The sequence below is a fragment of the Melitaea cinxia genome, chromosome 20 (genome assembly GCF_905220565.1).
Source record: "Melitaea cinxia chromosome 20, ilMelCinx1.1, whole genome shotgun sequence".
In the NCBI taxonomy this organism is placed as follows: Eukaryota; Metazoa; Arthropoda; class Insecta; order Lepidoptera; family Nymphalidae; genus Melitaea; species Melitaea cinxia.
The window spans coordinates 9,177,345-9,249,433 of NC_059413.1; the positions used below are offsets into that span (position 1 = coordinate 9,177,345).

Sequence of the window (72,089 nt, forward strand, 5' to 3'; positions counted from 1 at the left end):
GAAAATTGAGGCAAGCAAAAGAAACAATTAAAAACAACAGAATAGTTATTATTAATAAGTTATTGTTAAAAGAACAATGATTAAATTATACAACATACATTTATTTTTTCTTAGGGAACACACACAAGCAACATTTCAATTAAAATACTACATAAAAAATTACAAGTGTTGAGGTAGTCTATTTCAGAGGTACCTTCCCAGGGCCGGATCTGTCTAAAGGTTTAATAGGTTTAAGCCCAGGGCCCCGCGGATACAAACACCCATTACAAAAAAAAACAATACTTTTTAACCAATGAACAAGATATAAAACTAACATATGATAGGTGCAGGTAAAAAGTCATATCGGCTGGTTCATAAGGAAAAAATTATCAATTCTTTCCATTAACATTTCTAAATTTCTATTTTATTAAAAAAGCGGGTTTGCCAGCTCAGACACACGACTGGAATTTAGTCTTTAAAAACGGTATCCATATCTTTCTTCGAGAGATATTGCACCGATTGCGCGGTCTCAAAAATTAGGTCTCTCAATTTACTTCTCATATTTTTTTTATATCACGAGCCATATATCCATTCTTAAGGAGTGAACTCCAAAAACTTTAAATTTGAAAGAGGTCTCATTCAATGTTAAAATCAGAGAGAGTTCATCAATAAAAATGTATTAATTAGAGTTGAGTTTGTACATTATTACTTATAAAAGTTGTTTGATTTTGTAAATGTGTGTAATTTGTGAATTGCTACATTCATTACAAAGTATTAGTATTCAAAAGTGACGAGAATTGAGGGTAACGATATAATACATCGGTGAACAATATTTTTTAAATTATTTTTCTTTACCTTAACCTACATCACTATAATTAACAGGTCTCTAAATACTATTAGCCCAGGGCACCACAAATTCACGATCCGGCCCTGCACCTTCCTCTATGTATAATTCTATATCTTGTGCCCTACAAGAATTACTAAAAGTAAATTAGAATTCAAACATCTTCTGTCAAATGCTAGTACGTACGAATATTTAAATTCAACCAAAACTCATATTAAATTATTTAAACGGTTGTAAGTATACCATAATTATACTGGCTAAAACGATGACTTAGCTTGTCACATTATGAAACGATTAGCAAAACAAAGTAATTAAAATATAGTGCTGAATTACGGCGTCTTATATTTTAAGAACGTCCTTAATTACTAAATTATTCGTCCTACATTATTCTGTCTCAAACATAGAGACCGCTTACAAAACGTATTTGATTTATTAATTGTTATGGGATTTAATTATATTATTTAGTTAGAATGTGTACAATATACCTACATGCCAACTAAACAATAATCGTACCTAAATCGGATTTTATTTGTCGAAATAAGTAATGTTTGAACAGTGCATACAATAACAATTATTATCCAATAATATACATTTGTTTTATGAGTAATTGATGCTTTAATTATAAAGAACACTGCATTCATAAATACAACGACTAACAAAAACTTGAAAATGAAAACCAGCAAAATTAACAATGAAAATTCTCATAACTAAAAATAACTTAAAGATTATTAAACTACGTTTTTTTCGGATTTTATCGCGGTTTATTAAGTTTTTTAGACACCCGACGTTTGGGATACTTTACAGCAACCATGGTCACGGGAGGACCATGTTATTAAAGTAGATAAAAAAAATAATTAATAATACGTTTAATGTCGTCGTCAGTTTCTTTTATTTTTAGTGACACATTTAAAATGAAGAAAAATTAAGCCTCGCGACACACTGTTAAAGATAAGTAAATAAGATTTAAAAAGTAAAGTAAAATTAAGATTCTTATTGTTACGAAAAGTCTCGATAGGATTGCACGCAACGTGTTGCATAAAACCTATACTCGCTATTCATTATAGGTTTTGATAAAATATGTCGACTATAGTAGGGGAGCTTTAGAGGCCAAATAGGGAATTACTTGAGCAACGTAGATACTATTGGACGTTAAGTAGCGCGAAGAAGGAAATACATACTTAGTCGTAAGGAAAACATTTTATTTATGGTCAGATTGCAAATGCCGATTTGCAAAACAAAAATAAATTATTCTAATGATAAATGATTACTTTCACAATACAAATAAAAATAACCTCGCTCGAGAATTTCTAGGTGATCTTTTTACTTTGGACTTTTTTCACTTTCTAATATCACGCTTAAATTTGACTAATTATTAAATTATTATACACTTTTCTGCATTTACGAGTATTTAATTTGACCTTGCCTTAACCTGACACGCTCGAATTTCCTTAATGATTTATTATCTTTTAACTAATCTGATTGGTTATGCTAGACGCGCGACTTATGTCGTATGGTAGGAGTACTTTATCAAGGTGTGAGTTTTTCCGCGTTATATTAAGTTGCCGCGCTTGAGTTAATCCCAAAATCCCTGCTCGGGCTCCCTTACTACTAGCTTAGGGCTACATCATACAATTCTCCCTAGAGGATATTAGTATGCGCCATTGCGTAGCAAGCATTTGTTCCGGTGGGAGTTATAGTCTTGAGGCGCCTTAGACATCCAAATTAAGTCTCCTGTTAAAAGTAGTAACAGCAGGCACCGTTACGATAACGAATAATAAGTCACGAATCTAAGCTTTATATGCATATATAAATGAATTTGTCTTGTATCCTTTATATAATCTTAAACTATGCGTTTGATCATGTGTCATGATCTTCTGCAAAGTGTTGTATATGCGCCCACAAATGTTTCTGAGTTCGTATGACAAAAAAAAATTAAAAAATCGTAGAAACGCGTATGAAATATTATATCCAATTGCGTTAAAACATTAATTGTTTGCTACGTGTGGGTGGGCAAGGCGAACCTTAGCCCACAGACGGTTAAAGTTCAAAGGTACTGTAAATATTAGGTAGCCCTGGATTTATGAATTAGTGTTAAGCTTCAATTTACGAAAACCGATTAATTGCGGTTACGTAAAATAATACCTCCTTACTAAGTAATACAAAGTGAAAAAATATAGATAACAATAAACTATTTCGTAAAGTTAAGTAATAATATATTATAAAAGTAGGTAGTAAACTTTTTTTTCCCGAAATTCCCTTAAGATCGAGACTAAATCAGCCTAGGCCACGGAGTATAAAAAGTTTAAAAAGTAATTTTGCTATAGCACTTACCTCTCAGAAGGGCTCAAGGCAAAATTGACAGTAGGAGTCCCTCTGCTGTCAGCGCGTGTTTCATCCGGCGGGCCCGGCTCCGTGTTACTTGTTTGTCGAGTCTAGACACAAAATATTTAAATTGATTTCTCTTTCTTTTAATAACTTTTAATATAATTATAATATAGGTATGGTAAATATTATATTAAAAATAAAGATTATTTTTCAAACATTTAATAAACTTTTTTTACGCTGGTACCACCAGGATCATGTCTATGGAGTATTTAGACGAAGTTAAAATATTTTTACTTCGTTATTTATAAAGTTATGCCTTGAAAACATTTTGCAGCTTTGTCTCCAAAGAATCTGTGTTTTACTCTCACAAAATGAAAAGTACAGGCCGCGCTTACTCTTAAACCTCTATGTATATCTATGTTGCAGTCAGAACTCTTAACCAGTCAAAAGTACTATTGACTAGCGAAATCAGTCAAAAGTACTTTTGACTGGACAAGTTGGTCAAAAGTGGTTTTGACTGAAAATTATTGGTTATTAGTACTTTTGACTGCAAATTCGCGGTTAAAAATACTTTTGACTGACGCTCTCCGTCAAAAGTAGTTTTAACTGCAAAAAAGCGTCAGTCAAAAGCACTATTAACTCGTTAGATGTGAATAAATTTAGTCGAATGATCCTGATGAACCATAATAAATTTATGCCCGCGATCTTCTTGCGACTGCATGTCAATCAGACCGACTTGACAGCGGCTGTTCATTTCAGTGTGCAGGATCGGTTTCTAAACCTGACCCATCCTTTTCTTGCTTTTCTTCCTTTGACATACTTCGCACATTGATAAATATATATTAATCATTTCTTTTGTAACATTAGCGTACTTTTTTGCCGTTTCATTCTTAAGTCTGTCGCGACCACCATGCCCTGTAGAAATATGAGCAGCATCAATAATGTCGTAGATTTCCTCAGCCGGCAAAAATATTTGACAGGTTCTGTGTTTGTAACTAATTTTTTTATACCACAAACTTCAATGTGTCAGTCTACTGTACTGTAATGGTGTTTCCTTTTCATTAAATTTCGCATCTTCCACATCCATTGCAAACTTTTCAAATTTTTCTTTTGTCATCACATTGAAATGACTATCTTTCATATCTTCCATCGCTAAAATTCTTTGCAAAAAGCCTTCTTTCTTTTCGTAGTCACTCATTTTTGTTCTAATATCAGCACGTTCTCTACTAATAATGAGTAATATAAAAGTTTCTATGTGCGTTTGTCGTTATTTTTATCGACCACCTTAACTTTTTAAGAGTTTTGACTGATACAACCAGTCAAAATCACTTTTGACGGAATCATTTAGTCAAAAGTACTTTTAACCAGCGCCATTGGGCAAAAGTACTTTTAACTGTTATTTTAGTCAAAAGTATTATTGACTAAAGCAAACGGTCAAAAGTACTTCTGACTGATTTTGCTAGTCAATAGTGCTTTTGACTGCAACATCTATACAATATAAAAGCGAAAGGTCACTCACTCATCACGAAATCTCCGAAACTATAACACTTACAAACTTGATATTTGGCAGTTAGACTCCTTATAGGACGTAGATATCGGCTAAGAACGGATTTTACGAAACTAGACCCCTAAGGGGGTAAGACGGGGGTTGGAAGTTTGTATGACATGAAAGTCCTATGTTTTTGAAGTAAGAGATTTGAAATTTAAAATATATTATGCTCTATAGATGGTGAAGAGGTGCCCAAATAATGCATTGTAATATATATATATATATATATATAAAACAGAAAGGTCACTGACTCACTCATCACGAGAACTCAAAAACCGCTGGATGGTCCATCTATCCAGGATGGACAAAGATGAAAGGCAAGGAGGTAGATTATAGTTAGTAGACGTCCGCTAAGAACGGATTTTGCGATATTCCACCGCTAAGGGGGCTTAATTGGGATTGATAGTTTGTATGAAACATATACAGCAGGATCGGATTAAAGTAAAAATATCCGCAATTGCAACCCTATGTGTTCAAGAAACATTTATATTGATCACTTTTAAGTAGTAAAAAAAAAATTTTTTTACAATATGTCTCCTGTTGTCACGGAGTCATGGAGGAGCATGCGTTACGTTATTCCGTGGCGAGTACGTAGAATCACATAATTGTGTTTGCTCGCAAACGAAAAAAAAAACCGACTTCAATTACATCGACGAGTAATACAACGTAGATCGACGAAATAATAGTCAAGTAACTACGCGTTATCAAAGATTACTCAAAAAGTAGAGATCAAATCTCAATAAAATTTATAGGTGACCACATGACAAACATCAGCTTTCGATTAAATTAAAAATTATCAAATTCGGTACACCCAGCAAAAAGTTATTGCGGATTTTCAAGAGTTTCCCTCGATTTCTCTGGGATTCCATCATCAGATCCTGGTTTCCTTATCACGGTACTAAACTAGGGATATCTTCTTTCCAACAAAAAAAAAGAATTATCAAAATCGGTACACCCAGTAAAAAGTTATTGCGGATTTTCAAGAGTTTCCCTCGATTTCTCTGGGATCCTATCATCAGATCCTAGTTTCATTACCATGGTACCAAACTAGGGATATCTACTTTCCAACAAAAAAAGAAATATCAAAATCGGTACATCCAGTAGAAAGTTATGCGGTATAATACAACGTAGATCGACGAAAAAAGCGTCAAGTAAAAACGCATTATTAGATATAACTCGAAAACTAAAAATAAATTTAAATGGGACCAATTGACACACACCACCTTTCGATTAAAACAAAATTTGTCGAAATAGGTCCACCCGGTCAAAAGTTCTGATGTAACATACATTAAAAAAAAAAAAATTCAGTCGAATTGAGAACCTCCTCCTTTTTTGGAAGTCGGTTAATTAAAAACTAAATTGCATGCAGTACATCGCTACTATACTGATGCAGATGGCCGCTTTCCTTTTTTTACATACATTTTGCTTATTTTTATTTTTTTTGTCTTTTAATTGTTATTTGTAGATTTTATGTGGGTACTTCCTATTATTATTGTTTTTAATTTTACTGTCTTTTATTTCGGTTGTATATTATGTTCATTGTTTCCAATTTAATTATTTGTCATAATATCTATATAGTTATATTTTAATAGAATTGTTATGTTGTGATTTTTATTTTGTGACTTGTCTGTATATCGATGTATGTGTGTGAGTGTGAATAAATGTTTATTATTATTATTATTATATTTTAAACATATTTACACTACAATACTATATTATTACTACATTATTACATACCACAATTCTGACGAATTCAACAACGCGCGCTTCACGTGGACATAGTCGCGGGCAACAGTTAGTGTATTATAAAACAAAGTCCCCAAAAGTGTATGTGATCGATTCCCTCAAAATCTACTGATTTTCATGCGGTTTCACCAATGGAGAGAGGGCTTCAAGAGGAAGGTTTACGGAACGGCTAAGCCAATTTTGATGAGTTTCATTGGAAGTTTGCCGGGTAAACTTTGTGACACACTGATTTCAACGCGGGCGAAGCCGCGGGCACAGCTAGTATTTTTATATAAAAGTTTATATAAAGTTTTAATCACCGAAATATCTGACATGTTTTAAAGACTATTTTTTACCCATATAAATGTATTTGTGAAGCAAAGTAGTGGCGAGAGTATTCAATAACCAAGGCGGTTGTTCTCTTAATCTTAGAACATATTGACCATATTATGCGCATTTAAGACCTAAAATTTAGTACTTACCATAATGCCTTTCAACTGATTCACCAAAGGTGAATCAGCAAAGAAGTTGTTCACCGCGGAGAATATTTTTGTGTGTTCGCTCGACGTTTTACAGCAGGCGTCTCGGCGCCCGCGTATCAGTTTACCTTAAAATACATAATATTATTATTAAAATCATTTTAGGTAATAAGTCACAAAAATAAAAGTCAAAATGATATATCTCAATTTACAAAAATCCATACTTTCGAAGTTTTCGAATAGTTAGATTTATGCTCAGAGGGTAATACAACTTTTCATCCCCACCTTTCAACCCCCATTCATTCATATCACTTTTTTCGCATCTAAAAGTAGCATATTTCCTTTTTCAGGCTCTAGAATATCTGTGTACCAAATTTCATTTAAATTGGTTAGTAGTTTAGGCGTGAAAGCACGACAGACAGAGTTACTTTCCCATTTATAATATTAATAAGGATTAGTAAGGATTGATAAAATAAAAAAAATATTTTTTTTTTATTTATGATTTGCTTGCATAAGGCTTGTTCAAAATGTAATAATAATCATGAAAACATTTTATTGTACACCAATATGAATGGAATGGTAAATTACAAAACTAAAAAGTAGATGTAGATGTACGTACATAAATAGAACACATAAATGGAATTTATAATAGACATACACAAACGTATGACGTAAGAATAAATAAAAGAATTAAGATCTAAATGTTGATAATTAATTTTTCGGGTTTTACCAACTCCAAGTTATCTAAGAAAGTTCCAGACTCTACTGGATAAATATGTATTCGAAATTCGGAATACAATTTTATTTCGAAATTTTAATATATAAAACATATTTACAACTCTCAAGTTAAGAATCAAATATATTTCAATTATTTTTATTTTAGGTATAATTCGTGGGAAAAAAATATAAATTTTTATAATTTGAAAGGCATTAAAGAAATTAGTCAAGTATCATCATATGTTATATCAGTTTTATACATATGAAATGCATTAACGTACGTAAACTTCTCGGTTACATTTCAGATAATAATATCTATCACGTAAATTTGAGATACGACGAACATATGCATAAGTCTGGAAGCATCGATCACGATTTTCAAGCTCGGATAAACTCTGCTTGGGTCAAATGGCGGAAGATAAAACTCACCGCTGAAACTCAAAGAACAGATCATCATCATCCGACCGGTCCGTTTAATTGAAGCGAGGGCTAGCAAAAACCACTCTGGTGTAGTGATGCGTGCGGTCGCCTAAAATACCGACGATTTACGGGTTTGATTCCCGCTCTGAATAGATATTTATATTTGTACAAATATTTCTTTCCGATTTGGATGTTTTTCCTTCTGGGTCTCCCCACCGTGCCTCGAAGAGCACGTTAAGCTGTCAGTTTTGGTTGTTAACATAAATACCTCATAGTCATCGTTACTCATAGTGTGGAACATATCTGCCACCCCGCAATGAAACAACGTGGTAAATTAAGCTCAAATCCTTCTCCTAGATGGAGAGGCTTATGTCCAGCAATGGGATGTTAGAGGCTGAATTGAGTGAATCGATCGAATCGAATCGAGGGCTGGCCAGCGCTGTCTCGGCACAGCAGCGTCTGGATTGGTAAAGGCATGGAAATACTACGTGCCGATCTGAGGACTACTTCAGAAGAAAGTGCCTGACGTTCACAAAGGCGATAGCAAGACGTCGTGAAGTATGTCATGAGAGCCAGTAGTCCAATCTAGAATGACGCAAAGGATCGAGCAAAAGGAGGAGGTCGTAATCTTCTTATGCTTGTCATTATTATTCCCAACATAAGAAGATTGCTACCAATATACGAGTAAACCTTTCGATATTAATATAGAAATTGCGTCACAGTGTGAATCCTTTTAATTAAGAACCCTGTGAAGATTCCATTATAGAGAAAACAATGCTTGCTTAGAATTGCGCTCCTGCAGGTTGCTATACTACGCAGCTTAATTAAAAACAACATAACAGCCTAACTTAACCTATGGATACGTGTCAGCGGATTTTAGGTATACATTTTTTTTTAAATCTAAGGAGACTACGACTGCCTACCCGGTGGTCCTGGATATCACCCGTAAATGAGATCCTCTGCGATACCAAAAAAAAACTCATATAATGTTTTCAATCATTGATTAAATTCGATTAACAGTGACAGACAAAATTGAAAATATAAATATAACCGACTAAATTGACACGGAAACGAAAACTTTTATTTAATTTTTAAGTCAGACGACTGAAGTGTTCCTAAAATATAACTTTAATTTGTTCAGACTCTCAACGGAATTTGTTTTTTATTTTTAAAACGCCTACGAGTTATGCTGTTTACCTATATGAATAAATAAGGGTGTATGTCTACATAACATAAGCGCAGACTATTATTTCTCGGTCTGAGATACGAGCTTACTGCACTTAATACTGTCTGCCTCTCCCACGTCTATTACCAATACTCTCGCTACAATGGAATAAACGTTACATTAGCATTATAATTGACGTTATAGGGGCATATTCATCAACGAAATAAACTGAGATTTGGTTGTTAGCGATTGAGTCATTTAACTTAATTGAACGGAACAAATTAATTACAGATAAATATAACTGTGTACTACAATATTTATTTTAAACTATTTGCGTACATATAAATATAAACGTAATTGATAACACGCCACAAATGCATGAAATTAAAAAGTAAATAAAAACAAAACTATTATTTATCGCATGCGTATCCATCACATCCCTACGCTATTTTATTAATTATTTTTATGAAATTTATTTTATTGTATAACTTATTTTATGTTACCATAATTTGTACAAGGAACAGAAATCGGATACGATTTATTTCTCCTATTAAATGTGTCAATAATTTATTTAATAAAATTAGCAGAAAATTGGCAAAAACCAGCGAGATCTATTTGACAAATATTTCATTAAATTGTGGAAATTAATCTCCCTTAATGGGGACAGTAAATCAAATTATTTAACTGAGCTCGACAAATATTTACCTTATTATTACTGTATTAAAGCACTTTATTCATTAACAGACTTCAGTGGTAAAGCACGCACAGGTGATGAATTGAAAGCTACAAAGGGACTGAAAGAAGCTGGGTCCAGAACACGATGTGAAAATATTCGCGCATGCGTTATGAAATGGGTGGCTTAAGACGGAATTTCATAGCGACGTCTTCTGTGAAATGATATTAATTTTTTATTATTTCATTTCTCAGCTGTGCATTATAATGACTTTTCTTCTTGTTATTTATCACAAAAGTTTGATAAGCTCTTACTAAAATTACTTAATTCAGATTTAGGTACTTTTATTTTCACTAGTTTGATGATATAACTGTATTACATTTAAATACATAATTAATCATTGACTATGGGCAAAACGCATGAGTGAACGCCATTTTTGGCAGGAACTTATGGTGTCTAATGTCCAGCAGTGGACTGTGATAGGCTGAAATGATGATGATGATGAGATAATAATTACATTTACATTATATAATCACATTAATGATATTTTTAATTATTACACTTTTCTCTCTATTATTATTATAAACAATTTTTAATATTATTATGTTAAAAATAAAAGAAAAATAAGTATGTACATAATAAACAAGAATATCTTTATTTAATTTTGTATAAAATATTATTTAATACATACAGTCAGTCGCAACGACGAGAACAATCCTTAACAAAAATTTAATTCAATGTTCGGTACAGCGAGTGAAAGAGTTACTCAGTCAAGAGGGCATTCCTATTTTGATTTGTATGATTTTATTGCTTTTTCGTGTTCAAGACTGTGAGAGAAAAAATCAAAAAATATTCTCAATCGAATATTACGGTATACTTTAAGACTTCAAATAGCTTATTGGGCAACATATAATTATCATATTATGTCCTACTGTTTATGTTCCACTGCTCAGCGTAGGCGTTTTTCTGATGAGATATATTGGATGCAAGTCCACTACGCCAATCTCAATCAAAATAATTGCTAAGCGAAGTGTTATCTACTTCAAAATTCACCGAACATAGCCTAAATTTAAAACAAACCATCTAGAGCTCCTAGGTCACGATTATACTTTAATTAAATTACCTTAGAACATTAAAAATTAGAGAGATTTATTAGCTATACCCGTGCGAAGATTTCGCACTAAATAAGTATAATATATATCACTGGAAATAAGGACGCTCCGAGAAGCCTGTGAACGCCCCAGGAGGCTTCTGAGCTTCTGGAAGGAGCTGGGCTGGCTGAATTAGTCAGCCCTCTTTTCACGCACAACGGACCACCTCTGTGTCTAAATGCGGAAAACCGAGCCCACAACAATACAACAATACAATACAATACATCACTTTACAAAATTACAAAAAAATATTTATACTTGAGTTGATTTGAAATTAAACAAAAAATTTACCGATCGTCAATCATGATGACGTTGTTTCAAAATTAAAGCCTTCGTATATGTAATTTTAATAATTAATTAATTTACAAAATCAAAAGCAAAAATAAATTTTTTAGTTGTTGAAGCCGGTAAAGCGCTTGCTTTCAATCATCTATAAAATGATATATAATTTATGTGGAGTAATTGTGAGGTTTTTTCTAAAAATGGAGGCAATCAACTTAACCTTAGCGCATTAATATAGGTATATGACTAGCTTCTGCGCGCGACTTCGTCCGCGTGAAACAGAGGCGGGCGCAATACTTGATCATGATTTTGCTGCGATGTTATTTTAAAACTGCGATATCTCCTGAGATGCTCATTGATATCGAATTATGTAAAAGGCTATTTTGTTTCAAATTAAATACTTGTGATGAATAACGTATTTATTTAGATAGCTTTATAATATTAGTATATTATGGTATACTTTAAGACTGCAAATAACTTTTTGGGCAACATATAATTATCATATTATGTCCTACTGTTTATGTTCCACTGCTCAGCGTAGGCGTCCATATATATTAGTATAGATATGGATTATGGACATTTTTTAGCTTCGTAGCATATGTAACTAAAATGTGAATATTTATCTATTATTCTAAAACCTGTTTGATAATACGTCAAAGACAATATACACGGTTTACAGCTTAAGTATTATTTTTGATTAGATAAAGAATTACTTCTTTACTTTAGTTGTTGGTTGCTACTTTTATTTGTGACATAAATAGTATTTAAAAATTCAATAATTTAAAAAAGAAATTTTGTATCTATATATTGTTTGTTATATTTTTAATAAATGAAAAGACTTTTATCTCTAATATGTATATCTATAATATATATAGGTACAAATCATAAAGGTTTGTTCTTTAAAAATGTTATCTTTTGATTTTGTTATCTTAAGCCTCAAACTACGGACGGGCCGTTGGGTCACCATTGCTTTGACAATGATGGTCCACGATACGTGATAATTATTAACATCAATTGTCTTTTAAAGAATTCTCGAACTAATCGACCGTAATTTATATTTTAAAGGAATGATACCAGAAAATATTAGTTAAGTATAAGTAGTTTTTTTCGTTAACCTTATTAATGACCTTATTATTATCGATTTTTATTTTATTTTAACATTAAAACTCCTGAATCCTGCACGTTTTAAAGTATTTCTTAAACATTAGAAATGGTTAACGAGAATTAAATCTCAAAGTTAAATTATGATCAACAAACTAGTTGATTTGTTACCTGATACCACAGCGTTTGCGGTTAGATAGTTGTTAGTTCGTCAACCAACCGAAGTTTATATCTCTCTGATTGATACATATATTTTAGTAATTTTCATATTGTCATGACGGTTTGAAACTAAGAGAAATATGATAATAATGAAATTTTATACATTTATAGGTATAATTTAAATAAGATATTTGAGCTCTTGCCTCTCTTAAGATCATTGTCAATAAGATAGATATAATTAAAATGCATTACACTATAAGTATATACAGCGATATTCGGTGTATCTACATTTTTTGTTTCCGAATAGTATTTTTAAAAGGAAACTTACACTTATTGGAAAAAATATTCTAAACATATTTATCCGTCAAATCGAAGCGGATCTACGAGAAAAATCACACTCAATATCTTTTATCCACAAAAAAGGAAAAAAACAAATAAAACTATATATTTTTTTGAATTTTTTGAGGTTGCATTCGGAAAGTTTCTGTGGAGTTGATAAGCTAACTTTTTAAGTCAGACAGGATTTATTTACTTCATTCTTTTATATCACTTCAGACTATCTCAGTCCACAGCTGGTCATAGGCCCACCCCAAGTTCGCGCCAAACATTCTGGTTTTCCGCAATCCTCGTCCAGCCACTACCGGCAATCTTACGTAGCTCGTCGGTCCAGCGGGCTGTAAGGCGCTCCACACTACGTTTGCCAACACGCGGTCTCCGCTTGTACCTATACATATAAATAGTAGAACAAAATAAGTTGTTGATAGTGGAATTCGTTTCTTAAAGAATGAAATATCAGTAATTTGAATAAGTCAGTATATTTTATGATACTTGCATTCATTTTAATTTGAGAGTTAATCATCGAGAAATCCGCAATTACGTAGTGCGAATTTACGATACTTACAATTTGTGTGATAAGTTTATAACATGAACACCATGTTATACGGCAAACATAATAACGTATTTTACGATGATTATTGGTCATATGATACCGGCACTTGATATAAATAGCCATTCATTTAAAAAGCTAGCCCTTTTTTAACCGACTGCAAAAAAAGGAGGTTACTCAATTCGACCGTATATATATTTTAAATGTTTGTTCGGGGATAACTCCGTTCAGGATAACTTCGTTGGAAAGGAGATATTCCTAGTTTGGTACCATGATAAGGAAACCAGGATCTGATGGTGGGATCCTAGAGACATCGAGGGAAACTTAATTTAATGTGATTTTGTACTGGGTGTACCGATTTTGATGATTTTTAATTTAATCGAAAGCCGATGTTTGTCATGTGGTCATATTTAAATTTCATCGAGATCTGATTACAACTTTTAGAGTAATCTTTGATAATGCACTTTGACAATGCACTCGACAATTTTTTTGTCTACCTACGTTGTATTACTAGTCGATATAATTGAAGGCGGTTTTTCTTCGTTTGCCTGTAAACACAATTATGTACACGACCATTCAACTATACGTCTGCTTTTGGTGATCGATTATATTATTGCCTTTAAAGCGCTCACAACTGTAGTTTTGATCGCTGGCTTAAAGGCCATTATTTTAATTAGTATGATTCACCGTCACCCGCATGCGTCAACTGCAGCCCTTCTGAAAAGAATCCAGATAGATCTATCTGGATCCAGATAGCCCAGATAAAAATTGTATGAAATTGTTTCAAACACACAATAGTTTACAATAATTTCCCATACAATCATCATTTTTTATTTGGAACTTTCAGCAGGGAGGTTTTTTAATCAATGGCTGCTATTTTTATTTGAAAAAATCCATTACCAATCATCATCATTACAGGACTGAAATCCAAATAATTAGATACAAAATTCAGTTTCAACAAGTTAACTGTGGGTCATACGCAGTGGCGTAGCTACAAAGAGGCAAGGCGGGGTAGTGCCCCGGGTCCTCCAAGCTCAGGGCTCCGACTCTGACTTATAAACTATAAATTGAACTAATGAAATATAAATAAACCAGATTCCATGAACGCAAATTTAATAATGGTGACTTATCTGAAAAATTACAGAGGAATTCTCAACAAGTCTTGAACATCTTTGTTTGAAACTTGGAGGTAGCTCCCCTGTCCCCAGCGTTTTAACAGCACGCGCTTGATGCAAGGCGGGACCTATGAGAAAAACTCGACGAAAAATAAAAACATTTTGAAGAATTATTATCGTTTTAAAACAGGAAAGGAAATATATATATATATATATATATATATATATATATATATATATATATATAAACATTTAAATATATAACAAAACCTAGCTACGCCACTGGTCATACGGTTAACTTTCTTAACATTTAATTGTAAACAGTACAGTCAAATGACCCGAGTGTGGGTCATTTTGATGTAGCTGTAGAAGTTTGTAAAAAACTAGTCGCTTAATTAAACAGTTACTTTAACCAGTTGGCTGCAACATATTACAACACATATATGGGAAAATTAAATAGTATCATGATATCATGTTAATACACACTGGGTGTAATAACAACTTATTGTACACAATTTTTGTATCAATCTTTTCTAAGGCAAAGCTAATCATATTTAAGATTTTACTAGCTGACCTGGCGAACTTCGTATCACCTTATTTTTTTCTGAAATATAATAATAACATAATTTATCAAAATAAAATATAGCCTATCTTTTAAGTTGGATCAAACTGCACACGGTGTGCAAATTTGACTAAAATCGGTTAAGTAGTTTAGGAGTCCATTGAGGACAAACATTGTGACACGAGATTTATATATATTAAGATATTGTACTAGCTGACCCCACAAACGTTGTTTTGCAATACATGTTAAAAATCCCCTTAATTCCTCCCCCCCCCCCCATTACTTAATGGTATGAAAAATATATGTTCGATGATTCTCAGACCTACTCGATATGCAGACAAAATTTCATAAAAAAAGCTGACCCCGCAAACGTTGTTTTGCCATATATGGTATTAGCCCCATTAATCCCCCCCCCCCCTTATAACTTAGGGGCATGAAAAATAGATGTTGGCCGATTCTCAGACCTACCCGATATGCACACCAAATTTTATAAAAATCGGTCTATCCGTTTTATATATTAGCCAAATTTAGATATTATTTCTATATCCGATCCGAGATCCGAAACATACGTAATTAGCAAAGTAATTACCTTACTTTATATTATCATAATGTACATAGTACATATTATACCTATGTCAGTAAGTTGTACCAACAAAGAGTATAATAATAAAATACGGAGTGTACCAAGTCGTGTTCACACAGACGCAGAGCTTATCTCACAATATTACTGATCTGCTGTTAGTTCATTCACCTCAATCTTTCATTCGGTCGCGTTCTATTCGTTCAATACGCATGCTCACAAAACGAGTCCAACGAGTATTCGCCGGCAGCATTCGTATTGCTCATTCTAGCTTTAGACGTTACAGAGCGTACGCATTTGTACCTTCCCTACAAACTAAATACATAAATTAATACCTTACAAAATGGAGTTCGTTGGCAAGAAATACAAAATGGTCTCATCTGAGAACTTCGATGAGTTCATGAAGGCTATCGGTGAGTACTTTTTGTAATTTAATACGTATTTTTTGTAATATTTCTGAGAAGAAATCGATGCCGGCCGGCTTTCGCTGGTTAACCACGCCAATTTTTTTGCGGTTACTTAAGTATACCCACTGGTTGATTCTCTTAAAAACTTATGTAAGACTAACCGTAAAATAAATTCATATAATTGTTTTGAAATTTTTAATAAGCAACCGGCTTTTTGATTTAAATATTGAAAAATTACAAAGTACGACAACATACGTTTATCAATAAAATTATAAAAGAAATTAAAATATATTTACTATAGTCGGTTGCTTGTACTAGATAGGTATAGTTAAAACTTTTCATTTTAACTATCATACTAACTTTTACCATTTGTAAAAAATTCTGTAACTTTCACTAATATTTTAAAATATATAATTTTATTTTATTTTTTCGTCGAGAAGACAGTATTTAACGATCTCTTTTGGAAAAAAGAAATTACTTATTTGATATCTCTGTGGTTAACATTTTTTCCTTCCTTGAAAAAATGTTAACCTTTCGGTTAACATTTTTTTTTAATTTACCCGCGAAACACTGCGAGTGGTGTTTAAATTTATATAAGTTTATGTAAGGAAATTTTAATATTATTTATTAACAAACACATTCATAAAAGTTCCATAAAAATTTTGATCATGTTTTTATTTATATTTTAATAATATATCATAATTTATAGTAAAATTTGACTACTTACCAAGCTTAAATAATTATACTTAATATGCTTGTTCTATTGAAGATGGAATGAAAATTTGTACCTACTTAAGCTTGAAAAACACGCGAAATGAAAATATTTATTTTACACACACTAAGAGAACATCAAAAAAATTACATTGACGAATAAAACTCAATAATATTTTTTTAAAAGTAAAACACCAATCAATCAACAAAAATAAATTACATTTAAACATAAGGTACATCACAAACGAATGTACCTACTGTTAACCAGCAACCTTAACTTGTCACAATAGTTAATTACCACGATATACTAATGTCTAGGTAGACATTATCTTTTTATTACATCCTCGGTTTTATTAAATAACACAATAAATAAAATAAAGTAGTATAAGGCCGAGAGAAAAACAAAGTATTGATAGAGACGATTTAGTGTTATATGGAGCAATTTCTTTTCTTTTTTTTTTTCTTTTTGTTTGTTTTGTGTTTTTATCATTTTTCTTACTTAATTTTTAACTTTAATTTACGTTCATTCCCATACTTTATTAGTTTATGATAGAATATATGTTATATTTTTATGCTTCTTTTTATTTATTTCTGTATTTTCTGTAAGTATTAGAATGTAGACATTTGTATGTAAGTTTATTATATATCTACACCACCTACCCAATAGTTAATGCTTAAACGGTATTTAGATATAAAATAAATAATTGGTTTGCTCGCAAACGAAAATAATTGTGTTTGCTCGCAAACGAAAAAAAAACCGACTTCAATTACATCGACAAGTAATACAACGTAGATCGACGAAAACATAGTCAAGCAACTACGCGTTATCAAAGATTACTCAAAAAGTAGTTATCAGATCTCAATAAGATTTATAGGTGACCACATGATAAGCATCAGCTTTCGATTAAATTAAAAATTATCAAAATCGGTACACCCAGTAAAAAGTTATTGCGGATTTTCGAGAGTTTCCCTCGATTTCTCTGGGATCCCATCATCAGATCCTGGTTTCCTTATCATGGTACCAAACTAGGGATATCCCCTTTCCAACAAAAAAAGAATTATCAAAATCGGTACATCCAGTAGAAAGTTATGCGGTATAATACAACGTAGGTCGACGAAAAAAGCGTCAAGTAAAAACGCATTATTAGATATAACTCGAAAGGTAGTTGTTAGATCTCAAATAAATTTAAATGGGACCAATTGGCACACACCACCTTTGGATTAAAACAAAATTTGTCGAAATCGGTCTACCCGGTCAAAAGTTCTGATGTAACATACATAAAAAAAAAAAAAAAAAATACAGTCGAATTGAGAACCTCCTCCTTTTTTGGAAGTCGGTTAAAAAACCTACTTTAATTACGTAGACATGACGTAATATGACGTAGGTAGTTGGTAAAACAGTCAATTTAATACGCATTATTAGGGATAACGGATAACCCAAATAGTACTCGTCCGATCTCAATAGCGTTTATTTTTACTTTTTATTTCGAATAGATACAAAGAAACAATTTTATTTAATGTAACGAATGTGCTTTAAACCACACGATTGAAGTATTTTTTTAACTCCATTTAACTTATATCGTTCTCTTAAGTTTCGTTCGCCTCGTCCGATAACACTTTTCGTAACGCTCTCGTCACGCATTCACTAGCTTACTCCATAAGTCAAGCGTGCACAAAAACGTTTTACTTAAAAAATAAGTATATTGAAGTGTTTGCTTAGAGTCGATAAAACGTACGTCACGTAGTTACGAGTAAATATCGATAAAAATTATATTTGGTTACACATTCGCCCATCCCGGTGACTAGTGACTAATAATAAATTAATGTTAACGTTAAAAATGTTTTGATTGCGAACTTAAGTTGCAGTAAGTACCTATACTCGTATGATGTGCTTTATACTTCCAACATCGACTATCGTTTTTCAACGTTCATTTCTTTTATTTTCACAATTATTAATGAAATAATAATACCGAGTATATTTTTCCTTAGTAATAATAAACAATAATGTAAATAATGTTATAAATATTTGATTCATGATTATAATCAGTCTTACTCATAAAATAATCGATTTGGAGACATGGGGATTTGAACCGTGGTCTTCTCGGTCGATCCCGACCGGCCGATTTCCCACCTGAGCTATTACAACCTTATGACAATTGCGAAATTTACCTTCGTATTCTAACAATATTGTAGCGATTTTTTCAGTACCTAAAAAAGGGATAAAACGACATTTTCTAAAAATTAATCCTAGCTATATCAATTTATCGCCCCCGAAATCACCTGCAAGTAAATTTCATGAAAATCGTTGGAGCCGTTTAGTCGGAAACGGATATATAAACAAGAGTTTCTCGTTTAATAGTATTAGATATGACGAATCTGTCTTTGTACACCAACATAATACTGACAAAGCATAATCAACAAAAGATATGGTGTCTTATCAATGCAGATAATTGTTTTTTTCAGTGTAATAGCATATGAGCAATAATTTTTAGAATTTTAAAATATTTAAAAACATTATAAATGCATCGTTTACAATACAAATATTTGTCGTGGGGATCGCACCCACAACCGCCAGCGCAACAGCCACAAACCAGTGCTGTGACCGTAGCGTCAACGCGTCGTCACATTTCATTTTTATGTTGGTTTAAAAATATTTTTAAAACTTCGCAAACTAGACAAATTTTATACATCTTGTCTTTATATTATTTAATGCGTTAAAACTGAATGTTTGTTAAACCGAACTTACAAATATATCGTGATTCCCGTTTAGATTTAAAAGATAAAACAAAAATTAAAACATTTCAGCCCACAAAAAGAAAACCTAACTCTAAAATTTAAATATTTTCATAGATATTAAAAATCAAGTTAAATGTAACGCGAGAGACGTATAAACAAATATAAGGTCTATGGCCCCTTAATCTGGAGAGTTGCATAAATATGAATTTTAAGGTCTATGACCCCTTAATCTGGAGAATAGCATAAATACGAAGCTCGTGTGATCACCACAATAGTTTACTTTTATTTTGTCGGATCTATTTTTATCATCTGTAATCAATGTTTTCCCATGTGAGGTAAATTTAGCTAAAATAATGATTTACCAATTAATATAGTAGTTTTTTTTTTGTGATTTAGGTACAATTAAAACATAATGTTTAACAATATTTGATCTTTCATAAAAAATGCATTGTATTGCATTGCATTGCGGAAGACCGGGATTTTTCGCGCGAACTTGGGGATGCCTACGTCCAGCAGTTCTCTGCGATAGACTGTTGCGTGTGTGAGAGTAAAATGCATCATATCAGAATAGTTTGAAAACAGAATCAAGTTTAGCTAAATATAGCCGAAATACGGTCTTGGACTGTCTACCCGGGCGTCCTGGATATCACCCGTAAATGGGTTACCTTGCGATACCAAAAAAAAGTTATTAGTATCTTATCACTTCAAACATAGCGTAACATTTTCTATACATATAAATACGATTGAACTGTCTGTCTGTGGTCTCAAAGTAACTGTGCTTTTCAAGTTCCTATAGTTATTTTCATGATATTAAAACACAAACAAACGATTTTAACATTTTTGTCTGTCTATCTGTCTTTCATTGGAAGATAGAAGAGGCTGTAGAGTAAATATATGGAATATATATATATATGTTTAATTTTTTTTTTTAATAAATACTTAATAAACAACTTAAATTAAAATACTGAAATAATGTACTTTGTTTTGTTGTCTTTATAGATATTCTTTTTTATTATTTATATTATAAATTTAAAACGTTTTTAAATGTTTGTCTATACATCTGTACATTTGTCTCTGGAATAGCTAAAATAAGATCAGATGGCAAAATATACTTTTATCCCATATTTCCCATGGAATCAGGATCACTTCATTATAAAATAATGAGTACCAGATAGCATCTCCGACGCGAACGAAGTCCCAGGTATCGCTAGTATTACATTAGTATGACATAAGTTTCTTACAGTTAAAATAAAGATATGAAATAGCAGACCATTCGTTCAGTACAAATTTCGCTGGCGACAATTTTGTCTCATCACATCACCCTATCGCAGTCCACTACTGGACATAGGCCTCCACAAGTTCGAGCCAAAAATGGGGTGAACTCATGTGTTTTGCTCATAGTCACCACGAGCCACGCTGAGCAAGCGGGTTGGCGACCGCAGGACTGGCTTTGTCGCACCGAATACGCTGCTGCCCGTCTTCAGCCTGTGTATTTCAAAGTCAGTAGTTGAATGGTTATCCCGCCATCGGTCAGCTTTTTAAGTTCCAAGGTGGTAGCGGAACTGTGTTATCCCTTAGTCGCCTCTTACGACACCTACGGGAAGAGAAGGGCTGGTAGTTGAGACAAAATTACCTATAATATTGTTTGTAATTTTTTTGTGTATGTACAATGTGTGGATGTGATTACGTCATTTTCAAAATATGATTGATACGATACATAGGTCGGCTTGTTGTTTGTAGATGACGCTCTATGAATCATGAATTTATTTATCAGTTACAGTTTTCCATGAACATAAGACCTACTGACATGTTCCTCTCATATGAATGACTACTGTAACATTATCATTAAGCAGTGAATGCGACATTGATGAAGTAAATATTTTGTGTAACGAAAGTTTTGATAACATAAAGGTTCTTATGTCTGCTATCATTTCGTAAAAAATAATATTACAATATAAATGTTTGTTCGATTGAATAAATGTATTTTTTAATACTATTACATTGGTATTTAAAAATTATTTAAAGAAACTGTTACAAACAAATTTATACATGATATGAGTGATCATTCACGGTCTTACTACTTTCTATATTAAATTCGTAACACAAAATTTATTTTGGGTCTAGGTGGACGATAAAATATGATACGAGTATTAACCGACGTGAAGCAATGTAATGCGACAGATTGCTCTTCGCGCGACATGATTAAACGCGACAGCTTAGGGCCGCGGTACGACACTGTATATGTACACGAGTATATGTATATTGTAGGTGTTATAGGGGTAAATAAATACTCGATATTTTCCTGTTGCGATGCTTCATTTCTTAGGTTATCTAGAATAGTAGAAAACTTGCACACATCGGCCTATCGCAGTCCACTGCTGGACATAAGCCTCTACAAGTTCGCGCCAAAAATGGCGTGAACTCATGTGTTTTGCCCATAGTGACCACGCTAGGCAGACGGGTTGGTGACCGCAGGGCTAGCATTTGTCGCACCGAAGACGCTGTAGAAATCTTGCCAGAAGTAAATAAGTTGGTATGTTTATGAAAACATATTTACACAAGCGTGACGAGCACTTAAAAAAAATCTATTAGTTCACGGATACTGAGTTTCCTGACATTAAACAAAATACCTTTTTTGCCTGCTTTGATAATGATTCATATGACATTGACAGACAGTGTGATTTGTCTCAAGTTTTTGTAATTAACTGCGTACTTCCAGTAAATAATTATTTGTAAAATATACTGCAATCACTCACTGCTGGGCTAATACGATGTGAAGCTATGTTTTCTTCTGAGATATTCACGGTACGAAAATTTTTCAAATAATTTATGCACTTAAATCTCAGTTTAAATTTGATTCAACGTTACGTGTTCGTAGTGATCGTGATCGTAGGTTTAAGGTCCGCTTAGAACACGTGAACATATAATTATTATTGCCTATTTGGGATGTTGAATTGTGTTTTAAAGATGTATATAATATTATTTGCTGTTATTCACATGCGCGGTAGGTATTATGAGGTACTAAGATGTTGACGAAAAGTTTTCGATATTGAAAAGTCACTTTCAAAATCGCCAAATTGCAATTTTAAATTTTTAAGTTATAAAAAAATGATCTCATGCTTTAGATACAATAATCTGTGTATAAGTATTTCAGTCAAGGCAACTAAATTCGTTAAGTTGGATATGATAATCTATTATCTAAATACTTATCTGTAAAATATGTTAACACACCTTGTGAGGAGCCTTATCATCGTGCAGTGTGCAATGTGATAGTTGTGAATATCATAATCGTGACATGTAATGTCACCACCATAGTACGCGTGATACAAACACTGAATAATAATTTTTACCAATAATAGATACGTTATTACTTTAACATATAAAAACACATTTGCTTTTATATACCTACCTACATGAGTTTAGTTAAATTTGAAACGTGAGCAAATACACTTACTTATATAAACTTGTGGCTGTCCAGTGGTCGAAATTTGACCATAATTACTTTTTATTTATACCACCATAATTACTTATTATTTAAATTATAAGTTTGAACATTAAACAAAAAACTATTTATGTGTGTCAAATATGGGTGCGAAATCACACTTCTTCGTCCGCGCAATTTTCGTAAAAAGGAGTACAAAATTTTAGCTTCACGTACTTTTATATAGATAACAGCTATATTGTAATGGAACAGCTTCGCTTTCTTCTTATCGTTATATAATTTAAATAATATTTTATAATAATTTATTCTTTTATAATATTATTCACATTTCCAAAGCATAAATTATGAACTAATTATTTATTGTTTACAAATAATAGCAAAATAAATCATGTCTATAAAAGAATTGGCGGAAAAAATAAAAATAAAAACGAGTTTATATTGTAGCTATTATCGTGTAGTTCAGTTACAAGAAAATAAAAACGAGAAAATATACGGGAAAGTTGAGCATACATAACGAATTATAATATATATAAATATCAATACATAGGTATAACAAAAATAAATAGATAAATAAATCCAAATATAATAATTGAAGCAAAATAAGTGTAATAATAGTATTATGGTATACTCTTAATAATGGTCCATAAAAGCTTATTTTACGACGTGTTTGAGATTATGGTCAAATATTACAATCGCTAAGTTATGGCTTGCAAATCGAATGATTCAATTTTATTGGACATCAAAAACGTGAAATGCGAATGCGTAAATTACGTACTTTGGACTGTAGATTTTGTTACTTTATTATTAATAGCGTGTGCCACGACGCAAGTTCTTTTTTATTTGCATAAATATTTTTAGACCGTACGATAACGACGTTTAAAGTAAAGTTTACAAAGGCCCTTTCTCCTAAATTGATAAACTGCAACATCTATAATATAAAAATGAGTCGCTGAATGTGTTGCTAAGCGCAAAACTCTTGAACAGTTGGACCGATTTCGCTAATTCTTTTTTTAAAGTATTCCTTGAAGTACGAGGATGGTTCTTACGGAGAGAAAAAATCAAAAAAATTAAATTAAATTTCCTGAAAAAGTCTAAAAACAACACGTTTCTATACTCCCATACAAAAGATTTGTGATAATACTTAAAAGTCAATTTGAACTTTAATACCATACGATAAAGTTTGTGTTAGGCGATACGAAGTTCGCCGGGTCAGCTAGTTAAGAATAATAATAAAGAATAATCAACAACTTTTTAGTGTCGGATACTGTCATCTGTCAAATTGCGTAATCCACAACTGGTTAAACAAGCCCTTAATGGCTTATTCTACATCCTGCTGTTAAAGTGTGACTTATGTGTAGAATAAACATGATCCATAACGGATGAAAAATGCTCTTACTGTTCTTTGTCACGCTCTCACTTCTGTGACCTGATTCGTGGTATTAATATAGTCTATAACTCTATAAGCTTTTTCAAACCGCCTTCCAAATAATAACTTTTCAATTTTAAATGCTTAAATTTAAAGATAATATACTAAGATTTAACAGACTATTATCAAGGTGTAAAAGGGCTTTTTTCAAACAAACTCAAATATAAAATATTATTTCCATAACTAATGGAAATGCATTATAATATCGAACATTTGTATGACTAATATGAATAAATAACATCCCGGTCGATAAGAATTTTATCGTATGATAAATTTCTCTGGAAAACATAAAAGCAAAAGTAAATTTGATAACGATATTTTTAGAACTGATAATACTAAATTGTTCGATCGATTGATATTTTATCCCCATAGTACTGATACGATATGTTGCATACTTATGTTACAAATTAAAAAAGATAAGAAACGAAATTTAGTAATTTATCCAGTGTAGTTATTATATAATTAAATCCCTACTAATATTATTAATGTGAATGTAAGTTTTTTTGTTACGCTTTCACGCGAAAACTACTACCTACTACTAATTCTTGGAGATATTAGAAGTAACATAGGATACATTTTATTAAAAAAAAAAATTCGATGTGACGAAGCCGCGGATAAAAGCTAGTAATAATATAAATTACTGAATCAATGACTAAATAGTATGTTAAAAAATCGCTACAATGGGTATGTTAAACAGGGATGTATAATAGAACAAATTGTAATTTTTTGTTATCACACATAACTGTGTGATACAGTAACTATTGATAATTACTTTAAATTTATTAAAGTTATTATTGAAATACTTCTGTTAACGATAGAACGTTGCAGGCAGCAACTAAGTAATAATCTACAATAAACACATTTATTAAATACTACCTGTCCGGACAGATTTCGTTCTGTTAAAAGTTAATAGTGAAAATTATTATTTTTAATTTTTTTTTTTTTAATATTTTAATATTATAATAATACGCATACAAAATAAATAAATTAGCCCAGTTGGTCAAACCATTCTCGAGTTATGCGCTTAGCAACATTCATTTTTATTTATATAGATAATATAGGTATTTCATTCTAATAAACATAATTAAAAAACAGGGTATAAAAATTGCTAGTTTATTGTCTTTTGTATTATTATTGCAACATAAGACTACTCTTGTCTCATACCTACGTACTACAATACAAACATAATTTTGTAGGAATACTTCGCTAACTTTAACACCTACGTGAGCCGACCTTCACGCTTTCATGTAAATACGTCAATCTTAAATTGCTAACAATATTTTATTATGCAACCAATTTAAACTACGTAATAGTCGAGAATAGAATCGACAATGGAAAATATAGAAGTTATTTCGCGAACAGGCAAATTATTAGAATAGATTCCTCGGAAGCTTTAAATAGATAACAAAACCAATACGTCGTACGATCCTTTGAAGTAATTAGGATCGCATGAGAATATCCCGGCATAGTTGTGTGATTTCCTCCTATTGGTCGACAACAATTGCCGGCAAATGGACAGCAATCAACTTCAATTCAGTCAATAAGAACCGAGACGGCTGAGATGACCCCTTGTCCGGTGCCTGACTCACTTGCATACGAAAATGCGATTCTGATAATCATTGATATACGTTATGATCGAATGCATATTGCTATCAACACCCAACTGTGGTTGAAGTAGGTCCATACGCTATGTCGTGGTAGTGTGCGAAAGCGATCCTATGGCGTCCCGACTAAGGTGCCGGCGGAAAAAAGATGTGGGTTTTAGTGGATAGTCTGGCATTGCACCTCACGCCGGGAGTTCCACACTCCCGTCACCCTCGTGTGGCGGTGTTAGTGCGTCAATGCATTTCCCCATCTATAAAAAAAGGTCCATACGCTATATCTACGAAATGCTATCTAATAACTACACAAGAAGAGCGGTAACTTTGCTAAGGCAAATAAAAAAAGATAGCAATAATAATCGAAAATTACATTAATTTTGTGGTTTTTTTTTAAACATGATTCATCGTTGTCACTTATTTTATCGATCTGCTGGTGGGGACATACTATCCTATACATGCACGTTCAAGATTTAACGCGATAATATGCACAAATATAAAAAACCAAACAGATAAGTAACCAAACATGTTTGTCAATTTTTTTTATAAAGAGTAAAATGATTTTTACTTTTGTAAAGTAAATACCTGATCACTATAATATTATAAAATTTTACCGTTATTCCTTTTAGTTTATTAGAATGTTAGTCTTTAACTACGTATTCAAATAATGTGTATATACATAATCTAGTACCTACCGTTGTTGTTAACCCATTTCTAACTATCTACTCGGTCTTTAAATATTGTTAGTAGCGTTTTTTCATTACTTAAATAAGAATATAAACAACTAAAGAATATCAATTATATGATTGTTGACGTCTAAAGAATGAACCAATAAAAATAATGATTACTTTAAAACATTCCAATAATAGGCGTCATAAATACAATCAACTTTTATTATAATTATACCGTCTACAAATATGTTCTGTGATAATAAATAAAAAGTGAAGTGTTTTACAAAGACAATTTTATTTAATTCATTATTCTTAGTTTCTAGTTATTTGAGCATTTTTACAAATATTATTAGCAAGATAGAATCAAGATGCGTTTGAGACATTTAATAAAACGCCGTTAAGTATTTAGTGAAAAGTTTTTCCATGAATAAATGGATACATATAACTACTAGGTGCGACAATAAATTGTTCGCTGAAACAGGCTAGTTTCATAATTGGATCACCCAATCTTAAAAAGTTTTTGGCTTTTCAAACCTAACCAAACGCATTTAGAAATAAAATTTAAAGCTTGTTATTAATTACAGATATTCATTTCATCTGTGTGAAGTGAATATGAGTAGATACCTACAGACACTCAGACAAGTCAAACAACAGATCATGTAAAATTATACAGATTTAGTTCAAATTTCACTTACCAGCATCATTATCAATATGTCTTAAACTGTAATAATAAAATATTTTGGTTTAATGTTGCGGATAAATCAAATGATACGTCAACCAAGTGACATTTCAGCACTTTAATATTATTTTTCGTTAACTGACTCGGCAGACCTAGTCGTGTGCCAAACGCGTGAAGCTTAAATAATCGTTACATTTTCTTAATTTTTTTTTAATTTTTGCATAATTTTCGTATGTTAGTTAGACAACTTGTAAAAAAATGCCGGTTGGTTTTAGCCGTTTTCGAGTTTTGCGCACACATTTAGCGATTCATTTTCTTTATAAGTATAGATTTTCTATTATTCAATAATATAGTCCGCGCTCTGAATGATGCTAATACTAGATGTAGGATCAATGTCCACTGAACTTTGTCAGCTGTATTGGCGGTGAACGCGCCAATGAATATAAATAGACTGCATATAATTTAAACACGATTTACCTTATTATGAATATTCTTCGTACTAACCAGCTTAAAAATTATTTTAAAAAAATAATGAAAAATATTTTATTCAATTTTTAAAACATTAACAAAATATATACCTTATTATTTAAAAATTAAACTGTTATTTACTTGATACATTTATAAGAAATAAAAAGTACAGCGTTAATTTTAACATGTAGGTACTATATATTATAAGTGGGTATTTACAAAACAAAAATTACATAAGTAGGTAATTATTATCTACTAGCTGCCCGAAAAGGCTTCGTTCTGTCAAAAGTTAATAGTTTTTTTTTTTTTTTTTTTTAATACCCTCCATGGGTCTTATGGAACATACAAAAAAATAATTGGTCGAGCCATTCTCGAGTTATGCGCTTAGCAGCATTCATTTTTATTTATATAGACATGGTAGGTAATAATATGTCTACGTGGAATAGGTAGTAGGTTCAAATTTGAAACGGCGATAATATAGGAATTAACTTTTTTTAAATATCATTGTTGCACGTAGGTACACGATTGATGATTTGATGATTTGATTGATTTGATTACCTAATTAATTCATTTAATTAATTTAATCCATCATGTAAGACGATTATTATCCTATATTGATCTTCCGTTTTTTGATGATAGATAACATAATGGTATTTACTTAATATGCACAAAAATATTCGTTTAAAATTTGATTTAAATACCTATAAACTTAAATTTAAATATTCTTTCAAAGTCACCTATCTCATTACATAAGTATAGCGACAAAAAATACTGATTAAATATGGAACATTCAATAAAAATTGATTTCTTTCGAGATATTCGATCTGTACAGACGTAATTCGTCACAAAAACATCGAAATAAATGGATTTTCAATTGAAAAATTACTCCAATTTAGAGGTCGTTGTCCTTGACGTTGTATGAGGCCACGTTACAGGAGCCAATCAGAATGGACCGCGCCCACAAAACAACCAATAAAATACCAGCATTTCATATTGATTCATCTATGCGTTATTGCGATAAGTGATTACATTAGGGTAACAATTCAGACTAACACAAAACAAACTGGGGGCCGGCAATGACTTAGTTTTTATTACGTTTTACGATGTTATGTAAATTAAATCGAACAAGGCGATGGCTGTTATACATTAGCTTCTGACAATAAGCACCATAATGCCATAATACGGATGTTATGTTCATAATAACGTCTAACTAGTATAGAAGGAAAACAACATTTTACTTCATTGTATTTATATGGTGTCCCGTGCCCCGTACATGTAGTATATCATATACTGTCATTGAAAAGCTAAAAGTTTGGTTGAAGAAGCTTTTAGGTAATATGAAGCTTGATTAAATCGTATTTTTACTAAGACATTTTAAACTATAAAAACACGCTATGATAAAAGATATTAATTAACAATAAAGGAATATAAATTACCGAGATCTATAAACATTCAATTCTTAAAAAAACCGGTTCCCTAGTTCCTATTTTTAAATAATTCACAAGCAAATAAAATACAAGAATGCAAAGGTTTGAGTAACTTAGAGATAAATAATAGTAAATGGTGATGTAAGGAACTGGGGTAACAGTTACCCTTTTTTAAACTTTAAATAATACTGCTTTCAAGCACCGTTGTGTTCCTGTGGTGAGTAAGGTGACTAGAGCTCTACTGTTGTTACAGGCGTCTATAAGCTACGGTAATCACTTACCATCAGGTGAATCGTACGCTTATTTGCTGACCTAGTTGTATAAAAAAAATATGATTTGCATGTCGTAATAGTCAAGACGTATATTTTATTTATTTGTTTTATTTAAGTAGTTCATTTTGTTTTGGATAGCTTACAATAACTATGTCTAATGTTGAATAGAAAACTAAAAAGCTTATAATAAGCTCCTAAGTCCTACATATTGAAACTAAAAAAATCCCGAACATAAGTAATATCTGACAGAATACTGAAATAGCTGAATTTCGTCGCCAAAATAAATGTTAAAAACGAATACAATACAAGTAACAAATTACCTAATTAAATCAGATAACTGTGGTACATACCAAAATTTAAAAAAATGATTTTAAATATTCTAAGTCAATTTCGAAGCCTAAAAAAAGAAAGAAGATAGAATAAAAATAGAATTAATATTTTGTAAAATTTCAGGAAATAACTATTTTTATAATTAGTAAAGTTTAGTATGTTTCTTTTCATAGCTGTGAAGTATGTTTAAAATACACTTTAAATACAAGTATCGAATACTCACGATAACTCGCGACTATCAATACAGTTAGTAAAATAACATTTTCTTCATTAAACTTTTATGCTCTCATTAAATCCTACACATTCAAGAAAAGAATGCGGTAGTGCGGATAAGCCACTTGGGGTTCGTTAGTGGCTATTTACTTCAAAGAAATATCAATGATGGATACATTATTTCATTGAGATGCAGTTTGCAAGAACTTCTATGAATATTGCATTAACATGTGCTATTTATATATCGCATTGTATAATGCAACCTGTTATTCTACAAAAAGGTTTCAAATGATGAACCGTGATTTTACTGCAATAAAATAAGTAGTTGATTATTTATTAATAATTTTTTTTAAATAAAAACTTAGTTTTTTTAAAGATTTTATTTTCTTTTCTTTCATTTGTTCAAATTGTATTCAAAATTTGCAATAAAAACTTATTTACATAAAACCTCTCTAGAAGTAAAATTAAATCTGTGTAAATTTTTAAAAGTTGTCATTAATCATTAATCTACAATGTTGCGTTGTTCATCGTGATACCTGTCTAGCATTCTTTTAATAGAACCGATTAATATAGAAAAAAGTGAAGTTTTAATTGCCGTATAAAATGTTCCTCTATAATGGAAAGAAATACGAGCTTGTATCTTCAGAGAATTTCGATGAATTTTTGAAAAAACTAGGTAATCTTTAATGTATTACAGTCATTGTATACCTACATATTACAATTTCCAAGAATTACAACGCAGTAAATAAATCAAATATCGTTGTTTAATAATCTTCTTACACTTAATACTTAGATATCATTAATAACTACCTCCCAACACTTCAGTTTTGTAAAACAAATATTTCAAAAAATCACACTGATTCTTCAGTTTCTTAAAATATTTTTACTAGACTGGATATTAGCATTATGTAAGCACTGTTTGTTAATAATTTTAAGAAATCTCTTCGGCTGTTCGATAGTTTACCAAGTCTAAGTTTAATATGAAAAAAAAACCAGCTGAAATAATTGTGTTTGCTCGCAAACGAAAAAAAACCGACTTCAATTACATCGAAGAGTAATACAACGTAGATCGACGAAAAAATAGTCAAGTAACTACGCGTTATCAAAGATTACTCAAAAAGTAGTTATCAGATCTCGATAAAATTTATATGTGACCACATGATAAACATCAGCTTTCGATTAAATTAAAAATCATCAAAATCGATACACCCAGTAAAAAGTTATTGCGGATTTTCGAGAGTTTCCCTCGATTTCTCTGGGATCCCATCATCAGATCTTGGCTTATCACGGTACCAAACTAGGAATATCCCCTTTCCAACAAAAAAAGAATTATCAAAATCGGTACATCCAGTAGAAAGTTATGCGGTATAAATACAACGTAGGTGGACGAAAAAAGCGTCAAGTAAAAACGCATTATTAGATATAACTCGAAAAGTAGTTGTTAGATCTCAAATAAATTTAAATGGGACCAATTGACACACACCACCTTTCGATTAAAAAAAAATTGTCGAAATCGGTCCACCCGGTCAAAAGTTCTGATGTAACATACATAAAAAAAATACAGTCGAATTGAGAACCTCCTCCTTTTTTGGAAGTCGGTTAAAAAATAATACGCCGTCGACAGCCAAAAAAAAAAAATAAATAAATAGAAAGCCGTAAAGTAACTTTTAATCTATATTTAGTTCAGTTGATTTACTCTATCCAATTTTTTTTTTTTTACGGTGTAAAGGTATGATTATAATGCTATTAATAAATCATTATAATAATGATAATGTTACTAGTTTTCGCATTGGCGCAACGGTCACAGCACTGGCTTGTGGCCGTTGTGCTGGCGGTTGCGGGTTCGATCCCCACACATAACAAAACCTTTGTATTAGCCATACAGATGTTTGCCGTGGTCTAGGTGTTTGTGCAGTCCTTGTGGGTCTCTCCACCGTTCCTCGAACAGCACGTTAAGCCGTCGGTCCCGGTTTTTATCATGTACACCTGATAGCGATCGTTACTCATAGTAGGGAATATATCCACCAACCCACATTGGAGCAGCGTGGGGAAATGGGGAAAGAGGACTATGTCCAGCAGTGGAATATTACAGGCTGAAACGTAGTAATTTTCTAGTAGTCATTCCTAAACAGCTATGCATTTCTTTCAGGCGTGGGTCTCATCACCCGTAAGGCCGCTAATGCCGTGACACCATCAGTGGAGCTGCGCAAGGACGGCGACACTTTCGTGCTAGTCACGTCATCTACCTTCAAGACAACTGAGATCAAGTTCAAGCTTGGTGAAGAGTTCGAAGAGGATCGCGCTGATGGAGCCAAGGTCTGTATGTATTACTACTTTCATTTTCATCATATTTATACATAGGTATCATATGTATCATCATATAATAATATATGTATATTATATGTGTGTACAAAAAGGCTATTTTTTCTCTAGAAGTAATTTAATAAGTTTTTATTTCAAACGCTCAGGTAGTTTAATATTCAGATTTTCTAATTTTTATTTTTCTTTCAAGTTTTAGATAAAGTATTTTATAAGATTTTTATTATAGTTAATTGATTAAATTATTTTTAAAAGTTAAAGATTACATTTTTAAGCGTACATTTTACTTTACACGCCTATTAACTATTTAAAACGTTGATTTTCAAACAGATCTTTCACCAAAATTAATTTATGAACAAATCACAAGATTTGGACTTTGACTCTTATTACTTTATTTGAAATATCTTAGTATCATTGACTCAAACGTGTTTGGCAATCTTATAAATTCTTTTCAATAAAACTTCGTGGAAGGTTCGCTACCTGGACCTTGTCTGGATAAAAAAGTCATATTGCCAAAAACTTAATAGTCTTCTTGTTTTATGTGTAACTTATAATATACCTACGTGTACTAATATTATCACACTTGAAAATTTCTAATATCACATATCAACAGGGCAAGGTAGGCTTAACGACCTGTTTCATCTAAACGAATAAAGTACAAATTTTTGATGCTCGAGTTACAAATGAAAGATAAGATATACCTGTCGGATAATAATAAATAATAGATAAAAAAGTAACTAAAAAAACTTTAAAAAAAAACACGCTGTTATAAATAAACCAAACTAAAAAGGAATAATCTTTTATCAAATGAGTGTATTGTCATCGGTCCTCGATAAGTCTACTAAGTTTAAATTAAATCTGAATGTTGGAAGTGGGTCAAATGTGAAGCTAATAAAAAAACGTGTAAAAAGGGATTAGATAGATGATGAAAAAATATATCAAAAAGTTCAGTTATACGTCAGATAGCTTTATCAGCCACTGGTGAAACAGCCCCTTATATTCCCTTACATGTATTTGTATAAGAGTGATAACCGTCAAATTTATCCTTAGAATTGCATTTTTTATTATTATGACATTTTAATATGATATTGGCTAGCTATATATTTTTATGTATTTTGTATCACATTTTCTAAATCAGTATTTAGTATTTTTATTGTGCAAATAAATACAAGGACAAACTTATCTGTCTCTCTCTGATTATGCTGAGAAAAAGAATTTAAAAAAAATAACATACATTTTAATGTATTTACATCGTACAGTAAAGCTATACAGTTATTGTTCTGTTGAAAAAATAGTTGCATTACTGTTTTGTAATTTTATTGAAATGCTAACGATGGTAAGAGATGCAGTTTAGAGCTGGCTGTGACCGTTATATCTTTTACAAACAGAATACATTTAAAGAAGTATAATAATTATTATTATATGAAATTATAAACTGATATAAAATTATTCATTCGTTCGACATTCATAAAATCTATTTTAAATTTTTTTTTGGCGATATATATCGTGTATTTTCTAGAATAGCAATAAAAACTTTGACACAATATATCGATATATCAGTGGCAAATATCACTCATTGCAGCAGTACAAAATAACATTGTACAACCCTAGCAACTTAAAAAGGGGTTGAAATACCCATAGATACTTTGCAAATACTGAGTTGTGTATATATGTATGTATATACTATGCTACTGTGTATTTATGTATATACTATGCTACTTTATTGGAAAACTAGCTGTGCCCGCGTCTTCGTTCGCGTGTAATTTAAAAAAAAAGTTATTATTAATTTCGCAGAGTTATAAAATAAATAGATTTCTAAAATAAAAGTAGCCTAAGTTACTCCTTATTGTAATAAGAAGTAACTTAGGCTGCTTTTATTTAGTTTTTTACTTAGGCTGATGTATCAGTGAAAGTCCCGTCAAAATCGGTCCAGCCCTTTCAGAGATTAGCCGGAACAAAGAGACAGACAGACAGACAAAAATTATAAAAAATGTTATTTTGGTATATTTTCCGTGTATAACTAAAATTTAGTAAAAAGAGGTAATTTTAATATTACAAACAGACACTCCAGTTTTATTTATTTGTATAGATTATGTTTGCAAGAAAAAAAAAACTATAGCCGTGTTCTAAATAATATTTTGGGTGTTATAGATTAAACTTTTAAAATACAATATTTACAATGTACATTATACTTTTATAGTTGAATGTGAGCGAATTGATATGAAAGAAATTATGTTAGGTATATGTATTTAAAAAAATCTGCATTGACTACTTAGCAATAGAATATCAGTTCACATATCTACTCATATGTACGTGTAGGTAAAAAAAATGTTATTCCTTTATAAAGTTTATCTGTCAGTGGTTATGATTTATATCTGGCTACTTAGCAATGTTTTTTTTTTAAATAACGATAATTCAAATTATTATTAACTAGCTGTGCCCGCGGCTTCGCCCGCGTTGAAATCAGTGTGTCACAAAGTTTTCCCGGCAAACTTTCAGTGAAACTCACATAAAAATCGGCTTAGCCATTCCGTAAACCTTCCTCTTGAACCGCATGAAAATCTGTTCCGTAGATTTTGAGCGAATCGATTACATACACTTTTGGGGACTTTGTTTTATAATACACTAACTGTTGCCCGCGACTACGTCCGCGTGGTTATGAAGATATGCATTACTATTAAGATGTTTAACGCAAATTATTTTTTTATTTCAGTCACTTGAAATAGTTATCAAACTGAGTAACTTAAAAGGCACAATTTAGTATAATTTAATAGTTATTTTTATAAAACCTCTATACACCACATTTTTAGTTTTATTTTCAGGCTGTATATGTTTCATACAAACTATCAACCCCAATTAAACCCCCTTAGGGGTGAAATATCGTAAAATCCGTTTTTAACAAACGTCTGCTAACTATAATCTACCTCCCCGCCAAATTTTATCTTTGTCCAACCTGCATGGATAGCCCATCCAGGGGTTTTTGAGTTCTCGTGATGAGTGAGTTAGTGAACTTTCTCTTTAGTATATATAGATTACGATGTATTATTTGGACACCTCCTTACCATCTATAGAGCATACATTTTAAATTTGAAGTCTTTTACTTCAAAAACATAAGACTTTCATACAAACTTCCGACCCCCGTTTTATCCCCTTAGGGGTCGATTTTCATAAAATCAGTTCTTAGCGGATGTTTACGCCTTATAAGGAACCCACCTACCAAATTTCAAGTTTGTAACTGTTATAGTTTCGGAGGTTCGTGATGAGTGAGTCAACCTACCATCCCCTGTTTTAACTCCAAAAGAGAATTGATTTCTAAAGATACACTATTTTGTCATCTTTCTACCATCTATAGAGCATACATTTTAAATTTCAAGTCTCTTACTTCAAAAACATAGGACTTTCATACAAACTTCCAACCCCCGTTTTATCCCCTTAGGGGTCGAGTTTCGTATAATCAGTTCTTAGCGGATATCTACGCTCTATAAGAAACCTACCTGCTAAATTTCAAGTTTGTAGCTGTTATAATTCCGGTGATTTCGTGATGAGTGAGTCAATCTACCATCCCCCGTTTTAACCCCAAAACTGAGTTGCTTTCTAAAGATAGATTATTTGGACACCTTTTCACCATCTATAGAGTATAAATTTTAAATTTCAAGTCACTTACTTCAAAAACATAGGACTTTCATACGAACTTCCAGCCCCCGTTTTACCCCCTTAGGGGTCGAATTTCGTAAAATCCGTTCTTAGCAAATGTCTACGCCCGATAAGGAGCCTATCTGCTAAATTTCAAGTTTGTAGGTGTTATAGTTTCGGAGAGTTCGTGATGAGTGAGTAAACCTACCACCCCCCGTTTTAACCTCAAAAGGGAGTAGATTTCTAAAAATAAATTATTTGGACACCTTCTCATCATCTATAGAGCTTACATTTTAAATTTCAAGTCTCTTACTTCAAAAACATAGGACTTTTATACAAACTTGCAACCCCCGTTTTACCCCCTTAGGGGTTGAGTTTCGTAAAATCAGCTCTTAGCGGATGTTTACGCCTTATAAGGAACCTACCTGCTAAATTTCAAGTTTGTAGCTGTTATAGTTTCGGAGATTTCTTGATGAGGGAGTCAACCCACCATCCCCCGTTTTAACCCCAAAAGGGAGTTGCTTTCTAAAGATACATCATTTGGACATCTTCTCATCATCTATAGAGCATACATTTTAAATTTCAAGTCTCTTACTTCAAAAACATAGGACTTTCATGCAAACTTGCAACCCCCGTTTTACTCCCTTAGGGGTCGAGTTTCGTAAAATCCGTTCTTAGCGGATGCCTACGTCCTATAAGGAACCCACCTACCAAATTTCAAGTTTGTAACTGTTATAGTTTCGGAGGTTCGTGATGAGTGAGTCAACCTACCATCCCCTGTTTTAACTCCAAAAGAGAATTGATTTCTAAAGATACACTATTTTGTCATCTTTCTACCATCTATAGAGCATACATTTTAAATTTCAAGTCTCTTACTTCAAAAACATAGGACTTTCATACAAACTTCCAACCCCCGTTTTATCCCCTTAGGGGTCGAGTTTCGTATAATCAGTTCTTAGCGGATATCTACGCTCTATAAGAAACCTACCTGCTAAATTTCAAGTTTGTAGCTGTTATAATTCCGGTGATTTCGTGATGAGTGAGTCAATCTACCATCCCCCGTTTTAACCCCAAAACTGAGTTGCTTTCTAAAGATAGATTATTTGGACACCTTTTCACCATCTATAGAGTATAAATTTTAAATTTCAAGTCACTTACTTCAAAAACATAGGACTTTCATACGAACTTCCAGCCCCCGTTTTACCCCCTTAGGGGTCGAATTTCGTAAAATCCGTTCTTAGCAAATGTCTACGCCCGATAAGGAGCCTATCTGCTAAATTTCAAGTTTGTAGGTGTTATAGTTTCGGAGAGTTCGTGATGAGTGAGTAAACCTACCACCCCCCGTTTTAACCTCAAAAGGGAGTAGATTTCTAAAAATAAATTATTTGGACACCTTCTCATCATCTATAGAGCTTACATTTTAAATTTCAAGTCTCTTACTTCAAAAACATAGGACTTTTATACAAACTTGCAACCCCCGTTTTACCCCCTTAGGGGTTGAGTTTCGTAAAATCAGCTCTTAGCGGATGTTTACGCCTTATAAGGAACCTACCTGCTAAATTTCAAGTTTGTAGCTGTTATAGTTTCGGAGATTTCTTGATGAGGGAGTCAACCCACCATCCCCCGTTTTAACCCCAAAAGGGAGTTGCTTTCTAAAGATACATCATTTGGACATCTTCTCATCATCTATAGAGCATACATTTTAAATTTCAAGTCTCTTACTTCAAAAACATAGGACTTTCATGCAAACTTGCAACCCCCGTTTTACTCCCTTAGGGGTCGAGTTTCGTAAAATCCGTTCTTAGCGGATGCCTACGTCCTATAAGGAGCCTACCTGCCAAATTTCAAGTTTGTAGGTGTTATAGTTTCGGAGATTTCGTGATGAGTGAGTGACCTTTCGCTTTTATATATATTAATATTATAGATTATAGATAATGGGTGGCTTTGCTGGACCCATAAAAAATTAATTAAATGCTTAAAGAAAGCGATATATAAATGATTCTATAATGATAAATTGTAATTAACAATTATTACGTTACGCAAATTGACAAAGGAAACGTAACGTAGCAATCTCAATATTTTTTATTTAAATTATTACTTTCAGATCTTTAATTTTTTGGCTTATAAAATATGCTATCAATGAGACCGCGTAAACTGACACCATAAATAAAAAGCCATGAATGAGCGTCGATTAAAATTCATAAAAGCATTCTAGGATAGAAACGTCTTGAAGTCCATAATTATTTGATTCAGTTTTAATTTTAATTACTAGCTTTTATTGCAAACGTCTTACAAGAAAAATACAAAAATAAACACACCACATGATTATGATAAAATAATTTACTTCGTCAGTAATATTTTATTTTGTGAAATAAATTGCAGGTGAAATCGGTGTGCACTCTCGATGGTAACACCTTGAAGCAGGTGCAGAAGGCAGCTGATGGCGTAGAGGTCACTTACATCAGGGAGTTCGGACCCGAAGAAATGAAGGCTGTAAGTAAATTTTTTATATCTTTAGAAGACAGTCCTCAGCAACAGATCCTTCGTCTTGACAAGGGCTCTTTAGCTGATGTTTGTAACTTCTTTATAATGAAGCTTTTAATTAATAAAACAAATTTAAACATTATATCCACCCTATTTATAATAGAATATATACTATACGACTAAAATCTATATTATCAATAATTTAAACATTCAATATTCAATATACCTAAGGCCAGCAATTCCTTTAGGAGTGTGAAAAAAGGGCTTTTTAGTATTGTGGAGAGTATACTGAAGATACAGTAATCAAATCATTTTCATATTTTATTTATTCATTATGACACAAGCTTAAAAACATAAAAGTTGAAAAAAAAAATACCGGGTGACCAAACAACATGGCGGCGTTCTTTAGGGTCTTCGCGCGCCTGTTTTTCGCGATATCGATAAAAGAACCGCAGCTGTCACTACTCTGATGTTTGTTGACATATTAAAGGGAAGGATATACCTACCAAAATTATGAAAAAGTGCAAAATTAAAAGCTTGAGAACCTTTTGACATTGATGTTGAAATTTCCGACCGTTTTTTCGACACATTTGACCCGACAAAAATTGTTTATTCATATGCTCATGCATGCATACACCTTACAAACTTTAGGTATATCCTTCCTCAATAACATTACTGAGAGGATCTTTCCAAAATTTCACCGAAATCGGTCCGATAACTTTTAGTACTTTCGGAATAATAACGTTTAAAGTTTCAACATGCGAAAACTAATAACTGTAGTGACTTACTGCACAATCAGCGATATCAGGCGCCTACAGCAGATCTTCGGCTTCTGAGAAAACTGATTTTTTTTCTTGTGATGCGTGACTCGTCAATTTTCGGTAATTTTTTTGCAATCGGTGCAAACGATTGCGTCCAATGAATTCATAATCCTCAATACAGAAGAAAAGCCATCACTGATACCGCTAACAGTTATGTAGGCTAAAATTTCGATTATTTTAAGACCAGAATGGAGGGGCCAATCGCCAGATCGTCGAGTTAAAGCTTTCATTGACATTTTTGGTATGGAATCCTAAACATTTTTTAGCAGATCATCTCTCGACAAGTCATGATAGATTGGCAGGAGATGCTGTTTGTTTTTTCTCAGTTGCACTAATGTCACCATTAGTACTCGCCCCGAAACTCTCCTCGCTCACAGAATGATCACATGAATTGATTTCCTTGAAATTTCTTTTTTCTCATACGTCACCGAACTTATACTAACTCGATATCCTTTCGGATAGTTTGGTACTTTACTTCTCAAAACTCATACCACTCACGATAAAATTTCCAACGAAATTGAATGTGCTACTCGGCTAACGTTTCGTTTCACCTACCTTTCGTTTCGAGCTATATAAATAATGTCCTTCACATAATAAGGGTGACAGTCGCTTCGTTAAATTGCCCGAAACGTCTTGCCAAACAAAAAGAAGGATTGTAAAGCAAGGGTTGCTCCCCACCTTTAACAGTCCGAGCACCTTCCAGTCCAGACTTTGACTGTTTAGGCGATAAACACGGTAATATTCAATATTGCGGGTTTCCGTTTCATCATTATATTTTTAGGTATTATACTTTCGAAATATGTAATTAAAAAGCGCGATTTTGAAACATTTAAAGATATTGCTGGCCTTAATGAACCTAGTCATCTCAGTGTAAAATATATTATAAGATATTTTAATAATAAAAATTAAAATACTATTTTTTGTTATTTATTTATTATTTCTACTCATTCGACAACACAGTATACGCCCAGCTGTTAATTTTAAATATCTGTAAGTAATGAATTTGTTTTTATTCCAGACGATGACCGCGAATGGCGTGACCTGCACCAGAGTGTACAAAGTACAATAAACTAAGCTTTAAAAGACTGCGGGCAGCGCCCTTTAAATATTTCCTATATTATTTTATATACCGTACCCATTAGCACAACTATTTTCATATTATAATTTAGGATAACTACTATAATTTCGATTATGGACTGTGTAAGTGAACAACTTAAGGATTGATTTACGATATGTTCGTAATATTGACAAAGTTATCAAGTAAAAGTGATGGTTATCTAAAAGATAAGCTGTTGTATAAGTTTTTCAGTGCATGTTTAAATAAAGTTTTTTTTTTTAACATGGTAATTGTTATTTTATTTTTCAAACCTATCGTCAAATGTAAAGTGATTGAAAGACATGACATGACAATTATCACACATCTATACAAATAAATAAAATTGGAGTGTCTGTTTGTAATACTAAAATAACCGCTTTTTACGATATGCATTTGGATGTATATATGGTACATATTATATCAAAACATTTTTTTTTGCAATTTTTGTCTGTCTATTTGTTCCGGCTAATCTGATATGGCTGGATCGATTTTGACGGGACTCACTAAAAGATAGCTGATGTAGTAAGGGGTAACTTAGGCTACTTTTATTTTAGATTTTTTTACATTGAAAATAATGAATGTTTTTAGATTTTCAATTCATTATATCTACTTAAATTCGTCAATGTTTTAGAACGCTGATTTTAAAGGATAGCTTTAGTTATCGGTAGGAATATTGATCATTAACCTTAAACATTATTTCAAATTTTCAACATATTATAAACATATAAATATTTAATGAATAAGTACTTATGCTTTTACCTCCTTTTTTGTACTGGACAAAACGCGACTCTTACACGATGTACCAAGCCTCACTGGCAAATTTAATTAAATCGATGAATAGTTATTTCGTTTTCAAAAAAGGAGGACGTTCTTAATTCCATATTTCTTTTTTTATATTTCAGTTTTTTTATACCTTTGAACTTTTAATTGAGGAGACCGATTTCGATGATTCTTTTTTTAATCAGAAACCAGGTGCGCTTCTATGGTTATTCCTCTTAAATCGTAAGCTGGCGCTTTTAATGTGGTCCAATTTAAACCTGATTGAGATATGATAGGTACTGGTTTTAGTTATTTGTAATAATGCGTATGTACTTGATTATTTTTTCGTCTACCTCCGTTGTAGTTATTACTGGTCAATGTAATTGAAATCGGTTCTTTTTCGTTTGCAAGCAAACACGAATATTTTTAAGTTTCACTTTATTTAGTAACTTCTCCGGACACGCTTTGCTAGGGCTTAAATCCAGCGGCCATAAATCACGTTAATGTTATATCTTTGGAAAAATTTGAAAGCAATATTTATTTTCTACAATGCTCTCTTCACAAAATGGTCTTAGTTTCATAAGTTTTTTTTTCCACATTGATTGATTAATTCAGTCTATACCTACATCAAACTGCTGGGCATACGGCTCTTTTGTGTGTAGGAGAAGGGTCGGATCTTAATCCATCACGCTGCTCTCCTGCGAGTTGACGGATAAAAGCCCTGTAACTAGAAACTTAACGTGCTCTCCGATGCACGGTGGGTTAACCCAGAAAAACAGTCACACAGACCGAAAAACGGGAATAAAATCCGCAACCGTCGGATTTTTGGCGCCCACACGGCATACGTATGTAGTATTAAGATTCACTATTACGTCAACGTATTTATACGAAAAATATAATAAATGTTAACTTTAAATTTACTAATATTGAAATAAAATATCTTTAATGATATCTTACTGTCATTTTCTTTTCTAAATCAGGTAAACAGGTAAAAAAACCGGCCAAACGCCAGTCGGACTCGCGCACGAAGGGTTCCGCACCATTGATTAAGTAAAATATTTAGACAAAATTTTTAGTCTAAATATTTTAATTTTATTATTTATTATTAAAGTAAAAATACAACTAAGTATGTTTTTTGTGAATATTTCAAGTGCCTACCTGTTGCCATTATTGATATCGAGCAAAAAAAGGACAAAAACATAGCGTTTCTTGTACGGGAGTCCCCCATAAATATATATTTTATTTGTTTTAGTACTTGTTGTTATAGCGGTAACAGAAATACATAATTTGTGAAAATTTCAACTGTTTAGCTATCACGGTTTCTGAGATACAGCCTGGTGACAGACAGACGGACGGATGGACAGACAAACTGCGAAGTCTTAGTAATAGGATCCCGTTTTTACCTTTTGGATACGGAATTCTAAAAGAAAAACTTAGAGGAACAAAAACTTAAGAGGTAGGCTCTTTGACCTTGAAGTGTTAGTAGATTTATCTACGGATTGCAATAGTTTTAATAATTTTTGTCTTTTACTGCCACCTTTCAACTCTTTACTGAACTACGAAATGTGCTTAAAAACAATTTTTAATTTTGTACCTTAATTCTTTCTACTCAACACTAGATGGCAACAACTACAATGACTATTTTTGAAATACATTTATTAGTAACCAAAATAAAAAAATACTGAAATATAGTTAAAATTTATTTTTAAATAAATATTTATTGATCTCATTTAATTATATGCTATCATAAAAATTGTTTAATATATTTTTAAAACAATTATTTTGAACGCAGCGAAATGTAACGAAATTGGTTGCAATGGCACAAAAAAGAAAATACAGTCTGACAAATGAAACTTCTTCAGTAATGTGTGACTTTTTTATCATGTTGGATTAAAAGTGTATTTCTCTATGCGATTTGCGGCGGTCTTTCGTGTCATTGAGCTTAGTTTATTCGATGCATGTCAATAATAAGAACGTTATGACTACGCCTTAGGAATGCGATTTACGACATCTGTCAAAGTAAACTCCAGTGATCTTTACAGTTGAATATTCTTATTTTAGTGTAAACTTCTGTGAATGTAGTGTTTTGTGAGAAATGTTATAATTTATTATGTTAGTGGGTACTATACAGTTTTTCATGTGTTGAACGAACTTGGTGTATAATGATAGGCATTTGTAGTGTTGTTATGTTTTGTGTATAACTGGCTGCTGTGCCTGGTATTCGACTAGGTACACTCGCTTTCGTGGATAAAAATAAGCAAAAGTAAGTAAATATTTACATTTGTTGTTCGTTCTTTTAAGTACAGATTTAATTGTTCGTTTTCTGTAGACAGTCATAGAAATCTAGTAGGTATTTTTATAAAAACTACGAATTACATTTATAAAGAAATATATTTAATATTTTAAACAAAATTATTTCTTGTCTTTTTTAGAAAAAAAACTATTATTTTATTAGAAAAAAAGTTATAGCTATCACATCCTGTTACTAAAATTTCAATGTTTACTTTATTACTTCAGAGTACTTATTAAAAAATTAAATAATCTATTCTAAAACATTGAAATGTATCAACGACGATAAACTCGTGTTATTTTAAAATTAATTTGTTAATATACTTAAATATTTTGTTCATAATCCATTTCAGAAAAAAATCATTCTTTTCCTTTAACAAAAAAATATATATTTTTTTAATTTTATCATTATTACTTAAATAGGGAAATTAAAAAAAAAAGTTTTATCATCGAATTTGTTTAAAATATAGAAATACGCTAATTGTGTCAAGTTTTAATTTGTTAAAATGTAAGAAAATTTTATTTAAAGAAATTTATTTAAAAAGTCACAATAATTTCATTAATATTAATCAGTAATTTTTGTATGGGTATACATTATTAAAAATGATTTTATTAAGTATTAATATTTGCTACTAAGTATTATCTAAACCTACCTTCCTACTTACATTTCTTCTTCTTTCATCTCTAATATAAAAACTTGATTTGAAGGCTTTATTAAAATAATAATAATAAATATTCTTTATTGTACACCAAAGAAAAATACAATATATTAAGATTAGTCTTAGCTTTGTACAATAGGCGGCCTTATTGCTAAAAAGCAATCTGTACCAGGCAACCATGTTGCAGAGGATATTATGACCAGTGAACACAAACAGGCATAGGTGTACTTATAACATACAGAATAACATTATTGTATATTTTTATAAATATAAAAAAAAATAGACATAATATTTTTATTATGGACTTGAGTGTTAATATAATTCCTTAAAACTTAACAAAACTTCTTAGTATTCAGTTGGTTCCTTTCTTGAATTCTAACATTTCTACCATGTTCTGAAACCTAATATTTACAATTCATCTTATGTAATAACATTTTGAAAATCCTTTTCACTTTATTATTTTATACATAATTATAAGCATAAAATATTTTAGTAAAAGAATATTATCAGTTAAGTTACTATTATAATTTGTAAGTAATTCGTTTGATACTTTGTTGGCATACTCAGCTTTTTTTTTAAGTGCAAGACTGGCTATTTTTACTATAATTGCTATATTTATTACATTCTAGGTCATTAAATACACAGCAAAATTAAGAAATTTCCTGACAAAAACGGACATTACGTAAAAATTATCAACACATTTAATAGCTTTATGAATTTTTAATAAATAAATAATGAAAACTGAGATTTTTTTATTAAAATAAAATTTATTAATTTGTGATTATGTAAAAAAAAAAATCCATTATAGTAATTATTAAATAATTTGTATATCTTGAACAGTTTTACTACTTTTTAATCCATTATATTAAAATTCATTTCATTTCATCAATATGGTACATATTATATTATTTAATATCTATTCAATTTTAAATTCTGAATTTAACTAATACTTTATTACTACCCATACAAGTAAGGTCATACAAATGTCAAAATAGTACAAAAACATGTAAGTTGATTTTAATTACAAACCCTAATATAAAGTAATTAAGTTAATTAAGATAAACAGAAACACAATTGCCAATATCAGTTTTAGCAATTAACAATTTAATTCACAAATTGAGGGTATTTTATTTTTATTTATTGTAAAGTGATTATAACACACAACAGCTATGAGGGTAAAGTAGTAATATCTACAAATTGAGTTTCAAAGTATAGTTCAAAAAAATGAATTGTCTTTTAAAGAAAATCTTTAGAATTAACAAGTTGTCCCCTTTGACTAACACTAATAAAATTATTAACTAATACTAGTTTTTTGCTATCGGCATCGCCCGAATGGATTACACAATTTTCTGCTCTGTTTTCTCTCCTTAAAATATAACCTGCTACTCAGTGATAACAGCATTCTCTTTCTGAAAGAATTTTTAAAGTCTGTCTAGTAGTGTAGTTTTTGACTGTATCCTTTAAAAAAAAAATTATAATATTAGTATAGATTGACTAAATATTTCATTTTATATATGTATAGTACATAAAAACTTATATAGTATATATATTTTATTATGGTAGGTTGATTAGATTCTCAAATACTTGTAATAGTTCGTAAAAGGAGTGCGTTATACCTTGATTAGTAATGGTTCAATTGAATTAAATATTTCCTTTTGTCTGCGTTTGTATGTCGTTTCGGTACTAGGTGAACCGCCTCGCGACTGCGGAGTCGAAATCGATATTACGGCCGAGCCGGCTCCGTCAGCTGTATTCCCCTTGCGATGTTACAAGTATAAGAATTACCGAATTTACTCATACTGTAACTCAAAACAACTTTATTTTATATTTTTAAGTATATTACATAAAAAACGATCGTAAAATAGAGCAATAAACTGTTATTAATTAAACTTTTTACCGACTTTTTATTTCGTAAATATATGGATCTTTTTTAACTTTTCTTTTATAAAATAAATCTTATCCTGACAGTAACGATAACTAAATAATTGTGTTTGCAGGCAAACGAAGAAAAACCGACTTCAATTATATCGACAAGTATTATAACGTTACCTACGTGTGTGTATACTAAACATTTTCCTTAATTTAAAATAATTGTGTTTGCTCACAAACGAAAAAAAAACCGACTTCAATTATATCGACAAGTAAAAAGTTATGCGGATTTTCGAGTTTCCCTCGATTTCTCTTGGATCTCATCATCAGATCCTGGTTTCCTTATCATAGTACCAAACTAGAGATATTTCCTTTCCAACAAAAAAATAATTATCAAAATAGGTTCATAAACGATGGAGTCACCCCCGAACACACATAACAAAAATATATTATACGGTGGAATTGAGTAACCTCCTCCTTTTTTAAAGTCGGTTAAAAAGTATTATCCAATTTGGTCCAGTGATTCGGGAGTTATGCGCGTACATACTAACTAAGCTTTTATAATTTTTATATCAAAAATTTTCATATCGGGTATTAATTATTTGTATGTTCTATTATTTTCTGTAAAATTAACAACTTCGTTCTAATGCCCATCGTCTCTGCATTGAGAAAATGTCACCTTTAATATTAAAATGCATGCCTGCATATAATTTTAGACATAATTTTTCAATTTATCAAATGTTCAGTCATCAGTTCAGCTTATTGTAGTCCAATGCTGGACATAGGCACTTCAAGTTCGCGCAAGACATCCCGGTTTTCCGCAATCCTCATCTAGCCTATTTTCTGGGCGAACTCGCTCCATCTTCGACCTCGTCTGTGCTCTAGAGCTAGACTGAGGTCAAGAGTAAGCCCATAACATAATAATAAAAAAAAAGCCTATACCATCTTACGTAGATCGTCGGTCCAGCGGGCCGGAGGACGTCCCACACTGCGCTTGCCAACACGCGATCTCCAATCCAGGACACGTGTGCTCCAGTGGCCAGGGTTCTGCGACACAGGTGACCAGCCACACCAGCCCACTGCCACTTTAACTTGCTAATTCTGTGGGCTATGTCGTTTAGTTTCATTCTCTGACGGATAGTCTCATTCCTATCTTTGAGAAAAATTCCAAGCATAGTCCGTTCCATTGCACGTTGAGCGACTTTAAACTTGTGGACCAGACCCTTCGTCACTGTCCACACCTCGGCACCGTATGTTAAAACAGGCAGACGCATTGTTCGAAGATTTTAATCGATTTATTGTATTTGTATATGACCTAAGTAGACATAATCCTGAAAAACTTCGAGAAGGCTACCATCAACCAATACCGGTCTCGGTATGACTTGCTTGTTAAACATATCTTTCATTTTGTCCAAGTTCATACCGAGACCGACTCGTTTGGAGGATTCGATAAGACCGTCCAGCATTTGGCCTAGCTCCTCCGACTTCTCCGCAAAGATGACGATATCGTTGGCGAAACAAAGTTGCGAGATGTGTTCGTCCCTCGTTGATACCTCGTCCCCTCCAATCCAAGGTCTTACAGACATTCCATCCGCCTGTCTTACCCCGCGATGACGGAAAATTGGTCTCGTTCGCTGGTCTTGGACGATTCTCAACGACAATCGCAAACAGCTTATTTAATGTTTCAGGAGAGGCTTATCGCCTCTTTTTAAGCTGCTCTGTAATAAATGGCGCAACAATAATGCATGTGGTGCATCTTCATCCATCTTCAAACACTTGTATTGGCCATACAGATGTTTGCCGTTGTCTGGGCGTTTGTGCTTGTGTTTTGTGGGTGTGTGTGTTTATATTAATTTACCACCTTTATTGACCTCTTTGTAAAAGAATTCGTAGGGTTTTAGACCGATTTCAAAAGACGAGCTAATTCTCACTTCGACTTCATTTTTTTATAGGTTTAATTTTATGTAACCTCATAACTTGTCGCTGGATGTACCGTATTCAATGATTCTTATTTAATTCGAAAGCTTGTGCCTTATTTTGTGGTACCAAATTTGAAATAGATCTGAGGAGTAGTTTTTGAGTTTTCCCCAATAATGCGGATTTAATGAGCTATTTTTCGTCTTGTCGTACTTGTCGTCGATTTGAAGAAATTGAAATTGAAGTCAGTTTGTTCGATAACAAACACAATTGCTAATATGATACTTACTTATAATAAATTTAACGCCTTAAGGCTAAGTTTGATTATATATTAACATTTAATGACCAATTAAGTCACAGCTTTGTGAAGTAGCTTTTTTAAATTAATATCAAATATTTACCTATGATGTATTCATTCGACCCCTTCTCCTTACGGTCCTGTTATCCGGTCCTGCGTTTTTTTTTGTCGTTAGATTGTACTGTGACGTTATAATTTCTTATATAAAGTTTTATATTAGTGTCTCTTTGTTCGTAACAATAAATATTTCTATATATAATAATTTATTCTTAAAATGCAATTATTGTATTCGTAGCATTTATTACGTAGTTATTGATACTTTACTAAATCCATAGTGAATTTGGTAAAATATTACAATCGGTTTTTATATTTATATACGTATATTAGACCAAACTGTTTAGACTTCTAAAGTGTCATTCGTAAAACATTCTCTACCCACAATTCATTTTAAGCGTAAAAAATATTCGAATTAGTAAATATTTTTTAATGATTGCGCGGGTATCAAACTAAGAAAGGTTAATACCGGAACCCTGTTTACGGATAGACGTTATTACAATTGTCAAGTATTCTTAATGTAAGTAGGTATAACTTAACTCGATCAAAGTGTATTAACAAACATTCACAGATGTATGTTTAAACATAACGTGACTACTACGGAACCTATCGTATGTTTTAAACTTAGCTGATTTTTAATTATGGCCGCATATTGCATGTCGTGTTGCGTGATATAAAACTTTAAACATTTTTTTATAAGGTGACCTCAAAATGTAACCAATTTACACAGTTGTTCATTACCTTAATTTTGTTTAGTTTTGTTTACGTTTCACTTGTAATATACCTATTGTAACACATGTAAAACAAAGTAATATAACTTTATTAAATAGTAAAAGAAAACAAAATGAAAATATAGTGTTTAATATAATAATAATAATTTTTATTTATTTAAAAGTTTAGGTATATCTATATTTTATTTAGATATGTTAATTCAGCTTATATGTTTATTAACTATTAAAATTGACTTCGTGAAAAGGATGACCAATATAATGTCATAATAATAGATAATCTGTTATGGGGATGCCGTTCAAAAAAAATCGCTAAATGAGTGTAATAAATAAATAAATCAAAAATATGTATGTTAGGCAAATTTTTGGAATATAAATATGTGTGTAGGAATAATGGAAAAATCTTTCATAGCTATTATTATAGTTCATAAACTATTTATGATTTCCAAATAGTAATTTACAAATAACATTTAACCTAAATGGTTCAAATGTAACTTGATCCGTTTTCATAATACCAGATTTCCAACCTAATTAAGGTCTGTTTTTTTGGAAGTGTCCTAATTGGTAAACAAATATGGCGTACTTATGACCACAGACAATTAGAGTATAGTGTAGCTTAGTGAAGTGACACAAAGAGCAAATGAATGAACAATATTAATAAGCCATAGACAAAGTAAAATTAATTTTACATCGAAATATTTAATGATACCATATTGCTGAAATTATTTCAAAAACTAATAATATATTAAATATTTTTGCTAAGAATTAGTAGAGGTACAGAATTACAAAAAAAAATATTAATCGAGCATCGAGCATAAAAGGCAACAAAGGGGACTGTCCATTTTGGCCCAAGGTGAACAGAATTCATACAAAAAAACAAATATACCAATAATTTTCATAAATTAAATCATGTTTATTCGTGAATTGCAGTTTTATCAATATAAACTGATGAAAAGTTTATTTAATAAGTATTTTAATTCATTAATTATATACTTCTAGTTTATTTTCGGTTGGTGATTTGATTACAACACGTTGCCAGTCTTAAACAAACAATTATTATTAACGAACAATCGATTTTAAAATATTTTTAAATCAATTATTTGTTAAAATCGATTAAAAGTATTGTTAAATCGAATTAATAAGAAAAAAGTCTAAAAAAAGTCTATAAAAGTGTATTTAGTAAAAAAACATTTAACTTTGGTGAAAAATAAACTATTTTAGAAACATTGTTATTGACTAAATAAAAAGCAAGCAATTAATTATATTAAATTCGATTATCGATTTAATCGATTTATTTGTTTATTGAAAATATTATTTATTATGGCAACCCTAAACTACAGACTTTTGCTTCATACATTCATTTGACTTCGATGTTGCTTTCATGGTGATATAGCAACCTACTGTAAGGTTTTCCGTCAACCGAGAATTCATCACTACTGCGACGTAAAATACACAGTAGGCATATTCATAAGTAGGAAAATATATTTTGTATTTATTTTATATGTAAACAATAAAGGTCAGGCAGAGAAGCCATAAAAAAATATTATTGCAACTGCATGGTTGGTCGACGGACAGTAGGTTGTTGTGCCCATGTCATGAAATTATTTGGTTTTTGGGCTGAAAAAGGTTTCAAGATTTTATAAATCTACCTGCCTAGTTTTTAGATAACATTCTGTTAACGTACGAATCCGATTAGTAAAACAAAAATAACAAAACAATGATTTTTTATTTCAGAAATCTTCTTGTAATTATCCACAAAAAAACAAAAATGAAACACCTGGATACAAAACTATCATTTTTCTAATTCATACTTGTTAGTACTACTAATTTAATATATAATTATTATTCTCAGTGACTGTCCACTCGGGGCCGAAACCCCCATACAAAGTGGACAGTCCCCTATATATTTCGTTTATGTGATATGGTCGGTAAAAAAGATGCCAAAAATAAAATTTACAACAAAATAAGGGGGCCGCCTGTGTCTAAAAAAAGTCGACCCTATTAATATTATTGTCACACTATTTGTATTTACTATGAATAAAAAACCTTGCGCCGGCGGCACACTCTCTCTAACATCTAAAAAAAGGAATAATAACATTGTACTCCACGAAGCTCTCATTGGGTAATCCTAAGTCTCATCCTAAAGTCTCAAATTTTTTTCCTGTGAACTACCGTAAACGTTTATGCCGTTGCTATGTGGTATACTTTAATATTATATGGGATAGCATTAAAAATGTTCAGGATGAAATTGATATTCAGAAATATTCATAAAATAAAACCTTTACAATGAACACTTTACCATAAATGATTGACATTTGCAATACTTATTTTGTAAGCATTTTTTTTTGTGCGCTCAACATAAAAAAAGAAATAAAAAAAAACAATTAATAACAAAATACAAATAAATAACAAATCGCTTTACGGTAATATTATTTAACAAGTGACAACATTCGTGAAATTTTAAAATATAGTTAAAGAACATGGCCTATTTTATCGCTCATGCTGTTCATTCACTTATACTCATTCACTTCTAAAAATATTATGACCACATCCCTATTTGCCTTATAAAAAAAGATATTGAAATGTCATATTCGAAAATATTAGTTATCTGTACTCTCGGAATTCGTATTTTGTAGTTTTTATGTGTTTAAAATGATAAATTGATATTTGTTTTTAGTGAAATAAATAGTAAATGGAGTTTTACAAATGTCCGTAAGCTAATATGTTGTGAAAGTGAGTGATAAATGCGGAAAAAACGTGAATTACGATTGACAGCGGTTTGTTTACCAATTAGGACTCTTCCAAAAAAACAAGATATATACATACTCAACTTATTCAACTACTGTTCTTTAGAATCAAAATGTGTTTTTAACCCTATAACTGCGAACTAAAGCTGAGAACACGTGCCTCACACTTGCACGCCAAATTGACGTCATACAGGCGCAGTGCAGTGTTTCATTCATACATACGACTACAAATCTCCTAATTGTAAAAGCTTTACAGGATTTAATCTGTTAAATGAAATAAGAGTATATATTAAGGTCATTAAACTAAATTTTTATCTATAACAAAAATAACAAACTTGGACTATCATGTACAATCCTGGAAACTAATTTATGGGGTTGGGGGGGAAGAGGGGGTTGGGGGGGAGGGGAGGAGGGTGGATTTTCACCCCTCCGGCATACTATTTTCGTGTAAACCCCGTTGTTACAGAGATAAGGTTAAGGTTAAATTTTTGTTATTTTTGACTCCACCTTAATTCTGGTGCTGCGGTAAGTTTACTCATGCTCCGTTCTGCGACTATCACGCGTTATTTTCCAAGAAATTTACGTAAAAACGATTTTTACTGTAAGATAAAAATACGATACGAACTGACCTTTAACGACTGACGAATAGACACTTTTAAACAAAATAACGCCACTTTTAAACAAAATAGCGCGTAGTTGTGCTGCGGGACGTGCACTCATGCTCCGTTTTGGGACTTTCACACGTTATTTTTCGAACTAATGATGAAATAAAATGATAATTTAAAACACAATAACAATTATTAAAAATACGATACAAACTGACGTTTAACGACATAGACAACATAAACTGAGTTCTGAGACAGATTATTAAATGCATAATATAAATTATATAAAAATCATTTTTAAGATTTAATAATCTAAGCAATTTTTATTTATTATTAATATCTCAAATAATTGTAATTTTCTTTTCTTAAAGTAACACGTGGTTCAATAAGTCCCGAGACTAAGTACTAAAAAAAGGTCTTTTTTATAAAATTAATTTTTATTCATCAACATAGTCTCCTCCAAGAGCGATACAGTCCCTCCAACGATTTTCTAACTTTTCTATCCCATGTGTGTAGAACGATTTGTCTTTGGCTTCAAAATAAGCCTCCGTTGCTGCGATAACTTCACTATTTGAGTCAAATTTCTTACCCTGAAGCATTTTTTTGAGGTCTGCAAACAGCCAGTAATCGCTGGGGGCCAAGTCTGGCGAATAAGGGGGATGAGGAAGCAACTCGAAGCCCAATTCGTTAATTTTGGCCATCGTTCTCACGGACTTGTGACAAGGCGCGTTGTCCTGTTGAAACACCACTTTCTTTTTGTTCATGTGAGGCCGTTTATCCGCAATTTCGTACTTCAATCGCTCCAATAAGCACATGTAATAGTCACTATTTATATTTTGCCCCTTTTCAAGGTAGTCGATGAAAAGTATTCCATGCGCATCCCAAAATATAGATGCCATAACCTTACCGGCCGATTTCTGAGTCTTTGGACGCTTCGGGCGGCTTTCACCAGCCGCTCTCCACTCCGCTGCCTGCCGATTGGATTCCGGAGTGAAATGGTATATCCAGGTTTCATCCATTGTTACATACCGACGAAAAAAATCCTTTTTATTATGATTCATCAGCGCCAAACATCGCTCTGAATCATTGATACGTTGTTCCTTTTGATTAGTTGTAAGCAAACGCGGCACCCACTTAGAAAAAAGCTTTTTCATGGCTAAATTTTTATGTAAAATAGTGAAAACACTACCAGCTGAAATCCTCACTATCTCGGCTATCTCTCGCACTTTTACCTTCCGATCTCCCAATACGATTTTGAGGACTTGGTTAATATTTTGTTGAGTCACTGCTTCATTTGGACGACCTGAGCGTTCCCCATCATTGGTGTCCATGCGACCGCGTTTGAAGTCGGCATACCACCGACAAATGGTTGCTTTAGAGAGAGCTGATCCTGCATAACATTTTATAAGCCATTGCTGTGCTTCAACGGTATTTTTTCCCATTAAAAAACAATGTTTTATCAACACGCGAAACTCGTTTTTTTCTATTGTATCGAAATTACAACCGTAGCGTCACTTAAATGTTTCAAAATCAATAATTTTATTGTTCTATTTTTAAAAATTTGACACATATTCTTGTATTGATAGCCAGTACTTTTTAAAAATCAAAAGAGTTTTTAATATATGCGCCATTTCCAGGTTAGTCTCGGGACTTATTGAACGATCTAGTACTTTTAAATTTATATCCATAAATAAGTCAGAGATAGAAATAGATTAAAAATACTTTGAGATAGTTTAACATTGCGTGCTAGAATATAGGTTTAAAAATTCGAAAAATACCCAAAACCGAATCGGAGCACCCCACTGTCCACGTGGTCTTGGTCTGTCCTACCCCTAGAGGGTTTTTTTTGTGCCGCGGAGGCGCGGAGGGAGGGGAGCATGAGTGAGCGTGCTTTCGCACGCAAGGGCGGAAGGGCTGCACTTCCCGCAGCGCCGGAGCCAAGCGTTCCTCTAACTTTCGAAATTCTTCTTCTAAAACTGAAAACCTACCCTCCTCCCCCCGCCCAACCCCCCTCTTTCCCCCCAACCCCATAAATTAGTTTCCAGGATTGTAATTAATTACCTCTTAAATATAATAATTGCATGTATCAAAATAAAATATAGCCTATCTTTCAAGTTGGATCAAACTGCACACGGTGTGCAAATTTGACTAAAATCGGTTTAGTAGTTTAGGCATTGAAGTTTAGTCCATCGCGGACTAACAACGCTTCATATATATATATATATATATATATATATATATATATATATATATATATATATATATATATATATATATTATTACTAGCTGACCCCGCAAACGTTGCTTTGCCATATATTTTATTAACATTCTCAACCCCCTTATAACTTACGGGTGTGAAAAATAGATGTTGGCCGATTCTATTATTATTATTCTATATTATTATTCTATATTCTTCGGCGATGTATATATATATATCCTCCTCCTTTTTTGAAGTCGGTTAAAAAACTATAGTTAATTAATTGAGGTGAAACGGGTCCTAATGACCTATTTTACCTCCTGCTGATAAAGTTTGTTCGTAATTTACGCGTACGATAAAACTGTCCACAATTGATGTGACTGACCTGAAGACATTTACATTATATCGAATTGTTAAACAAAAACTAAAGTTTTATAAAATGATTTATGTATAATAATTAAATAGACTATGAATTTATGAATTTTTTGTCAAAACGATAGGTAAATCTAAAAATAACACTAATGAGGAAATCCGCGACGATGTATTTCTTGTTGAGACCGAAAGCTGATGTAACAAACCATGTTCACATGTTTGTTATTGTATTATGATCTAACAATATTGAAAGCAAGTGTCGGATGAAACTTTTAATCAGATCATCGTTGGATAATTAGCTGTCATTAATAGTAATGGGAATCACGTTTACTTGTTTACTGTGTACTGTAATGGTAATGATAAAGAAATTTTTAGTAACATTGTAATCTTATTTGATTATTTTCTTGTGCTAATTGATTCTGTGTATATTTAAATGTCTATCCAAATTTTATTTTAAAAAAGGAATTAGATAAATATTTTCCTTTTGAGACTTTTAAACAAATTGATTACATAATGGCTTAACATTATTTAACTAAACATGTAATATGTGTTAACAAATATAATACATTACACGACAAACGAAATTTAAATACATTGATGAATATACATAATACAAACAAGACATAAACTTATAAGTACCTAAATACATTGACGAACACCAGCCTATTGTAATATCAAAAGCTTTTGTTCCGAAATATTGTATTCAACGTAATAATTTCAACGTATTCGTAGGCATTTCGAGTACATTAGAATAAACGAGTTATTTGTAAAGCCTAGATTTAAGTTAAATTTATTTATTTATTTATACTTTATTGTGCAACACAACTACATTCTAAACAATAAACATATTTAATGACAGTTACAGATTGTGAAGCACAATAGACGGACTTATGTCTATTTAGCCATTTCTTCCAGACAAGCCAAGTAAAGGAAGGATAAATTTATTTTCAATTTTTCAATTAAAATTAAATTATATATATTTCAAACTAAAACGCCAATTTTGCAACCAAATATCAATGACACAATTACTGTTTTATGCAATCCGTTTTAACTTTCATCTTAATATTCTTTATTGCCTTTGGTCGCGATGGGTTGACGAAACTATATAAATAATTCAATTAACTACATAATTATATTTTTTTAAATTTCTTCTTTACTATTTATATATAATATTATTATTTATTTATTTATAATTTTCAATACTGTAAGTATTGCGCATGTGTAGATATATGTATGTATTTATATGGATTGTAAATATTATATAATTATAGATTATATTATATTTTTAAGCTGCACAAGCCCCTTAAATTCAACAAGCTCCTTTCTGGTGGGTAGTCTGGAAGAGATCGATAAGACCGCCCGTTGCATGTGATGCAATTTTTTTCCCTTTAAGCTTTATTCTTATAATTGTTATATGTTACTGTGTGCAATCAAGTTATTTATTATTATTATTTATCTTATGCTTTTTTCGCTTGATATCAAGTTTGTAGTAACTGTCAGAAGATAACATACCCCTTTAATTTTCTACTTGTGTAACAGTACAAATAGCACAAAATTTTGTATAAATACTGCCATTATGTATATATATATATATATATAACACGTGTGCAATAGCTGACCTGGAAGATGTTTTTCTTTCTTGCAAGCCTTCAAACGTGTGAAGTATAAAACGAAAAAATTCTAGATGTACCCTACTTGTCTAGTGGTGTTACATAATAACGAGTTAACGTATAACTTACGACCTATTCTCATACCTACCAAATATGAACAAAAAAAAGATATCAAAATCGGTCGACACAAACACCGTGACACGAGATTTTTTATATATTAATACTGATCCGGCTAACTTCGTACGGCAATATTTTTTAATTCGTGAATATATCGTTTTTTGTTTTGTCTTTCACACACGAACTTGTCTTGACTATAACAAACATAAGAAAAAAATCCAATTAGGCGCAACAATTCGAAAGTTAAATGCGTACATACATTTTTACGATTAACATATATATATATATATATATACTATTTGGTTTAACTCGTCTAAGATTGGCATTGTTATCGTAATGAACATATGATTCACGGGGCTAATTTGTAAACGAGGTCGTCATGTTTTACGATCACAAGTTAATCGAGCATGTGTGGCCGTCAACCAGACATTGACCTTCTAGACTTTAAATAGAATCACAAACTTTCGCGTTACGTATAATTGTGTGCTTTTGGAATTCGGCCGACTATTGTGCTGACGATCTCAACTACTATGAGATTTTTCACATGTGATAAAAAATTAAACTTGTTTTTCACTTTATGAATGGAACTGTATGAGTAGAGTTTTTTTTTGAACCTTATAACGGATTAAAAGAATACGGCTAGTAATAATGTCTTTATAAGTACTGTGAAATGGGTCAACAATTCTGATTTCCCTCGTACAAAGCGTAATGAGAAAGGATTTAGTGCCTGGATACGGAATTTTAATGAAATTCTTTCTACCAATGAGAGCAAAAATTTTTTTAAAGATAAGCTATTATTAGAATTGCCAAGTTTGCATTGTCTTTTGTCTCATTCTGTTTATAAATATTTCTGGTATACGTAGTACGAATTTCTGTTACCGTCTACAAAACTTTTATTTAGTACTTTTATACAGACAATTTAATTTTATTCATCTGTTTTAAATGTAGTCCATCGTACAAAAATGTTGTTCACACCTGGAATTATTATACGTTCCTATTGTAAATGCTATGTGTGTAAAACAACCTTTCAGAATTGTAATGTAATGATATCTTTTGTTGAGTAATAATAACAAATAAGTAAAAAAAGAGAGTATTTATTTACTAGTTATACATATAAAACAATGTAACGTCATATTAAAAGTCTCAGTGGAGCAGTAACACACCAATTTCCTTTCTTCCGCAACGCACGGTACGTTGACCCGCCATCCGGATGCGCAGATATCTAACGGGGCTGGACGGGCCAGCAGGCACGGAGGAGGGGGCATCCTCAACGAATTTAGTCTTCATTTCAAATACTGAATATAAAACGCCATTATTACTTGGTATAGCTCTTTTAAAATATTCAAAATGTGTCTATAACGATGAATAGCGTTGATGTTTGGAAGCAGGAAGTCTTAATTCATTTGTCTTACGATAAGCTTTTATATCAACATCGATTTTATACTGTGATTCACGCGGCCCCGTGTGTCGTATCGTGATTTATCGTAGCCTTCTTCAATTAAAAGGCAAAGGGAAATTAATATTAAGCTTTTATAGTAGTTCAAACAAATACACTCGTCGTAACCTATCGTTATAGCCTTACAAAATTAGAATAAATATCAATAATTATTTCTATTACATTTTCCCAATATTATAATTAACTCGCTGACCCCGCAAACTTTGTTTTACCATATGTTTGCCCTTAATTCCCCCCCCCCCCCCTCTCTTATAGCAATTATAGGGTATGAAAAATAGATGAGCCTACCCCTAAGGATATGAAAAATAGATGTTGGCCGATTCTTTCGGTTTCGATTCGGTATAGTCGTTTCGGAAGAGTATTGTAACTAACATTGCGACACGAGAATTTTCTATATGTATAAGAATAACTGTTTTATCTATGTAGTATTTATATAAATGCATATAAATAAAATAAAACGTCTGCAGTTGTTTGCTCATCACATAAAAAGTACTGCATAAATTGCAATTCAATAATCTTCTATATTTTATTCCCTAGGCACTAAGAGTCAAGATTAGGAATCTAAATATTATTACGATAATTCGCTGGCCCCGGGCAATAAAGCGGTATACGCCGGTTACACCCTTTTTAATGTTATTTAATTTTTGGCTTCTCTGAGTATCAATCTATCACTCTTATTTTTTTCAGTTTTTTTTTATTAATATTTCGTTAGAATAAATGACAATAACCATTTTATTGCATGGATAATTCTCTTACGACTAAGCTATGTATTATTGCATTACTCTAAGAAAAATAACACAAAAAACCGGTGAACATCTTTACAGTAATTGTTAATGATCTTGCAATTAAAATAGTATCATCTATGAATTGTATTATACATTTTTTTAATTATTTCATTAAAAAATTATACGATTTGTTTTTAAAAAATTATTTTTAAAAGCTTAAATTGGTAAAAAAAATAGCTTTCATTTGACATATTGAACGTCTGTTTTGGATCACTGTACACTGCACTATAAACAAATTAGCTTCTTTTATTTCTCCTGTAAAATTTGATTTTTGATATTACCGCTTTATTGCCCGGGGACAGCGATATGTCCATAGTGTAAGCAATTTTCATCAATCAAACACATGAGTTCGCGCATTTTTGGCGCGAACTTGTGGAGGCCTATGTCCAGTAGTGGACTGCGATAGGCTGGAATGGTGGAATGGTGGTAAACAATTTTAAAAAACTTATTATATATATATATATATATATATATATATATATATATATATATATATAACTAGGTCGGCAAACAAGCGTACGGCTCACTTGATGGTAAGCGATTACTGTAGCTTATAGACGCCTGCAAAACCAGAAGCATCGCAAGCGCGTTGCCGACCCTATTTACGATTCCCCCCAGGAGCTCTGGTCACCTTACTCACCAAAAGGAACACAACACTGCTTGAAAACAGTATTATTTAGCTGTGATCTTCTGTAAGGTCGAGGTACTATCCCAGTCGGGCTGCTCCATATTTTGAGCAGGAAATATCCTGCTGTGCGCTACCTCAGAGAACTAAAGATTTTGATACCCATGACTTGTTTAGTATGGTTATTTTTATGTCATGGAGTCTTGACGGTTTTTATACTGTAGGTACATTAAATTCATTATTAGTATAATAAACATTTCCGAGGAAGTTGCGATTATCATCTAGTTAAATTATAAATCTTGGGCTGTATATAGCGAAACGAAATTTAGTGTTTATCTTACGCGTAAAGCATCAAAAAGTCGCAATTTGATCAGTTGAAAGCTCTCGAGAGAAGAGCCACTTGATTCAAATAAAATGATATTGTTAGGCCAATCGATGATCGAGTCGAGCCGAGTGCCTTGCTTTTCATATAGACACTTGGTTATTTTATTCTGCTGGATATCATCTTTTTCGGGTATTATAATGTGTAGCTCTTGTAATTTAGGTATTAGAGATCACATAAAAACAGACATATTTGACCTATTCAAAAATTTGTTGCAATAAGTAAGAATTTTATATCATACATAAATATATATATTCTATATGACTGATTCGAACACAGTAAAAAAAAAAGCCAGAATATCATTCTATCCGTCAATTACCTCCAAAGCTGTTGAATTAATATATTTATTATACGACAAACAACTCTCAAGCATGATATTTGGAAAAGTTTTGTTCAGTAGTTATTAGTACCGTTTGTTTGCTCGACTTTTTAAGCTGCGTATGTTGATTTACATCTTGATTCAAATGCGTCAGAGATCAGAGAGAGGCAACATTAAATTTTTGAATAAACTCAATAAACAATCCTTCTGAAAAATAAAAATTTAATTTTAAAATCCCAATAATATAAACCACAAACTTTTACACTACTATATATATTTGGCATATCACTGAGGATTTCAATATGTTTAGATTTTTCTAATGTGCAGTATTTTTGTCTTGATGTAACAAAAGCTTGCAAGTTGAAAGCTTCTCTTCCGCGCTTACCGCCATAAGGCCGCCAAATAATGTCTTAGTATTGTATTTTCATTAAATATTTTTTGCCTTTGATTTGATGCTAATTGTTGAAGTAATCCTTTTAAGATGAGTAGCTTTAGCGAGCAAATTAGTGTTTAGTAGCTATATTTATTACAGAGAAGATATTCCAGTAATCTTTTCAGTTATTGTGTAATTGTTCGCAGTGTAATCGTAAGAAATTAAGGAATTTGCTGTTGAGAAGCTTAATTCCTCACTTAAAATAGTTCACGGTTAAAAGAACGGTACTTATAACTTATAAACATGAATGTACTTATAACTTATAAGATGAAAATCGACTAAGGATAAAAAGTTATTTAATGGAAACCCCTCATTAAAGGATTCTTTTTCTGTGAAATAGAAAGATAGGAGATTAATTCATCATGCTGTTCTGCTGCGGGTTGATAGACGTCCGAGAGATAAATCTAAGTAAACCCACGATGTTTACGTACATTTAATAAAATGATTTATATTTAGATGATGTTTTTGTATATTATAAAAAACAAAAGTCGTTATTGATTACGTCGTAGAACGGAATCCTTCACTGTGACCTTTTTTTTATTAAAAAAAAAATATTACGATTTCTTAATTTCTACCAAAAGGTAAAAAATAAAATTTGCACTGTACATATATGACGTCGTTAAATTTAAGGATAAAATAATAAGATATATAGGATACAAAATTGTCTTAATAAAGTGACAGGTAAACCGACTCAACACGGAAGAGAATTCTAAGTATACGTCCTGTTTAGGTAGTTAGTCTTAATATAGAATCTAGATTAGGCGAACATTCTTGGTTCTTTCGTTACATTTAAAGCGTATTATGTGAGAGTATAGTTTAAAATTGATATTAAAAAAATACATACGAATAAATTTACAGCTGATTTCTAAACCGATATTAACTAATCAGTTATTAGGAGTACCTACTTATAGGAGATTCGTAAAAAACCGTAAAACTTTTTTCGTATTATACCGTAAGAAATAATGCGAGGGACTAATTATATTCTAACAAGTATGTATAAATGTTGCTATTAAATCTAATATCCAAGAAGTGAAATGTAAAACAGCGCACTACTGTTAGCATTTATTGAATTACATATATTAGCGAACTTAATATTTTATTCCATATTCCACTCTTTTTACATTATGTTGATCTTTCTCGTAGGGTTGAGCCAGACAGCGTTTGCAATATGAGCGCAAAAACAAAAAAATGTGTTTATTTACGAAACCACATTAGAAACCTCTAAAATTATCAGTATTTCTCTATTATATTATGCACGTATGATACATATACTTTCCTCTTGAATTACTCTATCTCTTAAAAAGAACCGCATCAAAATACGTTGTGTAGTTTTAAAGATCTAAGCATATAGTAACACGTGGTTCAATAAGTCCCGAGACTAAGTACTAAAAAAAGGTCTTTTTTATAAAATTAATTTTCATTCATCAACATAGTCTCCTCCAAGAGCGATACAGTCCCTTCAACGCTTTTCTAACTTTTCTATCCCATGTGTGTAGAACGATTTGTCTTTGGCTTCAAAATAAGCCTCCGTTGCTGCGATAACTTCACTATTTGAGTCAAATTTCTTACCCTGAAGCATTTTTTTGAGGTCTGCAAACAGCCAGTAATCGCTGGGGGCCAAGTCTGGCGAATAAGGGGGATGAGGAAGCAATTCGAAGCCGAATTCGTTAATTTTGGCCATCGTTCTCACGGACTTGTGGCAAGGCGCGTTGTCCTGGTGAAACACCACTTTCTTTTTGTTCATGTGAGGCCGTTTATCCGCAATTTCGTACTTCAATCGCTCCAATAAGCACATGTAATAGTCACTATTTATATTTTGCCCCTTTTCAAGGTAGTCGATGAAAAGTATTCCATGCGCATCCCAAAATATAGACGCCATAACCTTACCGGCCGATTTCTGAGTCTTTGGACGCTTCGGGCGGCTTTCACCAGCCGCTCTCCACTCCGCTGCCTGCCGATTGGATTCCGGAGTGAAATGGTATATCCAGGTTTCATCCATTGTTACATACCGACGTAAAAAATCCTTTTTATTATGATTCATCAGCGCCAAACATCGCTCTGAATCATTGATACGTTGTTCCTTTTGATTAGTTGTAAGCAAACGCGGCACCCACTTAGAAAAAAGCTTTTTCATGGCCAAATTTTTATGTAAAATAGTGAAAACACTACCAGCTGAAATCTTCACTATCTCGGCTATCTCTCGCACTTTTACCTTCCGATCTTCCAATACGATTTTGAGGACTTGGTTAATATTTTGTTGAGTCACTGCTTTATTTGGACGACCTGAGCGTTCCCCATCATTGGTGTCCATGCGACCGCGTTTGAAGTCGGCATACCACCGACAAATGGTTGCATTAGAGGGAGCTGATCCTGCATAACATTTTATAAGCCATTGCTGTGCTTCAACGGTATTTTTTTCCATTAAAAAACAATGTTTTATCAACACGCGAAACTCGTTTTTTTCCATTGTATCGAAATTACAACCGTAGCGTCACTTAAATGTTTCAAAATCAATAATTTTATTGTTCCATTTTTAAAAATTTGACACATATTCTTGTACTGATAGCCAGTACTTTTTAAAAATCAAAAGAGTTTTTAATATATGCGCCATTTCCAGGTTAGTCTCGGGACTTATTGAACGATCTAGTACTTAGGGACAGACAGACAACAGGAAGCGACTTTATTTTATGAGTATTCCATGTAGTGATACATACATAAATATCATGGTTTTGCATATGAAACACGTTATCTTAAACGGGGAAAAGATAAATCAAAACAGTAATAATTTACAATAATAATTACAAAATATAACGTCGCCTATTTTATTGAATAAATTGTGACCCAGAAAGCAGGTATTACAAAAGAGATAAATGAACAATGACGAAACTGCGTGTGGTACCAACAATAATGAAAATCGCAATACTGATGTTTGATTGTTTCGACATGTAATTTTAGGATTTAAATCGAGTAATTTGCGTGTGTTAACAATCAATTAAGGTGTTCTCATTATTCTGTAGGCAAATAGTGGATGAAAGCTCGTGTCTATTGCGTAATCAGGTGATTGAACTCGGCACGCTGAGTATTCATAGTATGGTTTGCGTACGAATCGAATTCGCGTCGTATATATTCTTTTAGAGTAGATGATAGGTGTATATGTAAAAAATGACGTGCCATTTTTTTTAATATAACAGTGTAACATAGCCTTCATTGTCAAACAACGCTTAATAATGTTTATTTTTAAGATTATTATTTTTTGTTTCTCTAATGTCGTGTATTGTACTGATTTTTGATTATAACTGATATTTGTATTACAACAATACGCTCACATCTCTGTTAAAGATTTTGTGATATTGTGCATCGGTAAATGTCGGGAACCATCGTGTTGTATTACAAATCAATCAAAAATAAAAATAATAGTCAATTGATTAAAAAATACTAGTATGTAATTTCACTTTATTACAAACTAGGGTCCGCTAGTAATAGCTGTGGGTGTTTGTGCAGTCCTTGCGGGTCTCCCCATCGTCCCTCGGAGAGCACGTTATAAGCCGTCGTTCCCGGTTGTTATCAGTAAGTATCAGTATCGGTAAGTACACCTGATAGCGATCGTTACTCATAGTAGGGAATATATTCGCCAACCCGCATTAGAGCAGCGTGGTGGATTAAGCTCTGATCCTTCTCCTACATGGGGAAAGATAGGAAGCCTACGCCCAGTATTGGGATATTACAGGCTGAAGCGTATACCAATAGCAGCGCCACCTATCGAGACCAATTGAGATAAAAACTACCCTATCTCCCAAGTTGGACCAAATTACAGATGCCTAAAAAATTTGATAAAAATTGATTGAGTAGTTTCGGAGTTACATACATTTAAAATTTTCATTGTTAACGCCCACCCCCGCAATCCTTATTGGGTATGAGTTATCCTAAAATCCGCTCATTGATCATTTCTACATCACATTTAGGAGATTCGTAGCAAACTTGGAGTCGAGGAGTCGGTTGAGGAGTCGGTCGAGGAGTCGGTCGAGGAGTCGGTCGAGGAGTCGGTCACATATAAGAAATTCGTAGCAATTAGGAGGAGCTATAGCTTAAAAACGGGAATGTTCCATTGTTAACGCCCGCGCAAGAATATAATAAGTAATGTGAAATAGCTAGTTAATACCAATTTTACTGTATATGTAAATTAAATTAAAATGCGGTCTACGATTAAGATCAATTTAATCATTAATAACTTACGTAAAATGCGCCCTAATATATTATTTAACATGAACTTTATTAAACAGCAATAAAGTTCAAATTGATTTTACATTTTAGTTAGAAAACGTTTGTATGGGAAAAAGAAAAGGGCTGTTTTTAGGGTTTTCCCGGAAATTATTCGAATTTTTCTCGCCGTAAAAACCATCCTTGGACTTCAACAAACATTTTAAAAATAATTGTGTTTGCTCGCAAACGAAAAAAAAACCGACTTCAATTACATCGACAAGTAATACAACGTAAATCGACGAAAAAATAGTCAAGCAACTACGCGTTATCAAAGATTACTCAAAAAGTAGTTATCAGATCTTGATAAAATTTATATGTGACCACATGATAAACATCAGCTTTCGATTAAATTAAAAATTATCAAAATCGGTACACCCAGTAAAAAGTTATTGCGGATTTTCGAGAGTTTCCCTCGATTTCTCTTGAATCTCATCATCAGATCCTGGTTTCCTTATCACGTTACCAAACTAGGGATATCCCCTTTCCAACAAAAAAAGAATTATCAAAATCGGTACATCCAGTAGAAAGTTATGCGGTATAATACAACGTAGGTCGACGAAAAAAGCGTCAAGTAAAAACGCATTATTAGATATAACTCGAAAAGTAGTTGTTAGATTTCAAATAAATTTAAATGGGACCAATTGGCACACACCACCTTTCGATTAAAACTAAATTTGTCGAAATCGGTCTACCCGGTCAAAAGTTCTGATGTAACAGACATTAAAAAAAAATACAGTCGAATTGAGAACCTCCTCCTTTTTTGGAAGTCGGTTGAAAAGAATTGGTAATATTGGTCCAGGGCGTTGTTGAGTTATGCGCTTACCAACACATTTTGCGATTCATTTTTATATTATAAGATAAGATAAATGTAATAAAATTACCACTTTTTACGTCACAGAATTCGTCTCTAAAAACAGAATAGAGGTAAATAGGTATATTGTTTTAAGCTAACGCGATCTTTTTCATATTTAAATTTATATTGTGATCATGGCTATTGAAACGACGATGGCGACTGTCTGTATGATGTAGATCTTTAAAACTACGCAACGGATGATGATGTGGTTTTTTTTTAGTAAATAGAGTGATTTCAGATGAAGGTTTATATGTATAATAACATGCATAATATAGTAGAGGAACACTGATTATTACAATCGTCCGAAGCCGGGGCGGGTCGCTCGCTAGTATTTGATAAAAGTAATAGGATAAGTTATTAAATTCTACCTCCTAGCTTTAAGTTTTTAATTAAATTATTATAGATGAAGAAGCTCTTTACAGCAACTTGAAACAACAGTTTGAAAATTTTACTGAGACTAGTTACAGGTATAAATATGACGAGTGAAGCAAATAAAGCTAAAGTTCGAAATTGGTTAAATCAGAAATATATATCATGTATATATAGTTATATATATATTAGTGGTTTTATTGATAAATTTATAAGGATATCGCAGTAATGATGAAAAATTTGTAAGAGCATTTCTAAATTAAATAGGCATTTCTCAAACTAGTCGGTCTTGTTCGAAATTGTACAATGTTTACCGATGCACAATATTCTGAAGTATTATACTTACTTCCTTCGGTGCTATATCCCGTTATGGGTCCTGGAGCGTGATTCTGCCATTAGAACCGCTTTACGACTGTGGATCAGTATTGTTATGTGAGACTGTTGCAGTCAAAACTCTTAACCAGTCAAAAGCACTATTGACTAGCAAAATCAGTCAGAAGTACTTTTGACCGTTTGCTTTAGTCAATAATACTTTTGACTAAAATAACAGTCAAAAGTACTTTTGCCCAATGGAGCTGGTTGAAAGTACTTTTGACTAAATGATTCCGTCAAAAGTGGTTTTGAGTGGTTGTATCAGTCAAAACTCTTAAAAAGTTAAGGTGGTCGATAAAAATAACGACAAACGGTAATATAAACTTTTATATTACTCATTAATAGTGGAGAACGTGCTGATATTAGAACAAAAATGGGTCACTACGAAAAGAAAGAAGGCTTTTTGCAAAAAAAATTATCGATGGAAGATATGAAAGATAGTCATTTCAATGTGATGACAAAAGAAAAATTTGAAAAGTTTGCAATGGATGTGGAAGACGCGAAATTTAATGAAAAGGAAACATCATTACAGTACAGTAGACTACAACGCTTTAACACATTGAAGTTTGTGGTATAAAAAAATTAGTTACAAACACAGAATCTGTCAAATATTTTTGCCGGCTGAGGAAATCTACGACATTATTGATGCTGCTCATGTTTCCATAGGGCATGGTGGTCGCGATAGACTTAAGAATGAAACGGAAAAAAAGTACGCTAATGTTACAATAGAAATGATTAATATATATTTATCAATGTGCGAAGTGTGCCAAAGGAAGAAAAGCAAGAAAAGGATGGGTCAGGTTTAGAAACCGATCCTGCACACTGAAATGAACAGCCGCTGCCAAGTCGATCTGATTGACATGCAGTCGCAAGAAGATCGCGGGCATAAATTTATTATGGTTTATCAGGATCATTTGACTAAATTTATTCACATCTAACGAGATAATAGTGCTTTTGACTGACGCTTTTTTGTAGTTAAAACTACTTTTGACGGAGAGCGTCAGTCAAAAGTATTTTTAACCGCGAATTTGCAGTCAAAAGTACTAATAACCAATAATTTTCAGTCAAAACCACTTTTGACCAACTTGTCCAGTCAAAAGTACTTTTGACTGATTTCGCTAGTCAATAGTACTTTTGACTGGTTAAGAGTTCTGACTGCAACAAGACTTTTTGTAATATATACTTATTTAATTTTACTGGTACGTTGATGGATAATTAATTTATTATAATACTAATGTTACATTTGAAATAATATTTATCAAATTCATATGTAGCCATATATGTATGTATACACGGGACATAATAACATTTTTTATAATTTTGGTCTATCTGTCTGTTTGTTCAGGTTAATCTCTGAAACGGCTGGATCGATTTTAACGGGACTTTCACTGGCAGATAGCTGGTGTAATAAGGAGTAACTTAGGCTACTTTTATTATAGAATTTTATTTATTTTATAATTCAGTGAACTGAAAATATAGTATATTGAATTTCTGTAAAATAAACAAATAATGTTATACCACGCCTTTGGAAACTAAATAGATAGAATTTTAAGAATGGAATATAGGTAATAAGACTTGCCCACTTCAATAACTTTGTTCCCAGCGCTCCAATTCTAGACAAAAAATTTTTTTCATAGACTTTATTTGGTCAAAGAAATGTAATTAATGTTGATAATGATTAAAGTGAAAAAAAAATTAAAAAGATACTAAACAGATAATCCACAAAACATGAACCAAAGACACGAAATATGAGCACGCGCCTTCGTATGCAACAATAGCGTGGAATGCGGTGCGGCGACATGAGCTGTCTTAATTACTACGCTTGATGCGTGCTCTGAGTAATGTAACAAGCTTCGGTTATGATGATAACAACCTCAATAAGGGCAATAACATACTTCCTCTATCACAAACCGGTTTGCTGTCCGCAGCTTCGCGCGCATCAATCATAATTATTTCTTTCTTTTTCATTGACTTGTCTTCTACTAATTGTAATTATCTGTCCATCGCCATGACCATTTTAAACTTAGATTGTTGATTCACTATATGGACAGCTATTGAACGCTTGATATTATAATAGTGGAAAAAAGTAGTAAAAAAAATTATGTGGTGTCATGGGACACGGTAGGAACGGAGTTCCTTCGGATAGTGTAGAAGCAACACAATTTGAAAAAAAAAAGTTGAATTTTATATATATTTTCTAGTTCTTGATTTTTTTTTTTTTTTTTTTTTAATTTTGATGACGTTATTTTTGTCGACAGTATAAAATGTATATTTATGTAAATAATTTAAAAAAAGTTTACTAGTAATATATTAGTTTTACAAACGTCATATTATACATTCGTGTGACTGATATTACGTTACTTCCGTTCTATATTTTTCTTTCGGTTTTAGTATCACATTTTTTTTTCAGTTCCGTCGCCCAGCCAAATGTTAAGCCTGCCGTAAGGAACTTCGTTCCAATAAGGAAACAATTACGTTTCCATTTAGTTCAATAATAATAAACAACTATACATTACAAATTACAAAAATTCTTAAAGAAATACAAATAGATCTCCAATGTCAAAAAGAAGAGATGAAAGAAATGCAATCGAACATAACCAATATTATAAATTCAAATATAAATGAAAAGTTTAAAGAAATCGAATCCAAGCACAGTATTTTATCTCAAAAATTAGAAGAACAACAAGGGAAGATCGAGTACTTAGAAAGGCAAAGCAGAAAGAAAAACTTAGTATTTTTTGGCATTGCAGAGGATGAAGAGAACTATTTCCAGCTTCAAGCAAAAATAATTAAGTTTCTTACCGAAAATATGAAAATGTCTTGTAACATATCAGACATAGAGTATATAAGACGCATAGGTAAGAAACAAGTCACACCTAGACCTATAATTGTAACTTTTCTTACAATGGGAAAAAAACTGGAAACCATAAGAAACAGAAAATATTTAAAGGGGAGTACATACAACATAAATGAAGACTTCCCGAGACATGTCCTAGAAAAAAGAAAAAGTCTACAAGCAGAATTACGAAAACAGCGAGAACAAGGCAAATTTGCTGTGCTAAAGTACGACAAAATTGTAATTCTCAATAAACGAACACAGCAAAATGAACATTCTGAACATTCTAAAAAGAGAGCTCTATCTTCATCCCCCGTAATAAATAAAACCCAAAAACCTTCGACGAATACTCAACAGGCCAAAAAGAACAAAAACAGTATCACTGGCTTTTTCACTGCACGACATGAGAGAGAATCTCTTGAACCCATTGCCCTTACGAGTCAAGGACCTGAATCTTCAAGAAATAAATAGCGCGAGGCCACCCCTCCTAGGCTCCCGATAAGGCTGGTCACCAAGGGAGTGCATGACCAAAACCCTCCAGGGATGAACTTGCTCTATATAGTCACCTATAATGTCAGAACTCTGTCATCCTATGACCGTCTCATAGAACTTATAGAGTCAATGAAAAACAAGAAATTTGATATAATGGGATTATCCGAAGTAAGGAAAGTCGGGAACGTAATTCAAGAGTACGACGATTTTATTTTTCACTACGTAGGAGAAACAGCGGGACTGTATGGGGTAGGTTTCATAATAAAAAAATATTTAAAGAATTATATAGAAGCAATAATTGGTTTGTCCGAACGAGTCTCCCTATTATTATTAAATATTAACAACTTTGAATTGGCGATTATCCAAGTATACTCTCCTACGGATGCTGCTGACGACTGTTTAGTAGAACAATTTTATATTACTATCGATAAAGCTCTATTACTCGCAGGCAAAAAGAAAATAATAGTGATGGGAGACTTTAATGCTAAAATTGGAATGCCATTGCCCGATGAAAAATTAATAATGAAGAATTACGGCTACGGAATAAGAAATATTCGAGGTGAGAGACTAATTGAGTTTGCTTACGAAAACAAGCTATCAGTCATAAATACATTTTTCAAAAAGAAAACCAGAAATAGATGGACGTGGAGATCACCAGATGGAAAAACTAAAAACGAACTTGATTATATTCTATCTAACTTTCCTAGAAACTTTTATAACATCGAAGTCCTTAATATAACGTTTCCATCTGATCACAGACCACTAAGAGCTACAGTTTAAATACGGATGCCTAAAAAAAGCAGAGCGACCTTCAACAATAATGTAACCATACCTTTAAAAACGGACGCCCAGATATCCACCTACTTGACATCTCTACATGACAATTTATACAAACTCGCAAAAGATGAAACACAACTTACGGTCCAAGAATATCATGACCAAATAATAAACATAATTCAAACCAGCCTTAAAAAAGCCAACTGCGACTCTGAAAAACCATCTATAATGACCAATCGAACACGACAGTTAATATCACGACGACATGAACTCCATAATAAGAAACCAAAGACACGAAGTATGAAAAACGAGCTTAAAGCGCTTTACAAAATAATTAGCAAATACATTAAATATGACTATAGCAGTTTCAGATCTCGCACAATAGAGAAACACCTAAATTCAACTGGCAGTTTAAAACGAGCATACAAAGAATTACGGACTCACAAAAATTGGATAGAAGGGCTCCAAAATCAAGATAAAATATGTAACAGTAGAGACGCCATATTAAATATTGCAACATCTTTTTACAAAGATTTATACAATTGCCCTACAAATACACAGACAAACAATTTAGAAAAACTTACCAATATGGACTATTCAGGAGGAATAGAGCCAATTAAAGAAGCTGAGATACTCTATCATATTAAGAGAATGAAATCAGAGAAAAGTCCAGGCACTGATAAAATAACCAACGAAGCCATCAAGGTAGGTCACCAATTACTTGTAACTCCATTGGTAAAACTTTTCAACTTAATTTTGAACACGATTTCCACCCCTCAGCAATGGTCCGAATCAAATATTATATTGTTGTACAAAAAAGGTAATCCAAAAGATATCTCCAATTACCGCCCAATAAGCTTATTACCATCCCTATACAAACTTTTCTCTTCGATCATTGAAAAAAGGATTAGTCAAGTAGTAGATTCCAAACAACCGATGGAGCAAGCGGGTTTCAGAAAAGGTTTTAGTACTATCGATCATATCCATACCCTTGAACAAATAATAGAGAAATACCAAGAATTTCGAAGACCACTCTACATATGTTTCATCGATTACCAGAAGGCTTTCGATACTCTATCACATGCTTCGATATGGGAAACTCTATTATCTCAAAACGTTGATATAACCTATATCAAAATATTGAAACATATTTACGAAAAATGCCAAAGCAGAGTACAATTGGAGAGCATAGGACCACCTGTAAAAATAAAACGAGGAGTCAGACAGGGTGACCCTCTCTCGCCCAGAATTTTTATAGGAGTTTTGGAACATGTGATCAGCGGACTTGATTGGAATCAAATGGGATTAAATATTAAAGGAAAATACCTGTCACATCTAAGATTCGCTGATGACATCGTCCTTATGTCTGAAAGTAGTAAAAAATTGGAATACATGATATCAACCCTACATGAAGCTAGTAAAACAGTTGGGCTTGAAATAAATCTAAATAAAACAAAAATTATA

The 72,089-nt window shown here is 32.1% G+C and overlaps 4 protein-coding genes across 4 annotated transcripts in view; 3 read left to right on the top strand and 1 right to left on the bottom strand.

The window, feature by feature from the left end:
• The window catches only part of LOC123663716 (calmodulin-like), a 14,795-nt gene extending 7,672 nt beyond the window's left edge, over positions 1-7,123 (bottom strand). Inside the window, exons 1-3 of the mRNA XM_045598382.1 lie at positions 7,114-7,123; positions 6,905-7,029; positions 3,155-3,255 (exon numbers count right to left, since the gene is read on the bottom strand). Coding sequence (XP_045454338.1) covers positions 3,155-3,255; positions 6,905-7,029; positions 7,114-7,123 — 236 coding nt within the window. The remainder of the gene's footprint in view (positions 1-3,154; positions 3,256-6,904; positions 7,030-7,113) is intronic.
• An 8,810-nt stretch (positions 7,124-15,933) lies between these two features.
• On the top strand, positions 15,934-40,696 carry LOC123663161 (fatty acid-binding protein-like). The gene is made up of 4 exons (XM_045597860.1): positions 15,934-16,125; positions 32,242-32,408; positions 38,427-38,537; positions 40,368-40,696. Exons 1-4 carry the CDS (start codon positions 16,056-16,058, stop codon positions 40,416-40,418), a joined length of 399 nt encoding a protein of 132 aa, XP_045453816.1. The 5' UTR covers positions 15,934-16,055; the 3' UTR covers positions 40,419-40,696.
• Positions 40,697-69,092: 28,396 nt separating this feature from the next.
• Positions 69,093-69,827, top strand: LOC123663718. The gene has a single exon (XM_045598383.1). The coding sequence runs from the start codon at positions 69,093-69,095 to the stop codon at positions 69,825-69,827; it is 735 nt and encodes a 244-aa protein (XP_045454339.1).
• Positions 69,828-69,899: 72 nt separating this feature from the next.
• Positions 69,900-70,628, top strand: LOC123663719 (craniofacial development protein 2-like). The gene has a single exon (XM_045598384.1). The coding sequence runs from the start codon at positions 69,900-69,902 to the stop codon at positions 70,626-70,628; it is 729 nt and encodes a 242-aa protein (XP_045454340.1).
• The last annotated feature ends 1,461 nt before the right edge of the window (positions 70,629-72,089 follow it).

Bases quoted from the DNA above. Each gene is read 5' to 3' on its own strand.
- LOC123663161 (XM_045597860.1), top strand. From the start codon at position 16,056: ATGGAGTTCGTTGGCAAGAAATACAAAATGGTCTCATCTGAGAACTTC. The intron at 16,126-32,241 runs GTGAGTACTTTT...CATTTCTTTCAG, and splicing joins TGAGTTCATGAAGGCTATCG to GCGTGGGTCTCATCACCCGT. The intron at 32,409-38,426 runs GTCTGTATGTAT...AATAAATTGCAG, and splicing joins ATCGCGCTGATGGAGCCAAG to GTGAAATCGGTGTGCACTCT.
- LOC123663718 (XM_045598383.1), top strand. From the start codon at position 69,093: ATGAAAGAAATGCAATCGAACATAACCAATATTATAAATTCAAATATA.
- LOC123663719 (XM_045598384.1), top strand. From the start codon at position 69,900: ATGAACTTGCTCTATATAGTCACCTATAATGTCAGAACTCTGTCATCC.